At 39.8% G+C, this 72,089-nt stretch overlaps 2 protein-coding genes across 4 annotated transcripts in view; both read left to right on the top strand.

The window, feature by feature from the left end:
- The first annotated feature begins 3,038 nt into the window (after window positions 1-3,038).
- NUP58 (nucleoporin 58) lies at window positions 3,039-52,400 on the top strand. Of its 3 annotated transcripts, none has more exons than XM_025364200.1 (16): window positions 3,039-3,793; window positions 9,994-10,136; window positions 11,424-11,459; window positions 15,002-15,151; window positions 15,769-15,906; window positions 17,499-17,609; window positions 21,441-21,465; window positions 22,618-22,683; window positions 22,997-23,171; window positions 27,328-27,407; window positions 29,248-29,366; window positions 29,790-29,872; window positions 33,560-33,761; window positions 39,163-39,261; window positions 40,855-40,950; window positions 52,008-52,400. In XM_025364200.1, exons 1-16 carry the CDS (start codon window positions 3,687-3,689, stop codon window positions 52,088-52,090), a joined length of 1,713 nt encoding a protein of 570 aa, XP_025219985.1. In that variant the 5' UTR covers window positions 3,039-3,686; the 3' UTR covers window positions 52,091-52,400. The 3 variants fall into 3 exon arrangements, with proteins under 3 accessions (XP_025219985.1, XP_025219983.1, XP_025219984.1); XM_025364198.1 differs by lacking the exon at window positions 52,008-52,400 and adding an exon at window positions 42,190-44,638; XM_025364199.1 differs by lacking the exons at window positions 11,424-11,459; window positions 52,008-52,400 and adding an exon at window positions 42,190-44,638.
- Window positions 52,401-56,392: 3,992 nt separating this feature from the next.
- ATP8A2 (ATPase phospholipid transporting 8A2) overlaps window positions 56,393-72,089 on the top strand; it is a 649,217-nt gene continuing 633,520 nt past the window's right edge. Inside the window, exon 1 of the mRNA XM_025364761.1 lies at window positions 56,393-56,610. Coding sequence (XP_025220546.1) covers window positions 56,535-56,610 — 76 coding nt within the window. The 5' untranslated portion in view covers window positions 56,393-56,534. The remainder of the gene's footprint in view (window positions 56,611-72,089) is intronic.

Consider the following 72,089-nt stretch of genomic DNA (forward strand, 5'->3'; position numbering starts at 1 on the left):
TCTGCTCGGTTGCAGATAGGATTCAGGCTTATGTATGCATAATGCTCAGTTACTGCTATTTTACTGTTTTCAATTCACTAACCAAACCATTGAGCTTATTGAAAACCGCTTTCTTTGGAGTTTCATTTCGGTAGAATGTAAGGATGTAATTTCTTTCTTCACTAATAGGACAAGCAGTACAAGGTATATGAGATGAGAAGGGATCTCTGGCCGAGCACGGTGGCTCAAGCCTGTAATCCCAGCACTTTGGGAGGCCGAGACGGGCGGACCACGAGGTCAGGAGATCGAGACCATCCTGGCTAACACGGTGAAACCCCGTCTCTACTAAAAAAATACAAAAAACTAGCCGGGTGTGGTGGCGGGCGCCTGTAGTCCCAGCTACTCGGGAGGCTGAGGCAGGAGAACGGCGGGAACCCGGGAGGCGGAGCTTGCAGTGAGCCGAGATCTCGCCACTGCACTCCAGCCTGGGAGACAGAGCAAGACTCCCGTCTCAACAAAAAAAAAAAAAAAAAAAAAAAAGAGAAGGGATCTCTGAGATCTAGTCTTACACTTGGTGCATCTAGTGGTAGATTGCAATACCGCTCATCAGATATTCCAGATTTTGTCTCTGCAGTGCTCCTCCTTGAGTGATTTGGGGATTTATTACTGTAGCATAACTTAAAACTATTCTGTCAGATACAAGGCAAGAAATGCTACACTAAAATTTTGATAAAACAAAGTTGAAAGGATAGTTTGCTTGTTAATTGGAATGGCTTCCCCCAAAACCCAAACTTTAAGTCAGATTTCCTTTATTTCTTTTATAAACGTTTAGCTTTAAAACAGTTATAGATGTGGCTGGGCCTGGTGGCTCACGCCTGTAATCCCCGTACTTTGGGAGGCCAAGGCAGGCAGATCATGAGGTCAGGAGATTGAGACCATCCTGGCCAATGTGGTGAAACCCCATCTACTAAAAATACCAAAATTAGCTGGGCATGGTGGCATGTGCCTGTAATTTCAGCTACTTAGGAGGCTGAGGCAGGAGACTTGCTTGAACCAGGAAGTTGGAGGTTGCAGGGAGCCAGGATCTAGCCACTGCACTCCAGCCTGGTGACAGAGACTCTGTCCAAAAAAAAAAGTTATAGATTTACAGAATTATTAATTACATAGAGAGAATGTTCATATTCCTCACACCCAGTTTCCCCTATTATGAACATATTAGTTCCTATATTTTTACATGCTCTTTCCTTCCTGCGAATATTACAAGTCTTGTTCATTAATATATATTTCTTAAGTGCCAGCCATTTTGCTATTACTAATTGTAGGATGGTATTCTTCAAAAGTTTTGGAAAGAATACACGAGAAAATCAAAAGACATAGGGAGTGCCTTTCTATCTTCCCATAAAAATCATGTGGATCTTTTTTTTTTCAGTCAAAAGGAAGACTTTATGTGAACAATCCTCTTACTGACCACCCTATAGCCATTACTGAAAATAGCCTTCTCTATATCACTGAAGCTTTTAAAACTCACAACAATCTTTTATTTTTGCCTCCTGTTGGATAACTATGAAGTTTTTATTTATATCTTAATCCAAATATATCCCTTTTTTTCTTTTTTATCATTCCCATTATGACCTCCATGATGTTTAAAATGTTATGGCCATGAGCGGTGGCTCACGCCTGTAATTCCAGCACTTTGGGAGGCCGAGGTGGGCAGATCCCTCGAGACCAGGAGTTCGAGACCAGCCTGGCCAACATGGTGAAACCCCATCTCTACTAAAAAATACAGAAATTAACCGGGCGTGGTGGTGTGTGCCTGTGATCCCAGTTACTCGGGAGGCTGAGGCAGGAGAATCGCTTGAACTCAGGAGGCAGAGGTTGCGGTGATAGGCCATTGTATTCCAGCCCAGGCAACAAAGCGAGACTCCATCTCAAAATATAGTATAAATTAAAAAAATAATAAATTAAATTAAAAAATAGATAAAATAAAATGTACATGTTTCTTTTTAATTACACAAACACAGAGGTGGTGTATTAGTCTGCTTGGCTGATGTAACAAAATACCATAGACTGAGGTGGCTGTAACACCATTTACTTCTCTCAATTCCGGAGACTAAGTCCCAGATAAAGATGGGGCAGTCTGGGTTCCACGTGAGCCCCTTCTTGCTCTGTCCTCACATGGCACACAAAGGAGAACAAGCTCTTTGTTGTTTTTTCTCTTAAAGGCACTAATCCCGCCATGGGGGACCCACCCGGGTGAACTCATATAAATTGAATTACCTCCCAAAGGCTCCATCTCCAAATACCAACATATCGGGGTGGGGCAGGGCTTTAACATATGGATTGGGGGAGGAGGGAAATAGTTCAGTCCACAGCTGATGGCAATGCCCAAGCTCAACGCAAGATTAAAGTACTGAATTACAGAGAGCTGTGAGATGAGGTTAGAAAGACTCCTCATACGGAGGTCATCAAGTGCCAGACTAAAGAGCCACTGGGCTTTTTAGATCATAAATCCGGGGGTTGCTTATGGGATGGATTTTGTTAGAGATCACGAGTGGGAACACCATTTGGGGGGGTAATATAACAATTCCTGAGGGAAAAATAAAAACGAACACTATGACAACCACCCTCGAATGCACCACCACCAGGAAGCCTTTCCTGACGCTTCGCCAGAGAGGTTCTCTTTAAACGCGAATTTTTCTTGAGTTACCCTAGAAATGTGAGTTCCCCTCCACATCTCGCCTCCTCTCGTACACGTTCCTGTGCGTTTCCTAACCCTTCCACTTCACGGTGCCTGCAGCACGCGGTGTGTCCGCGCGCCCTACAGCCCTGCACCGCGCTTCCGGCGCAGCCGCCCGCGCTCGGCCCAAGGTCCCGCCCTCCCGCATCAGGATGCGCGGACGGCGTTTGTGGACTTGACCGCATGCCAGGAAATCCCGCGGGCCTGGCCACTTCTGGGCGTCGGGACCGCAGCCGGCCACCCCACGGACGCCGGGGACGCTCTCCTGGGCCCACTTCAGGGCCGCGCGTCGGGCTCGCAACAACGGCGTCCAGCTGGCCTGAGGCGCAGGGGTGGGGCTCACGTCGTCGGACGGTTGCATGGATTATTTTCGATTGATTTCCGAACCTTCAGGAGGCAGACACGCTCCCCTTCCTTCTTAGAGATGATGGGGCGGCAGCCAACGAAGGCCCGAAGCCGCCTCCTTTTCTGTGTGGGGAGCTAGGAGATGCTCAGGAGGGACCTCCCCGATTCTGAGCATCATTTTTGGCAGGAGGCTACATATGAGCAGTAATTGACATTCATCATTCTAATGTGCAGATTATGTCAGTACGGATGCTACGATAGAAGAACTAAAAAATGACAGAAATGGTTTCGCTGTTTTTAAACTCTGGGAGCCTACACCTTTAAGAGATTGGGCCGTGCGCCAATCCCCCCCGGTCCCGGGGGGCCTTGCGCGGCCCCCCCCCCCCCCCCCCCCCCCCACCAACTCGCGTCCCAGGGCTCCCTGCGCGGCGGTTTCACTTCCGGCGGGCGTACTTTTGCGTGGTTGCTCCAGCCCCTCAGCCTTACCTTCGGCGCCGTTGGGGCTGGAAGTTCCCGCCAGGTGGGTGCCGGGCGAGAGATGTTCCCCGGCCCGCCTCGGCTTTGAGGCGAGAGCAGTGTCCCAGAGCCCTTTCATCTTGCTGACGGCGTCGAGCCCCGGGCAGACATGTCCACAGGGTTCTCCTTCGGGTCCGGGACTCTGGGTTCCACCACCGTGGCCGCAGGCGGGACCGGCACGGGCGGCGGTTTCTCCTTCGGAACGGGAGCGTCTAGGTAACTGCACTTTCTCGCCTTCCTGGGCCGGATTCCCCCCGAGCCCCACCCCCGCAAAGCTCCCCTCGTGTCCCCGTCCCCTCTCTTCCCGCTGGCTTCCTTCCCGGTGAAGCTGGAGAGAAGCACTTAATCTAGCCGCCCGGCGTCGTAGGCCTCTCGCTCGCCGCCGTACCCGGGCCCAGCGCGGCCTGGTGAAGTGGAGGGCGGGATGGGTTTTGTGCCGTGAGGTTTCCAGAATCCACGTATAGCTCAGGCATTGTTTGGACCTAGTGGGGTCTTGACTGCGTGGAGGGGCCTGGGGGTCTTCCCCGGAGCTTTAGCGATGCGTCAGTCTTAGGCGTAGAATGAACGTTGAATGAATGAATGAAATTATAGCATGTTGTGGAGTTTTATGGTAGATAATTCCAATTTCATTGCAGCATTTGCGGTTTTGGATATTACGGTGTTTTAATAACTTTGTGGTTGTTTTTAACGAGCTTTTCAAGCTTCTGTGCCACATGGGACCTCATCTGCTTTTGTTAAAACAACAACAACAACAAAAAACACTTCTTTGCAGTGTTTTTTAGTGGTAATTTTGTGCAGTATGTGCAGATTAGTATATCTGACGCAAGAATGTTGTGTTGTAATCACTCAACATTGTCTTTTACTTAAATTACAAAACGTAGGTAGCATGTTCCTCGTTTTTGTGCAACCCATTAGTCCAGGTGGCGACAAAAACATAACTGTCCAGAAAGAGACAAAGTGGTGAGACATTTATTTTAATGAGAGATTTAAGCTTTAGAACTCAATTTTTTAAAAGATAAAGGTGGAGGGGTTCATAAAGTTAAGGAGTGTGCACACTGTCAACAAGATACTTCCTGAAGCTTAAAAGATGCGGCTGTAGATTTAAAAGGCAAAAACTTAAGCATGACCTGCAGTTTAAAAAGGGAGGGAGGAGGAATCACAGGCTATACAGCCAATTCAGAAATTTGAATTTTCATCCGTACCTCCGTTATTCTTACTCTACTCGCTCAACAACAGGTCCTAATAATTTTACTTCTGCCATTTCCGTTTGTCTTTATTTCCAGTTCCACCACCCTGCTCAGGCTATTATCATTCATGGAACAAATATTTATTGGACAGATTCCCATGTGCAGGGCTCTGTTTTAGGTATTAAGAGTCTTGCTCTCTTGATCCTTAACATTCTTACGAAAATACTTCTGATTCTTGTCAGATTTTTAACCAGCTGTCTTTCTTATTTTAGATGAAAACTACTGCAATCAACTTCTTCAATCTGTTCTGCCACATTGTAGCCAGAGTAATTTTTTTAAAAAATTGTCATTGCTCCCTCTTTAATCATTTCCCGCTGTCTTTAGAGTGAAGTTAAAAAAAACAGACAAACAAAAAAAACTTACCATAGTCTGCAAGGTCCACTTCTGCTGGAACCTCTGGGTACTCATCTTGAGCCCGTCTTTTTATTTTAGTTATCCAGACCCACTGTTAAAAACAAACACGCAACTACCACCCGGTACACCACTACCTGCACACAAATAAATAAATGAAATAAAGTTTCAGAGAAAGATACTAACCCCTACTTCATGGGATGCACTTTGATATTTTCTATTCTATTTCTTTTTTTTTAATGTTGTTTATGACTTGAATTAATTTTTATATTTCTCTCATGGTCCTGATCTTAGTGTGAAAAAGCCTGTCCTAGCAACATGACCTTTTCTCTTTTCAAGTGGGCTTTGCCAGCCCCTTCCTTGCCAGTATCAAATGGTCTCCTCCCCAGAGAGGCCTTTTCTGACCTGTCAGTCTAGGGGAGATTTCTGTTCTCCTAGTACTCTTGGAGTGCTGATCACAATTGTAATCAGTTTGTTATATTTATTGTTAACTTGTTTGTTGTCAGATCTCAGCTCTAGAATAATTAATATTTGTGTCTCTCACTGACTAGAAACTGCCTGAGGGCAGGGTCTGAGTCTTACCACCTCTTCCTCAGTCCCAAGGACAGTGCCTGGCATAGAAAAAGGGCTTTAATAACAATTTGAATGACTGAGCAAATGAGTTATTAGTAATAAGTTATAAAAAATACCCAAGTTTTAGAGAGGCTTGGATAAATTAGTGAAAGAGGAGACAGTCTGACATAAATTTGTTAGAGTGCTGGTTGGGAGGCCTGACAGCCCCTAGTGCCACCTGGTGATTTGATGTCTTGAGGTCGGTCATTTTAGGGGAGTTCTCACATCTGGAAAGGAGATGATTACCTGAGTTGATGAGTGAGATGAAGCATTTGAATATTTAGCATCAAGTCTGGCACTTGCTAAGTGCTCAGTAAATGTTAGCTATTATGTTAGCTGCCAAGTCTGCATTAGGGCAAGCTGGGCAAGTTAAAATAACATTCCTGATGTGATTGAGTCAAGTTGGTTTTTATACAGCACATCCTATCAAGTGCTTGGCACATAACATTGGTTTGAGGCAATAATTGGTCAAGTCTAGGGTAGCTTTTGTTTTTCTTGAGTTTAGTAAATTTCACTGACACCAAAATTTCTCTTTTGCTTCTGTGATAGGGTAAAATTTCATTTTGATGTGTTTCTTTGGCAGCATTTTCAACTTTCATTATGTTTCATAATATCTTCAGTTACGTTGTCAAGACATTTAAAAAATGTCAAGATATTAAAATATATATATAATATATATATATTTTTTTGAGACGGAGTCTTGCTCTGTCATCCAGGCTGGAGTGCAGTGGCGCGATCTCGGCTCACTGCAAGCTCCGCGTCCTGGGTTCACGCAATTCTGCCTCATCCTCCTGAGTAGCTGGGACTACAGGCGCCACCACCACGCCCGGCTAATTTTTTTTGTATTTTGAGTAGAGACGGGGTTTCACCATGTTAGCCAGGATGGTCTCGATCTCTTGACCTCGTGATCTACCTGCATCGGCCTCCCAAAGTACTGGGATTACAGGTGTGAGCCACTGTGCCTGGCCTTTTTTTTGAGACAGAGTCTTGCTCTTGCTCTTGTTACCCAGCCTGAAGTGCAATGGCGCAATCTCGGCTCACTGCAACCTCTGCCTCCTGGATTCAATTGATTCTCCTGCCTCAGCCTCCCGAATAGCTGGGATTACAGGCACACCACCACACCAGGCTAATTTTTTTTTTTTTTTTTTTTATGTTTTTAGTAGAGACGAGGTTTCACCATGTTGGCCAGGCTGGTCTCAAACTCTCCTGGTTCAGGTGATCCGTCCTCCTCAGCATTCCAAGGTGCTGGAATTACAGGCGTGAGCCACTGCGCCCAGCCACCAATAATGTTTTAGTATCCCCCAGATACTCATTTATTCTACTCCACATTATACACACAACAGTTTCAAAATAACAATACAATCAGACTACCCACAGCTAAGCTAAATGTTTTAGCATATATACCCCTTTTATGGTTGTACCTATGTTGTCTGGATATAGCCATTACATCCTATATTCTTTTGCTTGTCGCGCTCACTTAGGTTTCTGTGTGTGTGATATCTCACTTAGTTTTGGTTGTAGCAATGTGTTTTTAATAATACCTTTTAAATTCAGACTAAATGTTTAAAGATCTGTGGGCCTTTTTTTTTTTTTTTTTTTGGTGAGACGGCCTTGTTCTGTCTCCCAGGCTGGAATGCAGTGGTGCAGTCTCAGCTCACTACAACCTTCACCTCCTGGGCTAAAGTGATCCTTCCACCTTAGCTTTCTGAGTAGCTGGGATTACAGGCATGCCTCAGCACGCCTGGCTAATTTTTTTTTTTTTTGGAAGTTTTTTGTTGTTTTTTTGGTAGAGACACTTCTACCATGTTGCCCAGGCTGGTCTCAAGCTTCTGGGCTCAAGCAGTCTGCCTACCTCAACCTCCCAAAGTGCTGGGGTTACAGGCATGAGCCACCCGGTCTGGTCAAGATCTGTGTTTTAATTGTTAGTGAGAGCTCACAGCCCTACTTTGTCTCCCATCTCGCCTTTATCCACCCAAGGTGCACACAAACACATTAAAGATCAGTGGTGAACTAAGTACTTCCTCTTCTTTTACCTACTCAGTATGGATGGCACACCTCAAGTTCTGCCCCTTAATAAGCTCCTCCGTCTCTGTTCCCCTCACAGTGGTTAGCTCTTTGCCTCAAACTTCTGCGGTATCTGTTTGCCATCATTTGGTACTTGATTATAATCTGCCTTATAGTAATTGTAAACTTACTGAAGGTGTGTACATTTCTGCTGCTTGAATGATCTACTGCTTGAGTATTTCCTTTCTTCCTTGTCCCCCAATGATTGCAAAAATCTGAGTGGCTTCTTAAGCTGGTTATGCAATTGAAGACACGCACACCCAAGTCACTTGGAGAACTCTTCTGGCTTGGAGTACAGTTATTTGTGTTGTTTTCCCCCTGGTAAACGGCATGTTCCTTGATCATCTTTCTGCTTCCTTGCTATTCCTGGCATAACGCCTTGTACATAATATATTTAGTTGAATTTATAAGTATCCGTAATGATAACAGTCATAACAACCTTTATTGAAGTTAATTCATCCTGTGCAATTTCTGAAGTCTTATATTTAAAGAAAAAAAATCTGCTGGCTGGGCGCGGTGGCTCACGCCTGTAATCCCAGCACTTTGGGAGGCCGAGGCGGGCGGATCATGAGGTCAGAAGATCGAGACCATCCTGGCTAACACGGTGGAACCCTGTCTGTACTAAAAATACAAAAAATTAGCTGGGCGTGGTGGCGGGCGCCTGTAGTCCCAGCTACTTGGGAGGCTGAGGCAGAAGAATGGCATGAACCCGGGAGGCGGAGCTTGCAGTGAGCTGAGACCGCGCCACTGCACTCCAGCTTGGACAACAGAGCAAGACTCCGTCTCAAAAAAAAAAAAAAAATTATGCTAAGTGGGTACTGTTAATTCCTATTTTGCAGATGAGGAAATAGAGGCTCAGAAAGGTTAAGTAATGGCACACAAGTACCAGAACTTGGGTGAATTCGTACTGGAACCCAGCCACACTACTGCTGCCAGAGATTTTGAGACTTTAAAAATGATATTGGGTTCTCCCATGGTGATTACTCTTTATGGAAGAGCAGCAAAGGAAGCAATAAATATGTAGGATAAAGAGGATTCCCCATTATGCTATATAATCTCCCTTAACTCTCCTACATAATTTTTGAAGTGCCAACTTGTCAAACTTTGCTTGCTTTCACAATTTGTCTTCCCACCTTTTCCTAGCAAATCTGAACCTCTGAGTCTTGATAAGAGTAGTTGAAAAGTTGTGAACTTTGTTCACATTCATTTGCTTTTATCAGCTGTTCTTTTTTTAAACTTTCCAACGCTCTATGAAGAGTTTCTGTTAATGCACACATGATCCTGAGACACGGTGATTTTGCTTTGCGTTTAACTTTTGCCAGGAAATGTGCCCACTAGTTTTTCTATTTTGCTTTTTTTGGTGGTAAAATCCCTAACTATAAGCTCTCCCCAACCCCACATTGCCCTATGAATGTGGTAATGTAGCAACCTTGAAGATAACTTAAAATCACTTTTCTATGGCCATTTTAAAATATGCTAGGTTTCAAAGATTGGTGAAAGCAGAATAATTGTGATCCATACTTATGATTACCTTGAGATCTGAAATCCTTATTACTATAGACTGCTTTTCTTGAAATCTGGTATTGTTTTTTTTTTTTGAGAGGGAGTCTCGCTCTGTCACTCAGACTGGAGTGCAGTGACACTATCTCGGCTCACTGCAACTTCTGCCTCCGGGGTTCAAGCAATTCTCCTGCCTTAGCCTCCTGAGTAGCTGGGATTACAGGCACATGTCACCACCATGCCCGGCTAAGTTTTGTATTTTTAGTAGAGACAAGGTTTCACCCTGTTGGTGAGGCTGGTCTGGAACTCCTGACTTCGTGATCCACTCGCCTCGGCTTCCCAAAGTGCTGGGATTACAGGCGTGAGCCACCACGCCCAGCCTGAAATCTGGTAGTATTGTATTTTTTAAGACTACGTTTACATGTGGATTTATTTTTAAGGAAGAACAGAAACGTGTTTGAACTTGGTGGGTTAAAGATAAATTTATTTTTCTTTTTGGGTCCTATGACAATGTATTTGATATGTTACGTGAATGAAACTATCTTGAAGAGTTAATTTTTATTTCTCTTAAGTAAATATTGGCTCTAGTAGACTTCCTTTTGTGCATGTAGTTTTTGTTTTGTTTTTGTTTTTTTAAATAAGCAACCCTTCTGTGGGGCTCAATTTTGGAAATCTTGGAAGTACTGCAACTCCAGCAACTACATCTGCTCCTTCAAGTGGTTTTGGAACCGGGCTCTTTGGATCTAAACCTGCCACTGGGTTCACTCTAGGAGGAACAAATACAGGTGAGGAGGATCTGACCACATTGTCAGGGAGTAGGCTTGGGATATTCTTTCCTAAATTCTGTCCTGTATCTCCGTTTACAAGGATCATCACTGGTAGTAGACCTTAAAAAATGGTAAATACTAAGATGAAAAGAAATACAAGGAATTGGAATTAAGGGCTAGTGATATAGGCCCGATCATTGACTGTCATCTACTCTGAAGTAAGGAAGGAAAACATACAAACATTAAATTTTTAGACTGTATAATAATAGAGTTTTTCCTTAGTGAAGATTGTTGTTTAAGCCAGCTTTATCAATTTGGAACGTTAACATACATGAGATAATCAGCACCCTTACTGTAACATAATTCACTTTTTTTTTTTTTTTTTTTTTTGATACACAGTCTTGCTCTGTTGTCTAGGCTGGAGTTCAGTGGCATGATCATGGCCCACTGTAGCCTTGCAACCTCTTGGGTCCAAATGATCCTCCCACCTCAGCCTCCTGAGTAGATGGAACCACAGGTGTGCACCACCACGCCTGGCTTTTTTTTTTTTTTCACTTTTTGTAGAGAAGGGGTCTCCTCCTGGTCTTAAATTCCTGAGGTCAGGTGATCCTCCTGCCTTGGCCTCTCAGAGTGCTGGGATTGTAGGCCTGAGTTACCATGCCTGGTCTATAATTTACATTCCTAAGAGATGTTTTACATTTTCGCATTATTAAAACAATAAGTGGGAAAAGGGCAATAGATAAAGGACTTGAAGGTTTCGAAAACAATGGAAAATTTTTGTTTTTAATACAGCTGGAAAAATAGTGTTTCACTGGAGCTGACCATTTAAAAAGTTTGCTTCTTTATTTACCCTTTATTTTCTAATACTTTGTTTTCTTACTACTTTTTGCATTGATCTTCCAGCTTTGAGTGCAGCACATTTCACAGCCACATCTAGAAAATGGAAGAACGACAGGAATAGATATGAGCAGATTAGTCAGTGAGCTGCTTGAGACAGCTCAGTGTAGCATTTTGTTTGGAATTGCTTTTTTAGATCTTGCTTAATTTTGTTATAAGCAATAGTTATTTGCATTTTATAAATTTTATTCCTTAATCAAATTATGCACAGCTTGTAATATGAAAACCAGTGCTGTGGGAAAAATGCGTGATTAGTGGTTATGGTGGCAGATACTATGATATGTATTGCTCTAATTAGAAGAGTTATCACTCCCTGAGGGTGATTTTAAGTCTTTGCCTTATGACGGGTAAACCAAAAGAATGTCATCTTCATTGATGATTAAATTTTATTTCTCTTTTTGTCCCCAGGAATAGCAACAACTATAACTACAGGATTAACTCTGGGTAAGAATTTTTGAGGAAAGATCCCAGCTCTGTGGGCTTCTAATAATTTTGATAAATTGAGTGATCTTTCTACTCTTCTCTCTTCTAATATCTCACAGAGCTGGGGTATAGAAAAAAGTGTGTGTATCACAGATGGTGACTTATCAGAGAACCTTTCAGTATTTGAGTGGTGAAAAAAAGGAATGACTTTGTAGAGTACTTTTATAATTCAGAAAAGTATTTTAAATGCAGAAATTGTTTTTAATGTGGAAGTTTATTTCATATTACTTTTTTTAGTCATTTGACTCCATTTAGTGGAAAAAACACCAAACTTTAAGCCAGAAATTTTGGAATTAAGCCTCTAAAATAGTTGTGAGGCCTTAGGTAATATTTGGGGGCTCTTAGTTATCTAAAAAATTGAGGGTATTGAACTAATATCCAAATACATAATACCTTCTATAGTGTTACGCTAAAGGGAATGTGATAACTAGGGTTTCAGCCAGCTTTCAATCTGGATGGCAGTAAACAATGTGAACGGAAAGGAAAAGGAAATGAAGGAACATTTAGAAGCCCTTAAATTGAGTTTTAAAATAAGGATTGGCAGACTTCATTTGGATGCTACACCTGTTATTAACAGAAAACACAGCACATCTGTTTATCACCAAAGTTTTGGACTGGGTTGGCTACAAAGACAAGCAAGTGAATCTTCTTGTTTTCTTTTTTGCTTTTTTTTCCCCCCATCAGACAGGTTCTTCCTCTGTTGCCCAGGCTGGAGTGCAGTGGCACCATCAGAACTCACTGCAACCTCAAACTCTTGGGCTCAAGCGATCTTCCCTGAGGTTCCCAAGTAGCTAGGACTATAGGTACATACCACAATGCTCGACTAATTTTTTTTTTTTTTTTTTTTTTTAAAGAGTTGGAGTTTTGCTCTTACTGCCCAGGCTGGAGTGCAATGGCGCAATCTCGGCTCACCGCAACCTCCGCCTCCTAGGTTCAAGCGATTCTCCTGCCTCAGCCTCCCAAGTAGCTGGGATTACAGACATGTGCCACCACGCCCGACAAATTTTGTATTTTTAGTAGAGGCAAGATTTCTCCATGTTCGTCGGTCAGGCTGGTCTCGAACTCCCAACCTCAGATGATCCACCCACCTTGGCCTCCCAAAGTGCTGGGATTATAGGTGTAAGCCACTGCGCCTGGCTTTTTTTTTTTTTTTTTTTTTTTTTGGCGAGACAAGGTCTCACTGTGTTGCCTAGGCTGGTCATGGACTCCTAGCCTGAAGCCACGTGCCCTCTTTGTCCTCCCAAAGTGCTGGGATTATAGACTTGAGCCACACTACGCCTGAGTCTTGTTTTCTGAGGTTGTGACCCCATACATGATTTCAAAGTACTGTACTCTGGCAGGAACTTCTAGTTGTGATCAAGGCAATCCAGAAGCATAGTTTCTGGCTTCTTTTCTCTCTGTGATTTCAGGTTAAGTCAATGCAGGTCATTCATACATTTCTTCACTTAGTATTGTTTGAGCAGTTATTCCTTCCTAACCATGCGGCCTTGTGTATACATGATGCCTTGAACATTGAATATTATCTTGTGGCACTGGTAGTGAGGATGGTCCTTGATGATGACATTGGGAACTGCTAAGGGTTGGAGCAAGACAGTCTGTTGTGAGGTGGAAGGGTTAGGCAGGTATATTAACATGTTCTTGTATTATCTGATAAATTTCCTAAAAGATGTAGGAGAGGCACCATGGAAGGCAGAGGAAGAAAACAGTATGGTTTACTTTACGGGCAAGAAGCATTTCAGACAGAGGATTGGCAAATGCAAAGGCCCAGTCATAAAAGCATTCAGGGAAATACAAAACATTTTGTTCTTGGAGCTTAGAAATCAGAGGTGGAAATGGTGGGCAGAGTTGAGATTTGAGGAGCAGGTTGGGACCAGATAGGAAAGGGAGGTATATGTCATGTCTTTAGACTATTTTAAAGACAATCTAGAGTTAATAGGAACCTTAAGTTGGGCAGAATCACCAGGATATTTGTGGGGGGTTTTTGTTTGTTTTTGGTGGTGGTGTTTTGTTTTTTTTTGTTTTTTGAGACGGAATTTCGCTCTTGTTGCCCAGACTGGAGTGCAATGGCATGATCTCGGCTCACTGCAACCTCTGCCTCCCAGGTTCAAAAAATTGTCCTGTCTCAGCCTCCCGAGTAGCTGGGATTACAGACATGTGCCACCACGCCCAGTTAATTTTGTATTTTTAGTAGAGATGGGGTTTCACCATGTTGGCCAGGCTGGTCTCGAACTCCTGACCTCAGGTGATCTGCCCGCCCCAGCCTCCCAAAGTGCTGGGATTACAGATGTGAGCCACCGCACCCAGCCTTTTTTTTTTTTTTAAGGTAACCAAGATAATTTTAAGAATAGATTAGAGGTTAGAGGAGACTGATACCAGAGAAATAAATACTGTTGTAGTAGTTCTTAAGAGAGAGATGGCCTAAGCTAAGGTTTTTAAGGATGCTTGTAGTACAGGATATTTCTGAAGTGCAGTCGACAGGATTTGTGACTAATGGAGTACGGGAGAAAGAAGAGATGTCAAGAACGACTGGTTTCTGGCTTGAGGAATTGAACTGAGCAACGTTGGAGATTTAGCAAAAAGTTTTTGTGGTGAGATATGTAGGAGGCCAAAGGGGCATCAAGATAGAACTAGACAATGAGGACTTAGGTGAATATCAGTTTAGACTTAATCACCTGTAGTTGAAATGATGAAAGTGGGTGAGTCATTGGGGAAGTAAGGAAGTAGGAATAGAACCCTAGGAAGTGTCATTTAAGACATGAACAGAGGAAAGACAGCTACAGAAAAAAAGGGCTGAAAAGGAATAGGGAGACAGCTGGGGGCAGACAGAGACACAGGGGCCAGAAGAAAGGAATGGAGAATGGGTATTAGAGAGGAGGGACCATTTTTCTGCTGAAAGGGAAAGGAGGAGGATAAATGCTGCATTAGAGGTAAATCTAGGAGTAGAATTAAAAATCGATGTATTACATTGATTAGATTTTTTTTGTTTTGTTTTTCTTTTTTTTTTTTTTTGAGACAGAGTCTCTTGTCTCCCAGGCTGGAGTGCAGTGGTGCGATTTCAGCTTACTGCAGCTTCCCCCTCCCAGATTCAAGTGACTATCATGCCTCAGCATCCCGAGTAGCTGGGGTTACAGGTGTGCACTGCCATACTCGACTAATTTTTGTATTTTTAGTAGAGGAGGCGTTTCACCATGTTGGCCAGGCTGGTCTCGAACTCCTGACCTCAAGCAATCTGCCCATTTTGGCCTCCCAAAGTGTTGGGATTACAGGCGTGAGCCACTGTACCAGGCCATTCTTTTGTTTTTCTTAACTCAAAGAGCCATTTTTTTTGTGTTCACCATGGTTTAGTCTCAACTTCTACATATTTTCTCTCACAGACACATCCTCCTTCTGTTGGCAAAAGGTAGTGTCACAAACTTTTAGGGATCCATATTGAAACCAGTGTAATAGAACACTTACAGGTAAAGTAGAATTTTGTTTGTTTACTTATTTATTTATTTAAATAGGAACGCCAGCCACTACATCTGCAGCTACAACAGGCTTCAGTTTAGGATTCAACAAACCTGCAGCATCTGCCACACCATTTGCTCTACCTATTGCTTCTACCTCAGCTAGCGGTCTGACTCTTTCGTCTGCTCTGACATCAACTCCAGCAGGTGAGGTAGAATGAAAAATCGTTGCATTCAATGGTTAAATTTCAATTTTATCTGGTTAGAGAACATAGATAGTCACCTTTACTAAACATAACTTAGGATTTTGACTACAGAAATTATTGATTTATAAAGAAGAAAATTCAGCTTTGAGCATTGAAGCAGGAGAGGCTGTCTTGGGAGATAGTCCCTATTTAAAGAGCAAAGCAGGGAAGAGGGCTAGAGAGGTAAAATGTAAACTTGTTAATATTGACTTTGTTTTCATGGAGCCATTTAGTGACAGGGAAAGACAAAGACTTGGCATAAACCTCGCCTATCTTTTGATTCATTTAATATGAAGGTGAAGTTGATGGCCTGGGGTGAAGACAATATTGCTGTCTAGAATCAGTTACCTGGTACCATTGTAATATTCCTCAAAGCCCTTATTTCTGTCCCAGATTTTTGCTTTAAAGCTGCTGTTTCTCTTTCTTCTTAAGTATGTAATTTTATCTTTAGCAAGTAGTTCTTCCAAAGAGCCAATTTTATCATGGATGTCAGTTTTTAAAAACATCGTATTTGTATTTTTCTATGATGCTGTTATAAATAAGTTGCCTTTTGAAAGCTTACTATCTCTTTTTTTATAGCATCCACAGGATTTACTCTAAATAATTTGGGTGGGACAACAGCCACCACTACAACTGCATCAACAGGCCTCTCTTTAGGGGGAGCCTTAGCTGGTTTGGGAGGTTCACTTTTCCAGAGTACAAACACAGGAACATCAGGTAATTGATGGTATTTATTCTCCAGAATAGTAAATATTTATATTTAAATGTACTTATTTTTATTTTAGCCCTTTGAGCACATCACTTTTTAATCTGCATGTTTTCCTTTAAATATGAAAACTAAATTATAAAATGATGGTTTTCATACATAATTGGATGTATTCGCCATATTTTATTTATTGTTTATTTGGGATGGAGTCGTGCTCTGTCGCCCAGGCTGGAGTGCGGGGGCGCGATCTTCTTTCACTGTAACCTCCACCTCCCGGGTTCCAGAGAGATCCTCCTGCCCAGCCTCCTGAGTAGCTGGGGTTACGGGTGTGTGCCAGCACGCCTGGCTAATTTCTGTGTTTTTAGTAGAGATGGGGGTTTCACCATGTTGGCCAAGCTGGTCTCAAACTCCTGACCTCAAGTGATCCGGCTGCCTCGGCCTCCCAAGTGCTGAGATTACAGGCATAAGCCACCGCACCCGACCTATTCGCCGTATTTTAGAAATCCATTTTCCTCTTTCTCAATATTGACTAACTAGATAAGAAAACAAAGAAGAGCCTGTTTAAGGAGTCAGTAAATTGATCTAAAGATAACATTTTTTCTAAAAAGAACAAAAGTTATATCAGCTCGGGAATGCATGGTCTTATAGAAGTATAGATTTATTAGGCTGGGCGCGGGGGCTCACACCTGTAATCCCAGCACTTTGGGAGGCCAAAGCAGGTGGATCACCTGGTCAGAAGTTTGAGACCGGCCTGGCCAACATGGTGAAACACCCCGTTTCTAGTAAAAAGACAAAATTAGCCAGGTATGGTGCTGCATGCCTGTAATCCAAGCTGTTTGGGAGGCTGAGGCAGGAGAATCACTTGAACTGGGGAGGCGATGGTCGCAGTGAGCCGAGATCATGCCGTTGCACTCCAGCCTGGACAACAAGAGTGAAACTCCATCTCAAAAACAAGAATAATAATAATAAATACAGATTTATCAACGCAAGATTCTTGAAATTTTGCTACTTGACTCACAAGTATACATTAATGACTTATGATTAACCATAGTCTGGTCCTTTTTATTCCTTTTGTCAGGGAGGGAAGATTTAAATAAACAAATGAATTCTAATACTTTTTTTTTAAGTTTGTGAAAAGAATTTGGGAGTATGAAATTATATTCAATACATGTCATATTCAAATCTTACAAATTCACACTAGGCTCTCTTAAAAGTATGCAGTTACAAAGTGTGTTCGGAAGGCAAGATGTATTCACCTGAAAATACACCAACTGAAACTGCTTTTATAGAGAGGGTTTAAAAGCCCTCTAACAAAACCCCTTTATAACAAATAAAGATTGAATGTCTCCATATTAAATTGATACACATTCTGGCCCTTCTAATAATGACAAATCGCATCATCCAACCTACATATGCCATTGCATTCAAGAAAGGGTATCAGTCTTTGACCAAAACATGCTCCAGACTTGTTTCTTGTTATTTGCCTAAATCAAATATCAAGAAAATCTAGGATCCAACTTTAAAAGCATTGGAGTCCTTTGAACAGTAAGGGGAAATTGTTGTTGTCTTTCAGTGGAATTTATAAGTGATGTTTTATTTATAGGACTTGGACAGAATGCTTTAGGGTTGACTTTGGGAACTACAGCAGCTACTTCAACTGCGGGCAATGAAGGCCTTGGTGGTATAGATTTCAGTAGCTCCTCAGATAAAAAGAGTAAGTAATGCTGTTGTAACTTTTATGTTCTAACAGTACTGTTGAGGGAATGTCTAGGTTGCTGTAAATTCTTTTGTGTGAAAGATTAGTAGTTTATATTTAGTAGTAACAGTTTTTACTTTTAAATTTGTTTGTATTAATATTTCACAAATTTTATGTGTGTTCATTTAAGGTTTTATTTTTGTAGATAACAGATTTGTATGTGCATGTCTTATGTAGCTATCTTAATGTGTATACGAATATGTATTTTTTAATAGGGATCATAATACATATGCAGTATTGTTTTGTAGTCTGTTCTTATGTAACATCAGAAGCATTTGTCTGTTGGTAATTCTTTTTAAATATTTTAATGCTGCTTAATATCAGTTTTATGGATGGATAATTTAGTCAACCATTGTTCTCTTGTTAGATGTTTATTTCCAGATGTTTTACTCTGGGAAGTAAAACATTGGGCATCTTTATCTAAAAAGGCAACATAATATAGTAGTTTAAGAGTCTACTATGGAGTGGAATTGCCTGGGTTCAGATCCTGGCCCAACTGCTTATAAGCTCTGTGACCTTATTGAAGTTACTTATATTGTGTGCTTTAGTTTTCCTTATCTGTTAAATGGTTTGAGGGTTGCTATTTGTAAAACCTTAGCAGAGCCAGACGCATAAGTGTCTCCTTTTATTATCAATGTTTGTTTATACTTTGGGTTATTTCTTAGGGAAAATACCCAGAAATAGGATCACTGGCTTAAAGAGAGGGATATTTTGGAGACTGTTAGTATATAGATTGTGAAATCGCTTTCCCAGAAAGATGTTACCAGTTTACCCTCTAACCAGTATGAAAATACCTTTCTTGCTGTGCCCTTGCCACATTGAATATTGGTTTTAAAAATTTGCTAATCCAAAATCACTGTGAAAATGTTTTTATTGTTCTGTGTGTTACTTTGTTTTGCACCATCTCTTCTGCTTCTGATGAAAGCATGTTCCACTAGAATATATACCATATATACTAGGGTGTATACATACATATTGACCTTCTCTGAAGAATGCCATAAATGGATGAAGATGTGAAATAGTATCTGTGTATCTATATGACTTTTTAAAAAAAAACAGACACAGGTTTTATTATAAGGAGATACTATTCTAGGTTGAATTACTATTTTAAAAGTTGGTAAAACCTTTTTAAACTTTTACAAAGTTTAGGTTTCTCTTTCAATGAAAATTGACTAATTTCTAAACAAAGTTCGTTTTTACTTAGTTTTCTTTGTAGCAGCTCCATAATTAGCAGCCTTAGCAGCTTATTTGTTCAAAATGGAATAGCCTGGTACCACTTTTATTACTTTTATTTTAAGCATGAGAGTACTTCTCTATTATAATTGTTTTTAGGCTGAAAGAGCAGGCTAAGGCAGAAGAGTAAGATAAATAAATGTGAGAAATTAATCTCCCCTTCTCTGCCCTTCCCCACATCTTCCTGCTTTCATAGTGTACCTAAGATAGAATTGAGCAAGGAGAATATACAGAACAAATGCAATAAATGTCTTAGATATGACATTAAATTTTATAAATATGTATACACAAACATGTATATAAAAAATTTGGATGTGTTTCTACTATGGATCTCTGATTACTACATCCCCGTTTTCTTTTACCTAATGCTCATATCAAGGGATTTTTTTTTAATCCAAATGATTTCTTTTTTTCTAGTAGTTGTATCAGTTAGCTTGGGCCCTGCAGTACCAGTGTGGGGTTTAACCAGATGGAGAGTAGCAATAAACAGCATTCAGTGAAGAGGGTAAAGCATCGCGTGAGACTAGAGATGAGAAGAACCTTGACCCTTTTGAAGAAATGACTGAAGGCCAGATTAGCCATAGAGGAGAAAGACGAGGTTCCAGAAGTCATGGAGGCCTTATTTGCCACGTTGAGTTTTGTCATTATATTAATACCTCAGGCAATTTGGGTCTGTTAAAGGGATGTGATGAGATTTGTATTTTAAGATTAAGAGCTTTCTGACAGCCATATGGAAAATAGCATCCGAGAAGAATAGACATGGAGAACTGTTAGGAAGCTTTTGTAGTGGTCCACGTGTGTTATTGAGGCAAAGCTAGGTAGATTAATTGGGGGTCCATGGTAATCAGGGATCCATGGTAAAAACAGGCTCAAGTTTTTTATATACATGTTTGTGTGTACATAAGTATTTATAAAATATAATAAAATATATCAAAGAAATAATATGCTAGTCAGTTTAAAAGTTGGTGAATTATTTGGAAAAACATAAAATTAAATCCCTAATTTTATTTCCATATCTCATAAAATCTAGGACATCTATAGAAGATAGGTGGCAATTTTAGAGATACTAAATATGAAATTAAAAAATCTTAAACTCGGTAAAATACAAAACACGGAAACATAAATTACAGTTGGATAAAAGAGGTAGAAAAGTAAAACCCCATGTGCAGAGGTAAAATGTAAATGAGGAAAGTAAAATGCTTGATTTTTTTTTTTTTTTTTTTTGATACAGAGTCTTGCTCTGTCACCCAGGCTGGAATGCAGTGGATGTGATCTCACCTCACTGAAACCTCCACTCCCTGGCTCAAGTGATTCTCCTACCTTAGCCTCCTGAGTAGCTGGGACCACAAGTACACAGCACCACACCTAGCTAATTTAAAAAATTTTTTTTGGCCAGGCGCAGTGGCTCACGCCTGTAATCCCAGCACTTTGGGAGGCCAGAGCAGGTGGATCACGAGGTCAGGAGATCAAGACCAGCCTGGCCAAGATGGTGAAACTCTGTCTCTACCAAAAATACAAAAACCAGCCGGGCATGGTGGCAGGAGCCTGTAATCCCAGCTACTCAAGAAGCTGAGGCAGGAGAACCGGTTGAACCCGGGTGGCAGAGTTTGCAGTGAGCTGAGATCACACCACTGCACTCCAGCCTGGGCAATAGAGTGAGACACTGTCTCAAAAGTGAAAAAAAAATTTGAAGGGACAGGGTTTTGCCCTGTTGCACAGGCTGGTCTCCAATTCCTGGGTTCATGCAGTCTGCCCAAAATGCTTGATTTTTAGGTGCTTTTTTTTTCACATTTTAACATCTCTGAAATTTAGATATATCTTAACAAGGGTCTAATATTAGAAATACTTATGAAATTATGTAAAGGAGACAAATAATATACTTAATGCTGAAATAGCTCTTATAAATAAGAAAAATACCTCAAGAAAAGTGTGCAAATCACAAGCAGTTCACAAAAGGAGAAATATACTTGTCTCATGAGCATTTGAAGAAAATGGTTTTCTTCACCAAATATAAACTAAGAATTATTATGAAGTGGCATTTTTCACCTACATAACTGGCAAAGGATTTTTAAAAAATATGTCTGTTGTTGTGAGGGTGTGATAAGGTATTCATGGCAGATGGGAAGATAAATTGTGATATTTGTTTTAAGGGATTGTCAGATTGGAGAAGTTCAGGTAATCTGACATAGTATTCTGTACTGATAGGACCTTAAAAAGTGTAAGGTAAAGTTTTCAGGAGTTAAACTGGTAGGCAACAACGTACATTTTCCATACAGGATATTTTTCATGGAAGATGGTTGAGAAAGGAAGATTCTTGCCCTTGAAAGTAGATGTACATCTGCTATATATATCTGCTTATGTGTACTGATGTCTTCATAAAATGCTATGCTTCTGAGTTCATGACGAGTCATGACATCACATGATGTTTAAGAGGCAAGCAAAAAAATGCTTAACAGTTTATATTTATACTTTAATTTGTGTTAATTTAAAACTTGTATTTGGAGTCTGTTGTTCAATTACCTACTTTTTTTACATGAAGCTTCTTGAATTTTCTAGGTGATAAAACGGGAACAAGACCAGAGTAAGTTTACAAATTTACCCTTAAGACATTTTAATTGAAGAGTTTAACTTATTAAATTGTAGACAGATGGTATAATTGGAAGTAAATAGAATCATATACATTTAGGAGAAAAAACTTTTTTTAACGGTATTTGTTAAAAGTAAAATAATAGACATATGTTCTGGAAAGATAATGAAAGGTCAAATCTTTAGTTTTCAGTCATTAAAAAAATTTAAAACTATTTCTTTCTAGAAAGGTGTTTGGTATTTCCCTAAATAATATAAATAAATACAAATATGTGTGTTTATTTCTTTAGTCTATTAAATATTGAACAACTCATGGAACTTTACCTTTGGAGCATTTAAAAAAGATATGAATTATTGTGCCAGTCCCATTTTATGTCCTGGTGTTTTCAGTGAGGAGAGTAGCCTCCATATACATCATATATATGTTTGAAATTGGTCATTCTTCTTATTACCAATTTTATTTTCTTACATGATTTGTACTGTATTAAATAAAGCATTCATAAATGCATGACAAATTCACTCCTTACAAATATCCTATGTGTGTTTTAGCTTACTTTTTAAATGAAGAAGACTAGAGAAACTAAGATCTGCCTAAGGGTTATGAAATCTAACTCATGGTTCCATTGCAGCATGCCAAATTTCACTTGTTCTTGTTCTCATTAAATATTTTTTATTCCTGTAAGCTCTGCCTAGGTCTTACTTTTTCATTCTAATGCATGTTGAAGAACTAATTGAAATGAGAAGTTTTGTAGCTTTCTTTAATGAATACATTAATATTTTGGAACTGAACAAATTGTCAGAATCTTTAAGCCAGAGGGAACTTAGTTTAACATCTCACCCAATTTGCAGTATTTTCTGATTTTTTTGTTAGACATTTAGTCAAATGCTTTTAAGTATGTTTTTAATAGATGCCAGTCTTCTTAGATAAGAAATCTTCATGTCGGACGAATTGTTAAAATTATTTTATAGATTCTATTTACAAGAAATTTATTGTTTTTTATAAAGAACTTTGAAATCATCCAAAGAAGCTATACGTGCTTTTTTGTTATATTTTCTTGTGTCTTAATACTCTAATACTCTATTAAAACTCAGCTGTCAACTTTTTAAAATCTCAGTGATCTTTATACATGTTTTGCATTTTTCTTAGGGATAGTAAAGCTCTGAAGGATGAAAATCTACCTCCTGTCATCTGCCAGGATGTTGAAAATCTCCAGTAAGTGAAGATAAATAAAACTTGAAGAATTCTAGAATATTTCTTAAGGCGAGCATCTCTTCCTCCTCAAATCGCATCCTAGAAGAGCATCTCTTAATTAGGGTTAACATGTTAATGCTTTTAGAAATCAGAAAGAAAGCAGAACAACGGGAATTAAAATTCTATAACTACCCTTCTGTAAAAAAGTGTGAACTGTAGATGAATTTTTAGTTTTGTTTTTTAAAACACTTGGACTGTTTTAAGTATATATATATTTTTGTAAGAAACCAAAGATATACTTTTAAAAACTCGGTTTTAAATATATACTTTTTAGGAAATTTGTGAAGGAGCAGAAACAAGTTCAAGAAGAAATTAGTAGAATGTCTTCAAAAGCAATGCTTAAGGTACAAGAAGATATTAAAGCTCTGAAGCAGCTCCTGTCATTGGCTGCCAGTGGAATACAGAGAAACACTCTCAACATTGACAAATTGAAAATAGAAACTGCTCAGGTATACCATCTTATGGCCATTTTACCTTACGATTTTTTTGTTTTGTTTTTTCCCAAAATTGAAATAAGGTGTTTTGTTTTTTTGTTTTGTTTGTTTTTAATTATAAAGTTTGATACAGACATACTGGTAGGAAACCAGATAGCTCATACACTCTAATAATGAGTTTTTATTAAGCATTTTCTGTATACAAGACAGTATCCTAAGCAATTTATATCTGTTTAAACTGTTAAGTTTTCTGAAAAGGCCCAACAAGGTAGGTATTATTATCCCCATTATATAAATAAGGAAAAAAGCACAGAGCTTTGTTAGTAAATGGAAGTGCCTGGATTCAGACCCTGGCAATCCAACTCCAGAGCTTATGCTGTTAACTAACTAGGTTTCATAAGCGTAGTTGCTGGCTAAATTGGTCTATTATGTAAGAGGAAACATAGCTAGTCAGAAAATAATGTTTTTTAACTCTGTAAATTTGAGTGATGACTTGCAAGTCGTGGTTAAATCTTAGTTAATAAAAATAGTAGGCCGGGTCTGGTGGCTCACACTTTATAATCCCTGCACTTTGGGAAGCTGGGGCAGGTGAATCACCTGATGTCAGGAGTTCGAGACCAGCGTGACCAACATGGTGAAATCCCATCTCTACTAAAAATACAGTAATTAGCTAGGCGTGGTGGCGCATGCGTCTAATCCCAGTTATTCCGGAGGCTGAGGCAGGAGAATCGGTTGAACCCGGAAGGCGGAGGTTGCAGTGAGCTGAGTTTGCACCATTGCACTCCAGCCTGGGCAACAAGAGCAAAACTCCATCTCAGAAAAATAAAAATCAATGGTAATGTGGCTAATATTGTCTGTCACTAATGTCTACTTGTTTTTCCTCCCTATGGTGTAATATACAATACATATTTAATATGTAGTTCGTTTCTACCTCAGTGGGAAAGGATGATGATAGGTGATTTATTTTTGTTGTATTTATCATAATTACGGAACGTACTTGATCTCATCATAGCAGTCTAGAAATCTTTCCGTTAAGTTGTCACTGATCTGTTAATGAACTTCATGTGAGACACACCTTTTTGCTGTGGATTTATCAGAGGGCTATGAACTTCACAAATGAAATGGTAGTATTTTAAGTAAAATTTTTAAAGGTGCTTTTGGGTCTTTAAGTCCACCATTGGAGAATATCTTGTAATCTTTTTAATAATGATGTGTTACTAAAAGAGCTACTCGAAACTGTAATGGCTAAAGGGATTTCAAAGATGTTAGTGTCTGTTCTCAGATTTCCTGGTCTCTTAACACATTTTCTTGGTTAAATATGAATGTAATAGAGGTTGAGCGTCCCTAATCCAAAATCTGAAATGTTGCAAAATCCAAAACTTTTTGAGTGCTAACATGATGCTACAGGTGGAAAATTCCACACCTGAACTCGTGGGATAGGTTACAGTTAAAACTTCGTTTCATGTACAAAATTATTAAAATTGTATACAGTTACTTTCCGGCTATATGTATAAGAAACACAAATGAATTTTGCGTTTAAATTTGCGTTCTATCCCCAAGGTGCTGTGTGCAGATATTCCAGAATCAGAAAAATTCTGAAATCCAAAACACTTCCGGTCCCAAGCTTTTTGAATATGGGATACTCCACCTGTATTGCCCCATGTTTCCCTTCCACTTACTCTTCCTAATCATCACGTATATCCTTTCTAGGGAATAGAAAGAGTTAATTATATTTTTATACTAGAGAATGTTTAGACTGTGATTAAATATCACATGAAATTATGTGAAATATTTGAAATTATATATAAGTTATATGGGAAACATCATTAGAGCAAAATAATGAAGGAGGCAAACTTGAAAGAAAGAAGTGAATGCTATATGGGACCCATTTTAACTCTAAAACTGAATGATTCCATTCACTGCTGTTTGTGGAGTAGCTGTCATATAGTGGGCATGTTAATAGTCTTTTAGAGATAAAAAGACAACTCCAAAGGTACTAAAAGTCTAGGAGGATGAATGAAATAATAAAAGATTGAGAAGAACTTAAAGGTGGCAAAGGAATAAGAGGTTGGGATTCAAAGTTTCCTTAAGGAAGAATCATCTGAGCTGAATTTCAGGAATTTTATAGTTAGTGCATATTGGGCTTAATACCTAGGTGATGAGCTGATAGGTGCAGCAAACCACGTGGCACATGTTTACCTATGTAACAAACCTGCACATCCTGCACATCTACCCTGGAACTTAATAAATTTAAAAAAACAGATTTTTAGGCCGGGCGCGGTGGCTCAAGCCTGTAATCCCAGTACTTTGGGAGGCCGAGACGGGCGGATCACGAGGTCAGGAGATCGAGACCATCCTGGCTAACATGGTGAAACCCCGTCTCTACTAAAAAAATACAAAAAAATAGCCGGGCGCGGTGGCGGGCGCCTGTAGTCCCAACTACTCGGGAGGCTGAGGCAGGAGAATGGCGTGAACCCCGGAGGCGGAGCTTGCAGTGAGCTGAGATCCGGCCATTGCACTCCAGCCTGGGCGACAGAGCGAGACTCCGTCTCAAAAAAACAAAAAAAAAAAACAGATTTTTATTTCCTGCTCACCAGGTCAAAGGGGAAGAAGAAAAAGAGAAAAAAAAATTTTTAAAGAAATTTGATCTAAGATTATTCCAATTTCTAGTAGACAGGAACTAATAATCTACTAAGAGTCTAATGAATTACCAATTGAAAAAAATGTTCTGAATCCTCTATAAAGTATCAATCTTATTTAACCCTAAAATGTTTTCTTCTAAGAAAGCCTTTCTGGGAAATATAAGTTCTGCAGTTAGAAGTGATGTAGACCAGATTCTTATGGAAGACAAAGTCTTTTATATACATCATTTTTAGTAAGTAACTTGAGTTTAAATTAAAATAGGATAGTTAGTTCTTCTTTAGGGGTGAGTCGGGGCTACATGGTTTATTGAAGTTAAATTGCTGAGTTCAGCTCTCCAGTCATTCAACTAACATTTTTAAAAGATCTGTTGTGTGCCAGGCGCTTCAGCAGGCATTAGGGATCAAGACTTAGATTAGGGAGGGAGTTAAATCCATCAAGTGATATGATCCAGGTACAAGGGTTTTGTAGGGGCACAGAGGCCTCAAGTGGGCACTTTTTATCATCTGTCCAGTGTAGAATACCTTTACATTGAGTCTTGAAAAAGAGGCAAGTATCATGAATGAGGGTATGGGCATGTCTGATTATCTGCAAGCAGTTTAGTGTTATAAGAGTCCGGGCCTGGCTAGAGTCAGTGCTTAGAGTGGTAGCAAGGGTCGGTCTTGAATCATCTACACATGTATTTGTATTGGAGTGGGGTGGGATGGAAGCCTGAGTTGAGTGAAAAGGATGTAAAAAAAACAGTCATCAACTTAGCAGGTTGGCAGTTTAGTGAGGGAGAGATGTTGCTACAGGGAATATAAAGTTAAAGTAACTCTTTGTGAAATAAAGAATACTTAAATAGAGTTCGAAAATACAGTGAAATTGATAGGAATTTGGAATGTAAGGGGGTAAACAGAATACTAATCTTGAAAAAACATTGGCTGGAATGGTAGAATACAATATAAGAATGGTTGAGTGTGTAAGCTTTAAAAGATCCCGTTCTCCGGTCTTCTAGCAACGTGGTATTGGGCGAGTTACTTAATGGCTTTGTAAATCCATTTCTTCATCTGTAAAAAGAGAAACATTGCCTGCATTGTAGTGTTGTCCTTGAGAAGTAACCTTTAGCATAGTGTTTGGTACATAGCAAGCACCCAAATGTTAATTGTGCCTGACTCAGCCTCAACATTATTATTGCCACCTGCCTTTAAAAAAAGCATTTTCTGCATTTATAGTAAAGATTTTAAGTGGTAATATAATCTTTACACTGTGAATTCACTTCATGAATCCTACAGAAATCATAGTTTTAAAAATAGATCTACAGCTCTTTATAATTTTATCAAAGTTTGTTAAACAAACAGAAATTTATCTGCTCTTGAAAGGTTTTAGCAACTTGTGTAGCAGCTTCATCCATAATATGTTCTTATAGCGTGAACCTCCGAGGTATCGTTTGAAGTTTCAGTCCAGAGACTGAATATTTTTTTTAGTATGGTATTTTTAACCTAACTCTTAACTGGCTTTTTTTTTTTTTTGGAACCCTCTGGTATATTAGGAGTTAAAGAACGCTGAAATCGCTTTAAGAACCCAGAAGACGCCGCCTGGACTTCAACATGAATATGCGGCTCCTGCTGAGTAAGTGGCTGGATTTTTAAAACAAATGTTTCTCACTTTCAGAAAGCAGAACAGTAATAATAGTATACAAACTAAATATTTTTAGTATGCTATGTGGAAAGGCTGAGCTAATAAGCACTTTACATGGATTTTAAATTTCATAATAACCCAAAAAGGTTTATCTCCATTAACACCATTTTACTGCAGGGTAAGTGAAGGCTAAGATCTGAGCTTTTCACCACTATTATGCATTTATACTTCATGTACATACTACTTACAGAGTCTACTCCATTTTATTAAATTTTGCTGGTAATGGAAAATTACGATTATTCATTTACATAGGTAATACATGTTCTGGAAGAAAAAGTAGAAAATATAGATAAGTAGAAGAAAAAAACCAACCTGCAATCACATCACTCAGCTTGTATATACGTTTGGTTTCCATACATGTAAAATACATCTTGTCTCTCTCTTTATGTCCTTCCATGTTGATGAAGATAATGATAACTAATGTTTACCAAATGCTTACTATTTGCCATGCAGTGTGCTTAGGACTCTACATGCTTTACCTTCATATTTCATAAGACCTCTGTAGCTGTTGTTATTCCAGTTTTAGCGATAGAGACTGAGGTATGCAAAAGTGAGTTGAGTGGTGGAGATCTGTTTGATTCCTGATCCCTCACCATTAATTAATTAATTAACTTGTAGAGATGCCATTTCACAGTGTTGCCTAGGCTGGTCCTAGGCTAAAGTGATTCTCCTGCCTCAGACTCCTAAAGTGCTGGGATTACAGATGTGAGCCACCACGCCTGGCCCCTTACTTATTTTATTCTTTTAGTTTTTTATTAGAATTCTGGTCTTACAGATAAGTTTCAAGATGAGAACTAAAAATTCCTGTATGTCTTTCATTCCAATTTCCTACGTATTAACATTCTTACCATATTTTTGTTCCTCACACTCTAAATGTATATATACATTTCTCCCCCAGTTTGGGTGATTTGCAGAAATAATGTTCACTATACTAAAGTACTTCAGTGGATATTTCTTAAAAATAAGGATATTCTCATACTTAACAATTCTCAAAATCAGGAAATTCATAATGACCATGATATTCCTCTTACTCAGATTGGCATGGGATGTGCTTCCTCACTGGACTTCCTCTACTGTTTTATCCCTCTGTCTTGTTCTTAATACTGCCATCAGAGCTAATTTTGCAAAGTGCTTTCATGGTTGCCCATTTTTTACTGAAAAACATTCAGATTCCTTTGTATACTACTCAAGATACTTTTTTTTTTAATCTACCTAGCACTCTCTGTGAGTAAATTTATTAGAAAAGTAGCAATAATTACATGTGCTTCCTGTAGTATACTACAGTGTTCTCAGATTATAAATTTCATTGATAAAATAACTATAAATTCTTAATTCTGCAATCTGGTTGGTAGACGTTTCTACTTTATTGTAAATTTATTTTAACCTTACAGAAAACTTCCAAAATAGTAGTACAGAGAATTTATTTGTATCACTTCCCCTGCTTCTCCTAATGTTAACATATAACTATAGTATAATTACCAAGAACAGGAAACTAAAATTGTACAATATTATTAACTAAACTACTAAACTTACTTAAATTCAGCCAGTTTTTCCACTAATGTACTTCTGTTTCAGCATCCTATTTGGGATTCACAGTGCATTTGTAATTTCTCCATAATCTCTTCCAATCACAGTTATTCAGTCCTTCCTTTCCTTGGATAACCTTGATACTTTTGAAGACTGTTACATTATTGCAGAATATTCCTTAATTTGGATTTGTCACTCCGAATTAAGAAAACATTTCATCTGACTTTTTAAATGTTTTTTAAAGCTACTTCAGAATCTTGGTTCAGCAATTTGAGGTACAACTTCAGCAGTACAGGCAGCAGATTGAAGAACTAGAAAACCATCTTGCCACTCAAGCAAATAATTCACATATAACCCCTCAAGGTAACATGCTTACTGTGGTCATTTTTTTTGAACTTTTGTTTATAGGAGATAGATGTGGTTATATAATAGGTATTCTGGATAACTACTGGTAGCCCCTTTAAGAAAATTCCCTTAGAAGTCATTTACTACTCCTTTATTCCCTATAAATGTAATATGCTTTATTATATGAATTGCTACTGTGGTAACAAGGGCAGAAATCTTAGGGCATTCCCCCCAGATTACTGTTGTAGACATTCTTCTCCCAGTCTACTACTTTGTATGTTCTCTAGACATGAGAACATTGATAGAGTTTTTTTCTCCTCATGTTAACTATGCCAAAAATTGGACTCAAATAGAAAAGTAAAATGGATTGTACGCTCTCTCTCTCTCTCTCTCTATATATATATATATATATTTGGGTGATAATGTAATTTTCTTTTGTAGATTTGTCAATGGCTATGCAGAAAATTTATCAAACATTTGTAGCTTTAGCGGCACAACTTCAGTCTATTCATGAAAACGTAAAGGTAAGTTTTCATTGCCCATTTATCTACCTGGATATCTAGACCCAAGTGTTTGTTCATCTGGGGACAAATGTATCCATTCTTAGTACAGAAATAGCTAAAATTACATATAAGTGAAAAGATGAAAACTACTCTAATCCATAACATACCTAGACATAATGATTGATAGTATATGTTCTTTTAAAAAAGATCCAAGCACCCTGTACAGTCTGTTATTACAGCTTTTTTTTAAGCAGTGTATTGTGAATAACTTTCTAGGTTAATACACATATTTCCTGAATATCATTTTTAATAGTTAATGTAGGAGTTTGTTGTGTGTTTGTACATACATTGTTTAACCCGTTTTCTATTGGATATTTAGGTGGTTTCTATTTCTTTACCACTATAAATAGCACTATAGAAAATAAACATTCTTAGCCACGCGTGGTGGCTCACACCTGTAATGCCAGCACTTTGGGAGGTCGAGGCGGGCAAATCACAAGGTTAGGAGTTCGAGACCAGCCTGGCCAATATGGTAAAACCCTGTCTCTACTAAAAATACAAGAATTAGCCAGGCGTGGTGGTAGGCACCTGTAGTCCCAGCTACCTGGGAGACTGAGGCAGGAGAATTGCTTGAACCCAGGAGGTGGAGGTTGCAGTGAGCTGAGATCACACCACTGTACTCCAGCCTGGGCAACAGAGCGAGACTCCGTCTCAAAAAAAAAAAAAAAAAAAGAATATTCTTAGTAGCAAAATGATTTTATACTACCTTAATTTTATGTGTGTTTTAAGTGTTTATTGGCCACTGCATTAAAACCCTGCTTACAACATTTCTCCCTTCTAAATGCAGGGAACTGTTTGTGTTTATTAAATAATGTAAATAAAATGATTTATCACTGAATATTTAGACTGACTCTTGCTGTCTTTTTTTTTGTGTGTGTGTGTGTGTGTGTTTTTAGTAGAGACAGGGTTTTGCCATGTTGCAAAGGCTGGTCTCGAACTACTAAGTTCAGGCAGTCCTCCTTCGGCCTCCCAAAGAGCTAGGATTACAGGCATGAGCCACTGCACCCAGCCTGAATATTTTGACTCTCATATAATAACGTTAGTTTTGAAAATGTATTTAAGTGAAATATTAAATGTAAGTACATCTTTTCTAACTAACTGAGCAAATGTAATTAAACTCTTTAATCTTAGAGTATATGTGGTCCAAAAAAACCTTTAAAATTCAGGCAGCCAAACCTGAGTCTAGATAAATTATCAACTTTGTAGAATAGAGTTTAATTGGAATTATCAACATTTTCATTTTTATTTTGATCTCATGCATAGTAACAGAATTTTTTTTAAGTTAACCATTTAAATTACACTGTTTTTGAAATGGTAGTGCACTTTAGACCTTTTGCGTTAGTAGATTTAAAACTGTAACCCAAATCTTTAAATTTTGTTCTAAAGGAGGAATTTTACCAGATTTTTAAAAAATTTTATTAGTCTATAATAAATGTTACTTTAATTTTTTAGTAAAATTAATGTATGGCACTTAGAAGTCCATTGTGCAGAATTTTTTTCCTTAATTTTTATTACGAAATCTTTCAAATGTACACAAAAGGAGGCTATCGTGATAATGAACGCCCAGGTATGACTACGTAACTGCAGCCATTATCAGAACCTTGCCGAACTTGCTCCACAGGAAATGCTTTTTTACCCCTCGAAGTATTTTAGAGCAAATGCCAGGTGTAAATATACTTTATTTATTTATTTTTTTTAACAGCACTTTCTCCTCTCTGGTTTGGAAAATATATCATTTTTGGTAATATGACCATAAAACAGTGAGACAAAGACCACATAAAACTGCCCTAGATCATGTTAAATAAATGTTGTAGACGTGAAATTTTGACCTACTCTTTAAGCAACCCAAGAACAAAAGGATATTCCCAAGAACCAAACAATATTTTATGATCAGATTTGGTATGTTGCCATTATTTTTAGCTTAGTTTAGTGAGCAAACTAAGCTCTAGGCTTCTTTATTTCTTATAGAAATCTCACAAGACATTTTTTTGTTCATTTTGTTTTTCATTAGGAAATCTGTTGAAACAGGCATTAACTATCTTATCCAGCCAGGCGTTAGGAACATTAACACATTTGGACGTTTTAGCAATTTGTTTTATAAATCATGGCTGCTGTCAAGGTTTTTGTTTGTTTGTTTTATTATTTTCTTTTGTTTTGTTGAGACAGGGGCTTGCTTTGTTGTCCATACTAGAGAGCAGTGGCATAATCATGACTCGCTGCAGTCTCAATCTCCTGGGCCCAAGCGATCCTCCGGCCTCAGCTTCAGCCTCTTGAGTAGCTAGGACTATAGGCACGCACCACCACACCTAGCTAATTTGTTAACTTTTTGTAGAGAGGGGGACTTTTGGTGTTGCCCAGGCTGATCTTAACTCCTGGCCTCAAGGAGTCCTCCTGCCTAGACCTCCCAAAGGGCTGGGATTATAGGTGGGAGCCACCGCGGCCAGCCTGTTTCTTTCAACTAATGGTCTTAAGTATCTAAGGTGGATCATTATTTTCCATTATCTGAAGTAGAACTAAAATTTATGGGATACTGATGCTTGCTCAGGAAAAGGAAGGGTAGATTTGCAAGAGATCGGTAAGGCTTGTTTTTCTTACATCATATGTCTTGATTCTGGCTTTATATCTTCTCCAATATCCAGTTCTTGGCAGGCCCCCTTTTTTAATACATCATAAATGTAGCAAAGTTTGGAACATCAAACACTGACAGCCACACAAAAAGGGCGATGATAGCTTTTAAATACTGTAAACAACAGTAAGATTTTTAAGTGCTGTACTGGTTATAATCAGAACCTAATGTTTATTAATTTCTGCTAAGAAATGTAAGAAATATGAAAAATCTGTGTCTCTTCAAAAAGTGTTAAAAACCTATCTAAATTAGGCTAAATCTTCAATGAAAGCATAAAATAATTCTAAAGTGAAACAGAATTGTTGCTTGTTAATGGCTTTAATCAAGGCAGATGCTGCATTGGGTAAAAGCAGCTCACTTTATGAACTTGGAAATTTTTCTTTCTTTGGAGTTATAAACTCATTTTTTTTTCTTTGAGGTGGGTGGTTGGGTTCATAACTTTAACATGGATCAAGTCTCATTGTTCATTGGTCAAATAATAGCAATAAAGTAGAAGCCCTCATGATACCCTCCAAGCATTCTGCTGAGGTGCAACATCTTGTTTTAGCATGTGTTACCCAGGCCTTCTAAAAAATGTATTTAAAAATATATATATTTAGTGCTGACTTTTTTTTCTTTTTTTAACTGTTTTAATCAAAAGGCTATGAAAAGGTTGGACATTTGAGGGGAAAGTTTCTTGAGAAACTGGAATATTTATTTTTAAAGTCTTTTCATCCATCTTCACATTGATGGAGTGTTTAGATACTACTCTGTCTAAAAGCATAGCTGATTTGTTTCAAACAAGGCCTCACAAAGACAGTATTTTAGGAAGCATATTGTAAAGATAGGGAGTAAACTATTCAAGGGAGCAGTAGAACTCTTGAACTCATCACTTCCTACACGAAAGTGTACTCTATTTGCAGTTCAGATTGAATGTATAATATTGGCAGTGTCTTTGGTAACTTATGGTTATATTCATCCACGTATTACCATAGTCAATGTGGAACTTCATTTAGCCTTTTTGTTTATTTTTTATTCTTTAGGTTCTGAAAGAACAGTACCTTGGCTACAGGAAAATGTTCTTGGGAGATGCTGTTGATGTGTTTGAAACAAGGCGAGCAGAAGCCAAGAAGTGGCAGAACACACCCAGAGTTACTACTGGACCCACCCCTTTCAGCACCATGCCAAACGCAGCAGCCGTTGCCATGGCTGCAACACTTACACAGCAGCAACAGCCTGCTACAGGTCTGAACGCATTCAAGTTATAGCTTCTTACTGTTCCAATGCAGAACATTTATGTGCGTTTTTATAAGTCTTCCATTTGTGTGAGCACTGAAGAAATTTATATGAGTAGCTGTTCCAATACAATCTAAAATTGTGATGGACACAATTATAAACATACCTGATAAAAAAGGCAGGGTAGTCTTAGCAATAATTATACATCAATTAGATACTGAATATTGTGAATTTACTTAATGTTATTTGCTGTATTGCTATAAATGCCCTTTAGAATATGGTGTTTCACTAGTGAATTACATTTAAGAATAACATTAGATTCTGAAATCATGACTGTACCATTTATTGTTTTAAAGTCAGAAATCATCCATCCTTACATTGAATTTTTCATATATGATACTGATAGATGGTGCATTCTCATTTTCCTCATACATAGCGATTACCCACATTCAGGATGAAGTATGCTTTTATTGACTGAAGTTATGTTGAAGATCAGTAGGCTTGTTTGTATGTATGTTGACTGTAAACAGAATACAGGCCCTCTAAACCAACTTTTGAAGAAGATACATGCTAGAATTGTACCTTTTCAAGGTGAACAGAACAGCAAGAGCCGGAAAAAGATGTTTTGAGATGTGGATTGCACATTAAGCATAGGAGAAAGATGTTTTGAGATGTAGATTATACATTAAGGAGCAACTGAGAAGTTGAACAGATGAAAATAATCGGTGACATGGAAAGCAGATTGTTTTATTCCTTGGTTTAGTTACACTTCTAATTAGAGAAACATTTTTGTGGTCATTGTACAGTGCTTTATTTGGTCCTGTGTCTATCGGAGGTTAATAATTATCTTAATCCTGCCATCCCTTTTGTCAAGTTTGAAGCTTGAGATGGAAAAATAGTCTTAATTGATACAGATTTTTTTGCTTTAATCATCATAAACTTCTTAGTAATGCTTATTACTCAATAGCATGTGTCTTTCTGAGAGTTCCATATAGTCCAGTAGTACATTATAATACAAAAAAAATTAATACATATTTAGATTGCATTCAGGCTACCTATACTAGGGAAGCATTCTCTGGTTTTCACTATTGGCAGTTTAAAACATTGTTCTTCACATTTGGAGGTGACAGAATTGACTTGCCATAAGTAAAGGGTTGATGATAGATTTATGTCAAATCCTCCATATTCCATGGCTGGACCCGTGTGAGTAGTGGCTCGCATGAGCACTGTCTGGTAGCTCTCTAACTGAGTGGAGTGTAGGATTGCATTCTCAAGTTACGGAGGGAAAAAGTCATTATGGGATTGATTCCTTTGAGGATTGATACTTCTTAAAAGGAATCAATCCCATAATTATGACCATCAGCTCTCATTATTACTTAACCAGTTAATCAAACCAACCATAGTACTAGTTTACTTTTTAGAGCCAGTATTAATCCTAAAGTAGATAAGTGTAGGTTTGGTTAAGTGCTCTTTAAACATAGTGAATTTCCATTCTATTAAATAAAACTTGAGAAATGTCAGTTATATAAAAAGTTATGTTGTAAGTGAATATATTCTATGATAAATACCTAAACTTGAAGCAAGACCTCCTGTCAAGGGTTTGTGTGTGTGTGTGTGTGTGTGTGTGTGTGTGTTTAACTTTCTTATCTAGACAGTATTATTTTGAGAAATTCATAGGTTTTCACTCATACATTTTGAGCTCGTGGACATATGGAGATGTGTGTTCATTCTCTAAATGAGTGCCTACTATGTGCTGGGCTCGGGAAATGCAAAGGTAGACAATATAGATTTGGTCTTTGTCCTCTGTGGTGGTTGAGAATATCAGCCTAATTTGGTGTATTCTTGAGCCTTTTGCTCATAGGCTTTAATTTTGCCTGTGACATTTGCCAGGCTTTGGGGAAATTGACTGCCTTCACTCTTCCCTGAAATTTTGAAGTCCACGTAAGGGCTTTCTAATCAGATAGCAGAAATTATAATTTATTAACCTAAACAACCTTACAGTGTTTTCGCTTTGAATTGTATGAATTCTTAGAACTGAGAAGCTAAACAATAGTGATAACAATTTTACATTATCTTTTCTTTCTCCTTTTGTTTCTCTAAAGGTCTCCCAGGCCTTCCCAGTCAAAATTTTAGTTATTTTAGTCATGTCACCATGATGTGAGATTTATGAGCTCTGTTAGATACATTTAGAAACGTCCCTATTTATTGAATGGTGTTTTGTACCCCGTAAGTTATCCCTTATGCTCTGTGACTTCTGTGAAATCTTTTAAGTGCCAGTAACAAATTTTAGACCATCTAGATGAAGGTAGAGAGAGCTTACACATTGTTTTTATACGTCACTGTTTATCTATACAAGATTTGAGTTATCAGAGGGATTTTGCTTTTATTTGCATATGAAATTTTTATTAACATGAATATAGGCACAGAGCAAATAGCTTCTTAGACTGCTGCCTTCTGAAGGTGGCTTCTGTATCTTTCTCAGAGGAGGAGTAATACACTTAAATGACTTCTTTGTCTTTCTTCAGTTTTTTTTAAATGAAAAAATCTATATACTAGGGCTTAGGCACGTGTGATTTACAGTTATTTGTTCTGAAGGCTGCAGAGAATTAAAAATCCAGCAGGCTATTTGTGTACGAAATCATGAGCATCATTACGTGGATAACGTAGTTTCATGTTGGCAGAACTTGACACTTGTAGTGCTTCCCAAGCCTCCTGAAAAACTGAAGACATTTACATTAGGCTTTTCAGTATAATTTTAATTTAGGATAGGTTTTTTAGCAATGTACTGGGATTGAGTTTTGCTGTTGTGTTTTGACACTTTTAAGAGTTCTTGATGTTTACATAATAAGACTTTTCTTATGTGACTTAGCTGCTGTTTTAAGGAGAGCCAAGACGTTTTGTTAGGAATTCCTACTTTTTAGCTTAGTGTAGGTTTGGACATTTAAGGTGTAGTGTTAAATAGGAAACGTTAAGTATTTCATCTTAGTTTCTTGTGGTTTTGTGATTTTGTTGTATTTAATGACCAAAGGAACATTCCCCATTGAATCAGTAAGAGTAAAACTTTTCAAACTGGGGAAAAGGCATTTTAGGTTTTTTAAAGAAAAATTATTTTAAAATGTGACTTAGAAATAACCATACTAATTACATTAGGCATTTTGGGTGATCATGGAAAATTATAAAATATTTTTAGCACTTTAGTCCTTTTTCTGTTAATGCAGTTTTACTTTTAAGAAAGTAGAATTTACTCTGGAAAATATGAATTACAGTGCTAAACCTGGCTTTGTTGTGTGTGAATATATTATATGGTAACTTTTGTAAAATGTTACTCTACACGAAGATTTCACTTTGGCCAGTCATTGATATACATCACTACTCACTTAATTTTATTTGTGGAAATAAGAACCTCTCATTGAATGACAGTTCAGATTTCAAAGCAGACTTCTTGAATTGTTTACGTAACTTTTGCCTGAAGGATTTAGACTCTGCTTTCTAATAGTGAAACTAATACATATGGTGGCCAGAGTGTAATATATGCTAGTACTTTGGCATGGGAGATATTTATCATGAGTTTTTACTATTAAAAAATGTTATACATTTGCCTACGAGTTTTTTAAATGATGTTGCCTTCAGAATTTGTGTGAAGGTACAAAACTAAAAATGTCATGTATCTGATGTGCAATGAAAAGTCTTGTCATCATTAGATAGTTCTTGATTATCTATATTATGAATATTGATGATTAGAAAAATCTTATGTTCTGTTGCTCTTAACAATAGACCCACACACAACAAAAAGCATGCTATTTGAGTAACTCTTATGACTTACAAGGCTGAGGGCTGTGGTGTGCATTATTCTTTAGGGTCTTCCACCAGCAGTGCCTCCTCTTAACCTGTGACACACAAGTCTCAATGTTAAACTGGACATGTGTTTTTTTATGTTTTTTGTTAGGAATCAGAAAGTATAATAATATGCTTGGTTTCTTTTTCCTATAGTAACATTTTACAAAAGAGCTGCTAGGCAGGTATTTTATTCTCAAATTGATCTCAAACTGGATGTAAAATGTTAAATTATTTTTTTAATAGTAGTGTAAGAATTCTGGCTGCTATTAGTTATTGTTTATTTTCTGGGTAGAAGCTATTTGAAAAGTCCAGTTTCTGTCCCAGTGTAGCAAAATGTAGTTCCTCGGTTGTTTTTCTTTAAATGCTTTATAATTTTACACTACCTTTTTAATATACAAACCTCATTCTTCATTGGACAACTTGAAGGCTTTGATTTCTTTAAAAATTTAAATTTTAATGTGTGTATTACTTTGACAGTTCCCTCAACTTTGAGATGCACTGATCACTGTGCTTGAAAAAGACAAAACTGAAGATTGTACTATGAAGTTTATTGAATAATTTTCATAAATTATTTATCCAAATGAGAGATTTTTAGATTTTTGTATTCTGCTTAGTTAAAAAAAAAATAGTAGTTTAAAAGAGAGGCTAGTAAGTTTGATGCTATTCTTGCCAAACAAACTCAGCCCAAATCTTTAAAGTAACAAGTGGGAAAAGGATGACTAATCGTTCTGCTTCTGAGTACATTTTCCAAAACGTTGGAAAGAAACTTCTGAATTGAAATCTTGAATGTATTGAATCTGTCAAGGTACACAGCGGTGCCTTTGTAAATGTTCATTACCTTATTTAATCAGGTGATAAGTGGTGTAATGTAGCAGAGCTTAAGAATAGAACTCAATTATCACTTTTTGTGAACAAGTTGGAATTGTCATGTTACTGTGTAATTGATTTGCTTTACAATGAACAATAAATTTAATAAAATAAAACATTGTCTTGTTTTTTATCTACTTACTGTATATATCATTTATATTTCATATGAGAAATCATGCCTAGTTTTTTGGGTACTTACTCTTATGAAATAACATGATAGTTTTGCCATGTTAGTGTCAGTCTCTCTTCATCAGTTGAGACTTGACTCTAACACTAAGGAACTTGATTAAAAAAAATTAAAAACCGGTTACTGATTATACCAACTAGTTTTATCAGAAACAAGTGAGGAGATCTAAAATAATTCTAGAAGTAAATCTAAAGGAACTATAATTTATGATACATTAAAGATTTCAAATTATTTAGTAGGTTAAACTAACATTCATCTTTCATTGCGGTAAGCCTCTTTTAATTGTCTAGTTCTGAACAGGTTAATTTTTTTAAAATCTTTTTTTTAATTTTTAGATATATCAATTTGGATAGTTAAGTTAGACTGGAGAGACATCCTGAAAACTAAGTTTTAACAAATGGAATCAGTTAAAAGTAATCACTGTTCATTTTAAAAATAATTTCATAAAGAATCTTTAATCTTGAAAGAGTAAGGCAAATTTGTTTTTTTTTCCCCCCCATTTTTTTTTTTTTATACCAGGGCCACAGCCATCTCTGGGAGTTAGTTTTGGAACGCCATTCGGCTCAGGCATTGGCACTGGCTTGCAATCAAGTGGCTTAGGTTCTTCAAACCTTGGAGGTACACTTTAACTTTTCTAATATTTCATTGAACTATTATATATTTGAATTGATACTAGCCTGTAAAAAAAAAAATTTCTAAGAGGATCTGCTGCTGTTTTGGAAGTTAAGGTTCCATCTGGCAAAAACGATTCTCAAACATAATTATTGCTTTCTAATATTAGATTTAGTATCATTCCATCTTCTGTGAATAGTAAATATAAAGTATTAAAATTAAGAGGTAGGCATGTTCATGTTTTCAGAGCAATATGCTGACACATGAACTTGAGAATTCTTTAGTTTTAATCATCTTAATTAAAAATCTTAAAATTAATAGTCTTAATGTTAGTTTGGAGTCTGAACTACTTCTGGATGATATACATTCTCCTAATCAGTATCTTCTTTTTTCTGAAAATGAGTACTTAGGGAAATTATTATGAATTGAACAGCTAAACTCATGTCCATTTCTGAGCACATTTGGCAAATTTGCCTATATACATACTTGTTTACATAAGCAATTAAGCTTATTTTAATAATACTTTCATAAGTTTAGTAAGGTAAGTCCTCTGCAAAAACATCATGCTAAATACAAATACATTCACAGTTCTTTGATATGGATAACTGAAAGTTGGTTGTATTTTCACGGGTACATTATAATGTAATGAGTAAGTTGCCCTTATTTCCACTAAAATATAAGACAGGAGACCTATAAGCTAGTATGGTTGTTTAATATAGACTGTTCTAAATTAGGAATTATTAGAATCATGGCAGATAGCATAATTCCTATAATCTAGAATTAATTTGCCATCACATTTCTTATTGTTAGAGGCAGTGATGCTGTCACACTCAGTATTTTAGCTAAGCTATTGCAAAGTAACCGAAAAAGCATTTGAACTTTATTTGTAGAGCACCTGGCTCTTAGGAGAGTGGAAACTAGTCTTCACGTACTGAGAATGTCGTGACCTTTGTGTGATGAAAAATCCTTCCTTTTTTAAATGATTAAGATAGTATTGTTAAGAGAAAAACCATGATCTTCTCACCACCAATTTTTCACTGTTACACTGGCTGGTAGTATGGCAGGAATCTGCCGTTAAACTGAGTAGATTTAAAGTGTTTGACTATAGTTATGCAGTTTTTCAGTGGTACAGATTCTTAATTAACTAAAATTGGGAAAGAGCAGAGTAAAATAACCTTGTAGTATTTAGTGTGTACATTGTTGTGCATGTCATGCTTATTAATGTATTTAGTCCTTTATTTGTGAAATGAAATACCCCTAAAGTGGAAATGTTTATAACTGACTAAAATCATACTTGAATGGTGGGTAAAATTTTCTAGCACATTTAAAAGAGAAAATACTAATACTTTCTTTTTTATGGCCTTGTTCTTTAAAAATTGGGTCACAAACATAGTCTAAATAGATGTAAACGTTTTATTTCAGAATTAGTCTGGTTCTTCTGAAAGTCTCATGCAAAGGAGTAAGCAGATTTCCTTAATAAGGCCATGTTTTTCAACACTGTGTCTATTAGACCTCTGATGATTTTCGGTTGTACTTGTCCGTATCCTTTAACCTGTGTTTTATGTGCCATTGTATATTTTTCTATTACCCTTCCACTAGGATTTGGAACTAGCTCTGGTTTTGGATGCAGCACCACAGGGGCCTCCACATTTGGATTTGGAACAACAAATAAACCCTCAGGAAGTCTTAGTGCAGGTTTGTGTGTTTCTGCCTGGATTTCAGGCAAATTTAAAGGTGTAAATTATTTAATTTAAAAGTATGTGTTGTTATTTCCAGTAACCCAAAAAGTTCCCTCCCTGATTCAGTTTTTACCCCCTGGATGAAGTATGCAAGCCTAACTAATCATTTTACTTTATCTCTCTCATAAACTAAAGGGCAGGTTTGTAAAATATTTCTAACAAGACTTCTTAGTTTGATTTAATAATTAATTATATCTTCTAGTTAAGTAGAGATTCATTTGAACCCTAGTGACTAACTTCGTGGTTAAGTCATTTTCTTCATTATTGCAAAAAGGAACCCATCATTGTGAAAGTTTAACCAAGTTTCTTGTCATAATTCATCCTGGAGAATGATTTCTATTCCAGAGTCCCTCTGGTTTTGAGAATACCAAATCTTTATTATTAATTTAGTTCCTTGTTCATTTTTGAAATAGGTATAATTTTTTTGACTCTTCTTATGAGAAATTCCAAATTTCATCTACTTTTGCATTTATATTGGTAAATATGGCTTGTTTTAATGTGCAGTGCTTAGGGACAAATACCATATCTAATATAATGACATAATACTGTGAAAGATGTGTTTAAATTTAGAGAATTTAAAGGAAGTTCCACTTAATATAAGTAGTGTTTAAAATCAGCAGTTCCAGTGGAGGAAGATAATAATAGGATTCCATGTTATCAGGATTATAATCAAAATATTGTATTAGTTAACTAGGCAGTAGTACTACTAGATCTTAATTTTGCAAAAGCTCTTATAAAATCAAAACAGTGAGTACTGCTTTTTTGTTGTTCATTGTCTTGAATATTGTGGGTTGACGCTTTCCTGGAGTGCATGGGATAGCAAGGGTAGGTCCAGATATGTGAATGTCCCTCTTCTACATGTGGATAAGATGTTGTTGGGGCTAAGGAGGAAGGCACCTTGACATATTTAATTAACAGGAAAGTTTCTGGCGATTTGAAGTTTGTATAGATTTTAGTTATTTGTGCTAAGGTTTCTCTTTTGGCCTGCATCACTAAACTCTCTTTCAAGGTGCCACTTAGTTGTTAGCTAAATTTTCCTGTTAAAATTTCATGTGAGAAATTTAGGGCTTTAAGATACTTGCATTTCTTACAGATTATGTATTCTTTTAGATAGAAATTTACTGCTCCTCCCTGTTTTTATATTTGATTTTGGAATTCAACTTCTGATATGAATATTTTTTTCCCTAAACATAAGGCTTTGGCAGCTCAAGTACATCTGGGTTTAACTTCAGCAATCCTGGCATCACGGCATCAGCTGGTTTGACTTTTGGGGTGTCCAATCCTGCCTCTGCAGGTTTTGGAACAGGAGGACAACTCCTTCAGTTGAAGAAACCTCCAGCTGGAAACAAAAGAGGAAAAAGATAAACATGGGTTGATGTGTTGAGAGAATCCATAACAGCACCGTTCATTCTATGAGTCTATTTTTCTAATGATGCAGTAATTAAATTGCATCCCAGGAGATTTATAAAATTTTGATATTTTTCCCTACTCTGGAATTTGAACTTTCTTCATGTTTGCCATACTGAACATCTTTTTTCTTGTGAATTTAAAGTCCAGTTGTGTTTCCTTTTTAGTTTGATTCTCAGTGTAAGAAATGTTCTCATTACATCAGTGATTGATAATGGTTAGAAACCATTAACCTAACACTATTTAACCTAGTGTTTTTGTTGATGAGGTTTACATTATGTGAATACATGCACATTTGTTTCTTATACAGATGGTGTGAACTCTAGGGCCTATACTAGAATCAATTTGTTCCTTGATAAAGGCCTTTTGAATTACACTGCAGGGCATCTTGTGAATATGTATGTAAATATATACAGAATAATACACACAGTTGTGTGTGCATATAGAATATATATTTACGCCAGGTATGGTGGCTCACGCCTGTAATCCCAGCACTTTGGGAGGCCGAGGCAGGTGGATCACCTGAGGTCAGGAGTTCGAGACCAGCCTGACTAACATGGTGAAACCCCATGTCTACTAAAAATACAAAAATTAGCCAGGCATAGTGGCAGGCGCCTATAATCCCAGCTACTCAGGAGGCTGAGGCACGAGAATCGCTTGAACCCGGGAGGTGGAGGTTGCAGTGAGCTGAGATCGCACCACTGCACTCCAGCCTGGACAATAAGAGCAGAACTCTGTCTTCAAAAAAATGAAAATAAAATATATATTTACAGGCCTACAACTTTTGCCTCAGACTGTTCCCCTTTTCTAAGGGTATTCAAGTTTTCACCTTTAAAGCTTCATATCCTCAGTGCTTGTAGAATGATGAGCTAGAGGTACCAGGTCATTGCAGTTGTTTGCTTAAAGACTTATTGAAATGGTTACTGGCGTAAATACTTGGCCAACTCAACTTTATTGCCCCGGCCTTTTCCATTTTTGTTTCCACCTTAACCTGTAGCAGCCCCTCCAAATGAGGAATGCTGTAAGACTCATCAAACAGACTTTAACAATTTTATTATCCTGTGTGTCCTTATTTGCTTCTGTGAGATGTTTTTTTCTTACCTGAGATGAACTTTCAGGAGCATATTTGAACTCCAGACTGGTGTTCTGGGGCAAAGAGCTATTAGCCAAACTGATTCTATGCAGGTGAAGGATGCACTAAAGTTCTCACTTTAGTGAGACCTTTTCTAGCTATTCCAATACAGAGTTCTTTCTTATAGGGCTATTGATATTGACACCAAATGGAGTGGCTTCTCAGCCTCTTAATGTCTTAAGTAAGTGCTTAATTTGGAATAGAGAAACCAGTATATTTTAAACAAGAAAATTATTCTTTGTAGCAACTGTAAATTCTCCCATTATAACAGTGAACAGAGCTCCAGGTAATAATGCATAGGCATGTCAGGTTGCATCTGTGTATTTGACTACGTTAGTATTAGTATTAGTGACGTCAGGTGGATATAAAAGAAAACCCTTGGAAAGAGAACTGCCTTAGCCATGATTTCAGAGAGAAACCATTAGTAGACCTATTTATGATTCAATTACAGTTTTCAGATAGGATGTGAACATGGAATTTCATTGAAAATAGTTTAATTTTTTATATAAAAGGTTTTGTATATAATGTGTGTCAGTGACTATTTTCAAAATCATTTTCATCAAGACACCTTTTTTCTAAAATAGGCATTGCATACACGCACATGTACGTGCTCACGCACACACATTTTTTGTATAATGTTGGGTTTGATTGTAAAAGTGTTGTCAAATCTGTTTTATTTATCTGCATATAGCAGTGATTGGCTTTTTTGAATTGAAATTTTTGTGCATTGATGCATTGAAATAAGGAAAATTATTTATCTCTGAGCAGTAAGCTTATTTTTGCATATTTCTGTAATATTGCAATTCCCAGATCCAGATCGTGGGAAGTTAGGGAAAAGGTGTGATTTTTGTGTTTTGAATTACTGTCAGAATTACATACACAATTACAATAAACTTTTTTTAAAAGACATTTCATTGTACTGCAAAAATCTGAATATTTATATTTCTTGTTTTTTTCTTTATATATTTTGCATTTTAATATGTTGAGCCACTGGAAATTTGTAAGATTAATTTGTTATAGGAGTTTAAATGTGTTGTCATTGTCTCCATTGTCTTTGTCCAGAGCCTATTATTATGGAAACAATAAAATTTATTGTGTCAGTTGCTTTGATTCTTTATAGGTGTCAGTAGCTGTTCTTAATATGTAATTTTCTTATTATTGCTCTTTTCTTCTCCGGTTGGGTTTTAGTGTATTCCCTTCATTGGTTTATACATCTTGCTCTTTTTTAAACAGAAGAGTGAACATAAAATGGTAAATTATTTCTCACTTGCTTTTGTCTTCTCAAAATGACAAAAACCGTGAACATTTTTAGTTACAAAGAAGAATGTTGAGTAAAGGAAAAATCCCCTTGAACTTTGAGGCCCTAATTCCCCTCCATTTCCTAGTGTGCACTCTAATGGTTTGATACGTATCCTTGTAGACCCTTTTAAATGTGTCTTAAAGAGTATATAAATGTTACTTCTCTTTTCTTTTTCTTTTATATTCTCTCTGATTTTTTTTTTTTTAATCACGTTTTATTCTCTTAGATCCCTCTTTTTACTTTTTTAACAAATGGGTTAAAAAGTCTGTGTTCTGGACTTGTTCTTCTTCCCTTCTATTGGTACATCATCAGCATTTTTCTGTGTCCATATAGATTTACTTTTTACATACTGTCCCATAGAATGGGTGTACAATGATCTGTTCCAACTATTCTGTTTTGTGTTTTTTTAGGAAATGTAATTCTTACTTTAAATTTTTTTATTTCCATAGGTTTTTGGGGAACAGGTGGTATTTGGTTACATGAGTAAGTTCTTTAGTGGTGATTTGTGAGATTTTGGTGCACCCATCACCTGAGCAGTATACACTGAACCCAATTTGTAGCCTTTTACCCTTCACCCTCTTCCCACCTCTTCCCCTCTAAGTTCCCATAGTCCATTGTATCATTCTTAATGCCTTTGTATCCTCATGGCTTAGCTCCCACTTAAGAGATTGGTTTTCCATTCCTGAGTTTCTTCTCTTAGAATAATAGTCTCCAATCCCATCCAGGCTGCGAATGCCATTAATCCTTTTTTTTTTTGAGATGGAGTTTCACTTTTGTCGCCCAGGCTGATGCCATCTCGGCTTACTGCGACCTCTGCCTCCTGGGTTTGAGCAGTTCTCCCTGAGCCTCCTGAGTAGCTGGGATTACAGGCATGATTACGCCTGGCTAAGTTTTGTATTTTTAGTAGAGATGGGGTTTTACCATGTTGGCCAGCCTGGTCTGGAACTCCTGACCTCAGGTGATCTGCCTGCCTCAGCCTCCCAAAGTGCTGAGGTTACAGGTGTGAGCCACCATGCCCAGTCAATTCATTCCGTTTAGTGGCTGTGTGGTGTTCCATCGTGTACACACACACACACACACACACACAAACACCACACCAACTATTCTCTGTTGATGGATGGTTAGGTTCATTTGACTATTTCAGTTTCTTTAGGGTTGATCCTGGAAAGAAATTGCTGAAAAGTCATAAATTGTGTTTTTTAATGTCACATTGCCTTCCCAAAATGCTATACAAATATGTACTCCTACCAGCATGTATATCCATTTCCTAGTATTCTTTGTGATCCTAGTTAATTGTAATCCTAAGTCTGTGAGGTCAAACTTTTTAATGTGTACCAGCTATTTGTATGTGAGTGTAATTGCTTATTATGTCCTTTGACAATTTTTATACGAAATTAGGGTTTTTTCTTAATGATTTGGAGGACCTCTAGATAATAGGTATTAATATTTTTCCTGAGAGGTATGTCTAGTCAGCTGTGTTCAGAATCCTGCCTTGACCATGTGTGATCTTAAGCAAGTTACATAACCTTTCTAGAGTTCAGCTTTATCGTCTGGAAAATGAGAATAATATACATGGGTGGTTTGTATTAATAATCTAAAGCATTTGGGTAGTGTAAGCCCTGACACTTGAGAAGCATTAGCTGTTCCTGCACCAATACCCCACTGCATTAATCATTGTAGCCAGATGCTTTATTTGTATACCTGATAGGAAGCTGCTCTGTCTTACCCTTTTTGTTTGTTTTTGTGTGGGGAGGCTAATCTAGGACACTTAGTCTTTAAGATGAACTGTAGTCTGTACTTTATCGAGTTTGATTTTTCTTCAAAAAATTCTACTGAGATTTTTATTGGATTTACACAAAATAATATGTCCTGGGGGAAATTGACAACAATAAGCACAGCATGATATATGCATTTCTTGGGTCTTTTATTCTTTTAGCAAACTTTTTATTAGATTCTTGTTTATTTTTACTAACCATCTTGATTTTATTTGAGCGCAAATTGTTATCCCGTAGTAGGTATGAGGTCATTTACATTATTACAACCAGTTAATTTACCTGTCCTTTCTGATGATCATATAGTAAATCCGAATTAGTGTCCTACCTTTTCTGTGAATAAAGCTGACTTTGCCACACTTTTTAAAGCACACACCAAGACAGGCTTGTTCAGTCACAGGATTCTGGGCCTTGCTAACATGAGCCAGTGTCCTGGGGAGTCTGAGCTGGCATACCTAACTTAAATCTCCTGCACAAAGTCCTCTTTGCCTCTTACATCACATTCCCATTTATTGGGTGCTTAGTCTGTCCTGGGTACCACTCTCGGCACTTTATATACTTGACCTTGTTTAGTCTGAATATTACCGTATAAAGCAGAAATACCCAATTTATAGATGAAGGAACTGAGGCTAACGTTAAGGAACTTATTTGAGGTCGCATAGCTAAGTCAGGTCTGGGTTTTAAACCCAGATCTGTTTAATTCCAAAGCACAGTATTTTACTGCCTGTCTCTGATACAGGAATAGCATGCTGATTTTCATGACTAACAAAGGCACTGAAGGTAATGTGATTACACAGTTCATATGGGGGAAACTACAAGTATGTAATAGACCAGATAGGGCAAAGTAAGGTAAGTACCTAGGTCTATGTGATTTAAAAAGAGAGGGAATAATATCTGTGGTGTAAAGAGTGTTATAAAGAAGCAAGAGCTGGACTTGTGCAGTCCATGTTTGACCTTTTCCTGCTGGTTCCCTATGAAGAGGTTATGGTCCAGCAGCTGGACCATGGGGGCGGTGGGGGGTTATGTCCACCTTGGAAAAGGTAAGCAGAGCAATGTTGACTATTTGAATTTTATCAACTGTCAGAAGTTTAACAGGAAAACCTTTCCTGGAAGGCTTGTATGACTCCCCCTCACATTCCCAGACCAAGTGAGACTTGCTGGTGCGGATAAACTTCAACAGGCCCTTTAGAAAAAGCTCAAGAGAACCTGGCCGGGCACGGGGGCTCACGCCTGGAATCCCAGCACTCTGGGAGGCCGAGGCGGGCGGATCACGAGGTCAGGAGATCGAGACCATCCTGGCTAACACGGTGAAACCCCGTCTCTACTAAAAATACAAAAAAATTTAGCCCAGCGTGGTGGCGGTGCCTGTGGTCCCAGCTACTCGGGAGGCTGAGGCAGGAGAATGGCGTGAACCCGGGAGGCGGAGCTTGCAGTGAGCCGAGATCCGGCCACTGCACTCCAGCCTGGGCGACAGAGCGAGACTCCATCTCAAAAAAAAAAAAAAAAAACTCAAGAGAACCATGGAAACAGGCAAGAATGAGAGACAGCAACATACATAGGAGAGAGTAGGGATTAATGGAAAAATTGATTGTGGCCCAGAATGGTTTTTGCCTTTTTCACATTCATTCAATAGAATGCATTTGTTTTTTCTACCTAGTCTGTCAGCTAATAGAAACAAAAAACCTGCCAGGCTAAACCTAAAGGTTTCATTGCTGACAAGTGTGCTGCAGAATTAACTTGGAGAGAACTTTCTTGTCATCACCACCCCTCTTTTAATCCCCCTGGTAGCAAGTCAGTTTAATTCAGTAAACATTACTTAATAATTTGTGTGCTCCACTGCTGGGAATTTAGGAATACAAATATGGGTAGGATATTGTCTATACTCAATAGTAGCTAACAGTGCTAAGTAGGGGCCAGGATCTACTCTTATGAGTTGCCATACATTAACTCATTTAGTCCTCAGTCCTGTGAGCTGGGTACTGTTGTTCCTTTTTTTTTTTTTTTTTACAGGTGAGAAAACAGGCACAGTTGTTAAATAATAGTCACCACTCAACTAGCAAGCGAATGGGCCAGAATTCAAACCCAGGCAGTCTATGTACAGTCTATGCAGGCTTTTAACTTTACATAAATTGATATAAAGTGGGCTTTCTTAAGTTATAAGGATACAAGAAAAATTCTCGAGTGTATGAGGAGATTAATTTGGCCCGAGGGAATCAAGAAAATACGTGGCTTTCAGGAATAAGTATGAATATGGTTTATATTTTGTGAAGTATTTACAAGTTTAAAGAACCATGTATTTAATTTAAAATGTTAAATTTGAACAACATAAAGGGGTTCAAAATAAAAAGCAACTAATACTTCACCCTCCAGAGGAAGTTTGTATCCCTTATCTCAAATGCTTGGGACAAGAAGTGTGTTTCAGATTTTAGAATATATATATATATATATATATTTTTCTTGTTGTTGTTGTTTGTTTGTTTTTTTTTTTGGTGACAGAGTCTCACTCTGTTACCCAGGCTGCAGTGCAGTGGCGCAGTCTTGCTCACTGCAACCTCTGCCTCCCGGGTTCAAGTGATTCTCCTACCTCAGCCTCCTGAGTAGCTGGGATTACAGGCATCTGCCACCACACCCAGCTAATTTTTGTATTTTTAGTAGAGACAGGGTTTCACCATGTTGGCCAGGCTGGTCTCGAACTCCTGACCTCAAGTGATCCACCCGCCTCGGCCTCCCAAAATGCTGGGATTACAGACATGAACTACCACTCCCGACCTGAAATATTTTCATATATGTAATGACATCTTGGGGATGGGACCCAAGTTTAAACATGAAATTCATTTATGTTTTTTATACACATAGCCTGGGGGTAATGTTATACACTATTTTAAATCATGTCGTGTGTCAAATGAAGTATTGACTGACCCTTCACATGAGGTCAGATGTGGAATCTTCCATTTGTGGCTTCATGTTGGCACTCAAGTTTCAGATTTTGGAACATTTCAAGTTAGGGATTCTCAACCTGTATTTGCATTCCAGCTCAGGGGAAGAAGGAATGAGTGAAGAGAATACCTTTCCTTTCAGGAGTATGAGCCAGCAGTTGCATACTTCTACTCATACCACATTGGCCAGCACCTAGTCACATAGCTGCAAGTAGGTCTGGGGAATGTCTTTTGCTAGATATCCTGCACTCAGCTAAAACCCATACTGCTAAGGAAGAAGGGGAGAATTTACCTAGGGTAAAGTAAGCAAATCTCCACAGGCTGCTGGGCCTCGGCTTGCCTCCTGAGCAGGGTTATAACCTCAATGTCTTTGTTAGCAGCCACAAGTCTCAGTGCTCCATCGTTCTCACACTTTCACTTCATTTTTGGCTTCCAAGAATTTACTTTATTGCTAATTCAGCTATGCATTTAAAAGATGTTTTTTAAAAATTGCCCTCATTATTTTCAGGTGTTTTGTAGTGGGGCTGTGTTTTAGGAGTCTACTCCATATACAGCTTTAAACAGAAGGCCTTATGAGTTAAAGTTCCACAATAGAGCTTGTTTTTGTAGATGTTTCTATAGGTGCATTAATAACAATTCTTTCAAATCATTGTTTACATCTTCTCTATTAGCCAAACAAGGATTGATCTAAAGAACAATACTTTTTTTTTTAGTAACTTAACCAAAAACAATAATGTGCTGTGCATTTGCTTCTTCAGGTGTCAAGAATTTCTACTCCTCTATACTGTGTTTTACTTGCAGTTGGTTTAGAACGAGAGATTCTTCCTTTTTAGATCCTGATAATAAACATTTTGTGGACATCTATTATAATCCAACAAGGGAGTGGCTGGCAAGTCATTCTCCCTTGGCTGAGAAGCAGTGCAGTCTGCACTGTCCACAGTGGCAATCACTGGCCATGTGGGGCTCCTGAGCACTGAAATGTGGCAGGCGTGATTGAGGAACTGAACTTTTAACTTTAATTTTTATCAATTAAAATTTAAAAACTGACACACCATTCAGATATCAGGCAACATTTAAGTGTGTTTGGAAAAACTTGAGTACATGAGTCTACATTTTCAATAGTAAAATTTATAAAATCTAAATGCAAATTAAGTTTCAAAGGAAATTTAGCATTCAAATTGAAAATCTTTAGGTATAAAATTCACACTGGATTTTGAAGACAGTATGAAAGATGCAAAATACTTTGTTAAGGATTTGTATTGACATGTTGAAATATATTGAGTTAAATATATTTCAAAATATTTGTTTACTTGTTTTAATGTGTTTAGTATAAAATGTATTATTATTATTATTATTTTTGAGATGGAGGGTCTTGTTACGTTGCCCAGGCTGGTCTTGAACTCCTGGGATTAAGTAATCTTTCCATCTTAACCTCCCAAGTAGCTAGGATTACAGGCACACACCATCACACCTGGCTAGTATAAAATTTAAAGTTATATATGTGACTCGCATTAAATTTCTGTTACACCATGCTGCTTTAGATGGTGCAGACCATGGTTCTGGGACCAAATATGGCTTATATGTCTAAAAGAGAAATAAATTACAGATAATTTAATTTGCTTCTTTTTGCCTCTTACGTCGATTGTTAAAGCAGTTTGCTACTTGGTGTCCCTGCTTTCTTTTGTCTACCATTGTTCATCATCAGAGTTCCTACAGTTATCTTCACGAACAGGATCCTGTCAAGCCCATACTCACTGGTACTCTTTATTTCAAACTCTTTCATAACATAAAAAGCCCCTCAGAGTCCGGCCTCTACTTTTACCAGTCCCTTCTGACACTGTCCCACACCAAGGCCATTCCCAAACACTATGCTCTTTCACACCAGGGGCTGTGTCCTTTGTATGGAGTCAATGTTAGCCCTTCAGCATCATCTTTCCTCATCCTTCTCTAACTCCCCTGGACAAAGTTAGTTTGTACCTCTTCACTCTGGTTGGACTTTGGACCTTCTAATACAGGCTTACCTAGTTATATTTGTATTATTTGGTGGTATCTTTGTCTCCCATATTAGGCTGTGTAATCCCAGGACAGGAGCCCTGTCTTGTTTTAGTTTGGGTTTGTTTTTGCTTACCGTTTAACTGGATTCTATTAATGTTTATTAATTAAATAATGCAGTGGGAAAAGGGTTGCTTCAGTGGCCCTCCCTGCTGATCGTTCTTCACATAGGCCTTGCAACCATGCTACTAGGGTTAGAATCTCAGCTTTATCACTTGGTGGCTCTAGTTAGGCAAGTTATTTAATATCTTTGTGCCTCATTAGTAAAATGAAGATAAGAATCCATCTTATAGGTTGACTGTGAAGATTAAAATTGGTTAGCATATGTAAGGTGCTTAAATATGTTCCTGTAAGATGCAATAAGTATTAACTATTGTCATAATACAGTCTAAACGATTTTTCTCTTTCTCTCAGGCAACAAATCACAGGTTTTAACTGAATTTCGAAAACCCAGTGTTACAGAAACCAATGAAGTAGGAAGAAAAATCCAGTTCTGAGCAGTCCTTGAATCAACAAATATCTACCTTTAAGGAACTTCTAATTCTCATTTTGTAAATCCCATTATTTAAGAAAAGCGCGTTAAATTTAGAGTAGATTTTGGTCAAGATGTTTAGAATTAAGGAAATAAAACTTGCCCTTGGTGTTAAAGGACAATCTAATGGCTCGTATACCAGATCCTAGGAGTATTTAGAGGAACTGGGAAGCAGACCACTAATTCAATGTATAGAAGACATTGGTGGAAAACTCAGAGTAGGAAGAGTTGGTGCAAAATAAAATTGACCAAGTATAGTGAATTAAATACTTTTAAATTCCAATTATGCAACTCACTCTTTTGTTAAAAAAATAACATTTTATTGAGATATAATTCACATACCATTACAGTTCATCCATTTGAAGTAAAATTCAGTAGTTTTTAGTGTATTCACAAAGTTGTACAATATTATCACAGTCTAGTTTTAATTTAAAAAAATTTTTTTCGACTTGCCTGAGCTCAGGAGTTCAAAACCAGCCTGGGCAACATGGCAAAACCCCGTCTCTACTAAAAATACAAAAATTAGGCGGGTTTGATGGCAGGTGCCTGTAATCCCCGTTACTTGGGAGGCTGAAGCACGAGAATCGCTTGAACCCAGAGACAGAGGTTGCAGTGAGTTGAGATTGCACCATTGCACTCAAGTTTGGGTGACAGAGCGAGACTCTGTCAAAAAAAAAAAAAAATTTTTTTTTTAGAGATAGTCTCTTCACCCAGACTGGAGTGCAGTGGGGTGATCATAGCTCACTGCAACCTCCAACTCCCGGGCTCAAAAAGTCCTCCAGCATCTGCCTCCCAAGTAGCTGGAACTACAGGCATGTGCCACTATACCTGGTTAATTTTTTTTTTTTTTTTAAGATAAGGTCTCTCTGTGTTGCCCAGGCTGGTCTTGAACTCCTGGCCTCTAATGATCCTCCCACTTTGACCTCCCAAGGGGCTGGCATTACAGGCACAAGCCACCATGCCTGGCCACAGTCTAGTTTTAGAACATTTTTTGTCACCTCCCCCTCCTCCAAAAAACAAACCCCGTAAGAACATTTTGTTACTCCTTATTCCACCCTAAGCCCTAGGTAATCATTACTCTCTGCCTCTCTAGCATGTTCTGGATTAGTTTATATAAATGTGACCATCTTCTTTCACTTCACATAAGGTTTTCAAGGTCTATCCATGTTGTAGCATGTACGAGTAGTACTTCATTCCTTTCTATTGTCAAATAACTTTTTTTATTTTTTATTTTTTTGGAGATGGAGTCTCTGTCACCCAGGTTGGAGTGCAGTGGCGCGATCTCGGCTCACTGCAATCTCTGCCTCCTGGTTCAAGTAATTCTCCTGCCGCAGACTCCTGAGTAGCTTGGATTACAGGCACACGCTGCCACACTTGGCTGGCTTTTTGTATTTTAGTAGAGACAGGTTTCATTGTGTTGCCCAGGCTGGTCTCAAACTCCTGAGCTCAGGCAATCCGCCCGCCTCAGCCTCCCAAAGTGCTAGGATTACAGGCACGAGCCACTGTGCCTGGCCTATTGTCAAATATTTGATTGTGTGGGTATAACACATTTTATTCATCCAAGCATCAGCTGATGAACATCTGTTTCCGTTTTTTGGCTATTGAGTATTACTACTACGAATACGCATGGAAAGATTTTTGTGTCAATGCATGATTCCAATTATCTTGGGGTATATACCTAGAAGCAGAGGTGCTGGGTCATATGGTAACTCTACATTTAATATTTTGAGGAACTGCCAAAGTTTTCCAAAGTTGCTGCACCATTTTACATTCTTACTGGCAATGTATGAAGGTTTCATATCCTTTATTGTCTGTCTTTTTTATTAATAGCCATCCCAGTGAGCATGAAGTAATATCTCATTGTGCTTTTGATTTGCATTTCCCTAATGACTAATGTTGAACATCTTCATTCACATGCTTATTGTCCATTTGCATATTATGCAACTCATTCTTATGTATACACCATTTCTAGATTCATCTAATTAGCTAACAAATATTTGTGAGCAACTATTATGTGTCAGACATGTTTTTAAGTGTTGGAATAGGTAAGTGAACACATCAAACAAAAATTCCAGGCCAGGTGCAGTGGCTCACACCTGTAATCCCTGCACTTTGGGATGCCCAGGCTGGTGGATCACTTGAACTCAGGAGTTCAAGACCAGCCTGGGCAATGTGGTGAAAGCCTGCACAAAATACAAAAATAAGCCGGAAGTGTTGGTGCTCACCTGTAGTCCCAGCTACCCGAGAGGGTGAGGTGGGAAGATCGCTTGAGTCTAGGAATTCGAGTCTGCGGTGAGCCAAGATCATACCCGTACACTTCAGCCTAGGTGACAAAGTGAGACCTTGTCTAAAAAACAAACAAACAAACAAACAAACAAAAAAGACTTGCGCGGTGGCTCATGCCTGTAATCCCAGTACTTTGGGATGCAAGGCAGGTGGATCACAAGGTCAGGAGATCGAGACCATCTTGGCTAACATGGTGAAACCCCGTCTCTACTAAAAAATACAAGTGTTTATGTAGACAGATGCAGTAGCTCATGTCTGTAAGAACAACATTAAAGGACTTAATGTTACTTAATACTTAATACTGTTTGATTGGTAATGGTATCATTAATTTTGTTAATGTTCAGTGATCTATTTGTCTATTCATATGCCACGTACATGGGGGTCTAATACCATAGATGGTCTCGATCTCCTGACCTCGTGATCCACCCACCTCGGCCTCCCAAAGTGCTGGGATTCTAGGCGTGAGCCACCGCGCCCGGCCAAAGATGCATTTTTTTATCAGAAAATGTTTTGAGGGCCCAGAAGAGACAGGTAAAGAACCCTAACTGAAGCTACATTTAGTGTAGATTCTTACCAGCCTGCAGTTTTCAATGTAACTTGCCTGGCCTGGATGTTCTTAAGAAAATTAGAAGCAAAGGCTGGGTGTGGTGGCTCACGCCTGTAATTACAGCAGTTTGTGAGGCTGAGGCAGGTGGATCGCCTGAGGTCAGGAGTTCGAGACCAGCCTGGCCAACATAGTGAAACCCCTGTCTCTACTAAAAATACAAAAATTAACCGGGCGTGGTGGCAGGCGCCTATAATCCCAGCTACTCGGGAGGCTGAGGCACGAGAATCGCTTGAAGCCGGGCAGCAGAAGTTGCAGTGAGCCGAGATCGCGCCATTGCACTCCAGCCTGGACAACAAAAGCAAAACTCCGACTAAAAAAAAAAAAAAAAAAAAGTAAAAGAAAATAAAATCAGAAGCAGAGGCCAGGCAGGAAGGGCTCAGGCCGCACTGCTGTCTTTGCTAGCACAGATTCTTCCTGCTGAACTCTGTACTCCTCCTTGTCAGTCCCTAATGTTAATTTAGGTTAAAAGATATGTAATGATCGCATCAGTAAATGCAAGGTCAGACTTTCACCTGAACGGTTTTATTTTTGTTTTGTTCCGTTTTTGCTCCGAGGTCAGAATGTCACAGGCACGATAAAGATTTAGCTTTTTATCTTCATGGGATTGTGCCCAAAAAGATCAAGCACAGTCTAAACATTATGCGATAAGTAAAAACAAAAAATAGATCAAGTGACCTTGGACAAGTCACCTTACCTCTCGATGGTTTTGTTTTATGAAAGAAAGTGTGAGTGTGTGTCGATGGGTCTGTGCGTGTGCGTGTGCGTGTGCTCGCGGGAGAGTGCTGCTAAGGTTCCTTAGGGCTACCTGCAGCTTTAATATGCTGGTTAGAATGCCGGGCAGGCTGTGTAGAGTGGGGGGCTGGAGACCCCCGACCTTCTCTAGTGCCAAGCCACACATCAGACACTTTGGAAATAACCCTTCCACGAAGACCCTGAACAGAGACCACCAGGCTGGGCACGGAAGAACAGAAATTGCGAAAAGAAAGGGGCAGGATGCGTCCTGGGGGATCACAGCGCCTCCACTTCCACATGACAAGTGACAGGCAGGTAAATAGGCAGCAGACAGGCAGAGACTCCAAGTCCCCCAGGGGCACCCCTCTCCTGGAAGAGCCCACGAAAGCACAGGCCCAATCCCCCACCCCACCAAGCCCTCCCCATCGCCTTCCCCGACACCTAAAAGCCCCCCGTCCTGCGTAACATTGCGGATCCCTCCCAGCCTCCCGTCCGCTCCTCCTCCCGCGGGGCTCCGCTCAGGGCCGGTCCCCCGCCCCCACGCCGCAGCCCGGGCCAGCGGGGCCCGCCGCGGTGCCGTTCGCGGGCGCTGCCGCATTGGCCGCTGCGGCACGGACGGCGCAGCCTCGGGCGCTGCCCGGCACAGGCGCGGGCGGTCCCGGCCAGCTAGCAGCCCGGCGAGGTGCTGGCCCACCCATGGCCCTCGGGCCGCGGACCCTGCGCCCAGCCCTGCGCGTAGCCTCCGTCGCTCGCCCGGGGCCTCCGAGCCCCCCACACGGGCGAGATGCTGAACGGCGCAGGCCTGGACAAGGCTCTTAAGATGTCCCTGCCGCGGAGGTCGAGGATCCGCTCGTCCGTGGGTGAGCTGGGAGGGGCGCGGCGGGGTGGGGGGTGGGCCCGGGGCGGGGGCGGCGCGGGGCGCGTCTGCGGTTCTGCGACACTGCCCCGCCCGCGCGCTGCTCCCCTCCCTGGGCTCCCCGGGCTCCCCGGGCTGCAGGATCCGCGGACGCCGCGCGCTGGCCGCACGGGGACTGGGCGTCGCTGCACCTGCGGGGCCAAAAGGCCCCAGGCCCGGGCGACGGGAGCGGCGGGCGTCAGAGACCCCCCGGCTCGTCCCTCTACAGATGTGTGTGCGCGCGTGCGCGTGCGTGTGTGTGTGTGCGCGCGCCCTGCGCGCGTGCCCGTGCGCCCCTACGCGCGGATGCGGCTCAGGGAGGTGACCTAGGCGGCAGTCCCCGCGGTGGTGGGCACTGTTGGGTGGCGCGGGAAGATGCAGCGTTCCCCGCCGGCGGCCGGCCCGCGGTGCTGCAGAGCTCAAAGGCAGAGGGGGGAAAAGGCATCCGAAAGGTTCCTCCAGTGATTCTCACCACTTGGAGCCCCGGGTCCTCGCGCGCACAGCGGCGACGTACTGGCTCATAACCGTCCGTGCATACAACCACCTGGAGACGAACACACACATGCACACGCGCGCGCACACACACAGGTGCACACACACCCTGCCTGCAGGCGCCTGGGTGTTGGAACTGGAAACCTAAACCCAAAAACGCATATAACGTCCCCGACCCCTCGCACTGTTAGAGGCCTGCGTTCTATGATTGTAGAGCACATTTAGAAACCATGATGTCGTGCAGCTGGATGTTATGTGGCTATGACACTTGATAAGGGTACCTAGACCATTAGTTAATGCAGACGTAGAGAGGAGCCCCCAAAATGATTTCTTACCGTTTCAGGACTGCGGCAAATTTGCAGGCAGATCTTTGACATGAGGAAGGTAGAGGGTGTACAGTTTGGAGCTGGGGTCACTTGTCTTCGTGCTTTTTTATTTGTTTTGAGAAAATAGGCGCATGAAAATAAGCGACTTTCGTATTTCTGTAGTTGAGTAACGTGAGAGGGAAGCAAGCTTACCAGGTAATTTAAGCCAATGTTTGTTAAACTTGGGTAAAGTCAGGACACTTTCATATTCATTTTAAGGAGAATCCCAGCCTGAAGGGGTCACTGGGCGCAGGGTCAAGACTAAATAGCGGGGAAGAGCTGCGGCCAAGAGACAGTGGGAGGGCGCAGGGATACAGGCGTGAGGTGGCGGCAGCCTGGGGAGACCTGGGGACACCCTCTGTACCTTCGCAGGTGGAGCCAAAGGCATTTGCTTGTGATTTGGATGTGGGGCTTCAGTACAATAAAAGAATTAAAGATGGCCCCAAGGGTGTTGGTCTGAGACACCGGAGGAATGCACCCCTTGCTGAGATGGGGAAGCTGCGGAGGACCAGGGTTCTCTTTTGCGGAGAGGGCAGGTGTGAAGAATTTGGTCTGAAATGCCTACCGCAGAGCCAAGTGGAGATGATTAGTAGAGAGCTGGGTTTATGAGTCTGGGCTCCGGGGAGTGTGCAAGGTATCTGCATTCAAGAGTCGTCGGCAGGACCGGCTCCAAGAGTGTATACCCTGCAGCTGCTCAGAGTCTGCCTCTTACAAGAGTAGGCACTTGCTTGGATGTTCTGCCCAATGTTGCTGTCTTGAAAGTCTTAATTTTTGAACAAGGGGCCCACATTTTCATTTCACACCGGCCCCTAAGAATTATGTGATCAGCTGTCAATATGTATAGATGTGACCTAGAAAAGAGGGGTCCTTGGATACAGTGCTGGGCACTCTAACATTTTGAGGTCAGGGAGATGAGGGACAACAGAAAGGGCCTGAGAGGATGGCCAGGGAGGTCCCTGGAAACCCAGAGGGGGTGCTCTGAAACTCAGTGAGGAGATGTTCAGGGAGGGGTGGGGTGCACCTGTGTCCAGTGCTGCTGAGCTCAGTGAAGATGAGACTGGAGAACTGTCGTGTCAGTGGAGGTCACTGGTGATCTTGAAGAGAGCTGTTAACCTATCATTGTGAGGAACAGTGCCTGATAGAGCAGGTGTAAGAGAGTAACAGGACAGGAACTGGAAACAGCAAGTCCAGAAAACTCTTTTGGGTGAATATTGCAGGAAAGCGGGGGAGAAGCAGATTGACAGGTAGCTGGGGGAAGATGTGAGTTCAAGAGAGGTCACTTTGTTCTGAGACTGTCCTGTAGTCTGACGGCATGAACATCAACGCAGGAAGCTTTTAGGGAGCAAGGGGGAAGGCAGTGATCTGAGAGTAACCGTGGGGAGCAGGGTCCTCCTGGCACAGCAGTTAAGGCAAGAAGTTTCAGGAATAGTCAGAGGGGTCGGGTTGTGGGGGATCTTGCTGATGACAGGCTGAAAGTTCCAGGAGACAGAGTGGAGGCTCTGAGGTTGGGTCTGTTTAGGGTATTTGCATAATGTATGGGGAAGAAAGAGGATCTGCATAGTGTGGGCTTCTGGGGACACTGATGGAAACAGGGGCAAAGGGCCTGACAGTCGTGTACTCCCATAAAAATACTAAACAAAGATGTGTGATTTTTAATGAAGTCTGCTACTTTTCATTTTTAAAAAATAAACTAATGATGAAAGGATTGCAGGTCATAGTCAGCCTCAAGATTATATGCTGAGCTGTATATTCTTTTTAAAAATAATTCTGGAATATTTTCTTGTCTGAACCATCTTTGATTCTGCACATTCAATTGCACTTTGATCAGTTTTACCTTTCCCCAAATATCTGCTTGGTGCCAGTGTGTCTCATTTTGCCAAATGATGAAAATCCAAAGATTTGTGACCATGGGGATCCTCCTGCCCTTATAGTGCTTACAGTCTGCTCAGGGTGGAGCCCCTTGGAATGGAAACAAAGTCAGTGACAAATATGTATCAGTGCCTTCTATGTGCCAGGCATGGTTCTAGGTGCTAGAGACAGAGCAGTGAATACAGCAGTGTGTCTCATGGAGCTTATGGTCTAGGCAGTGATTATAATGTACTTGGGAAGAGCTCTCAACTCTCTGCTCTCACCTTGACCTAGATGAGTAAGGAAATTAACTGTGTGCATGTGAATATGGGTGTCGGGGTTGTGGGAGGGGAGCAGTGGGGACAGAAAGGAAGGACGTTGCTCTCTATGGACGACAGCATCAGTGCTGTCTAGGGCAGAAGCTCTTCCCTATCTTACTGAATTTCTGGACTTCGTGAAAGAACAGGCAGGCAGGAAGTGCACAGACCAAATGCAGAACCCAGAGAACTACAAATATTCCTTTTTTTTTTTTTTTTTTTTGAGTCTGTCGCCAGGCTGGAGTGCAGTGGTGTGATCTTAGCTCACTGCAACCTCCGCCTCCCGGGTTCAAGCAATCCTGCTGCCTCAGCCCTCAGAGTAGCTGGGACTACAGGCGCGCGCCACCTTACCCAGCTAAGTTTTGTATTTTTAGTACAGACGGGGTTTCACCATGTTGGCTAGGATGATCTCGATCTCTTAACCTCGTTATTCACCCACCTCGGCCTCCCAAAGTGCTGGGATTATAGGCATGAGCCACCGCCCCCAATCAGGGTTACAAATCTTCTAGAAACTGCCCCTGGAGCCCTCCTCTAAATTCCATGCCCAATTCACCCTGCCCTCTGCTGGTCATCAAAGATGTTTTTTAATGTATGTTTGCTGTTTTTGCCAGAACAACTTGCCTTAAGTTTCAAGGAGGAGAATCAGGGCAGCTGAAAATACAAGCAGAGCTAATGTGAGAATGTAATAGCTGGAGGATGTCTCAGAGGTGGTCTGATCCCTTCACTTCACAAATGGAAAAAACAATTCAGAGAAATTCCTTACTTGCTGCGTAATTTCTGTCAGGACCAGCTAATTAGCAAGTCCAATGTGGTTCTTATTGTCCACCTGCCTAGTTCAATATCAGATCTAAATGGAACAGAATACTCTCATTGATTCTATATTGTTTTCTCTTCCTTGACAGGAAATAAAGATAATAATTAATTTCTCCTGCTTCCATTCCCTGTACTACCCTGTGTGTGCTCAGTAATTACAGATTTTACTCATCTCTGTCATGGGCAGCTTTTGAACTTGGTCTAATGGTCTAGATTCTGTTTGGAAGTTTCTCAAGGGCAGTATATCTAGGGGTTAAAACCCCAGACTTTAGGGTTAAAGAGAATTCAGTTTTTTTTTGAAACGGAGTCTCGCTCTGTCACCCAGGCTGGAGTGCAGTGGTGCGATCTCGGTTCACTGCAAGCTCCGCCTCCCGGGTTCACGCCATTCTCCTGCCTCAGTCTCCCGAGTAGCTGGGACTACAGGTGCCTGCCATCACGCCAGGCTAATTTTTTTTTTTTTTTGTATTTTTAATAGAGATGGGGTTTCACCATGTTAGCCAGGATGGTCTCGATCTCCTGACCTCATGATCCGCCCGCATCAGCCTCCCAAAGTGCTGTGATTACAGGCATGAGCCACCGTACCCTGCCTGAATTCAGGTTTTAACACTGTCATTTCTACCTATATGACATTCAAAAGGTTCCTTTACTTCTGTTACAGATAAAAATAAGAGTTTGCACTTCATGGGTGGTTGGTAGTGGTCTGTGGGTATGTGCATGTAAGTGCATGCATTAATTGACACATAATCAAGATGATATAGACAGCATGTCAGATTTCTCCCATGCTGCCCATCGTCATCTGAGGCAAAGTCCTCCATCTAGGCATTTATCCTATGTAATAGAAGAATTGGCAAAAACTTCCTTTATTATTTTCCCCTCTAAATCTAATGATGGAGGCCTAACTAGGAGAGGACTGCATAGTCATCACAGGAGAACTGAAATGTTCTGGTTACTGTGATTATCCAGGTGTAAATGGTTACAGAAATAAGCGCTTACTCACCAGGAGCTCTGAATCTGGATAGAGTGTTGTTCATCGTCTAGGGGCTCTGAAGGTCATCACCTTCTGTTGAAAGGAGTCCTGCCTACAAGGCTGTCTTCTACCCCACACGTGGCCAGTAAGCACCTCTGTGGATGCCTTCTGTTGTCCAATAATTGGTTTTACATTTACAACGAATACGTTATCTTAAAACCCCCTCAGACAGAGGTGCCAGCTAGGCAATGGAATATTTTATAGTTGTTTTCAAAAATGTTTTTAAGCATTTATGAGAGGAAGTGTATACAGTGCCTCTAAAGAAGGGTCTCTATTCTTCCTCCTTGGATCTTTACATTTACTAAATATAACTTCTGGTCAATACCACACTGGATACAAGATATTATTTACATCCACTTAGGCTGGGAAAAGTGCTCAGCACGAATGTTAACAACCATTAAGAAGGGCTAAAAATAAAAAAGTGATCTCACCCATGCCCTGGGAGTCTCTCCCCATCATCATCAAGGGCAAACACAGAAACAGGACCTACTCTAGGAAAGGAGAGAGCCCTTCCAGGAATAGAGTAAGGCGTGGGGACCTGTCACACCCCAGTGGCTTCCTGGGTCTGCCTGCACAGATGTGTCGTAAAAGTACCTGGATGGGCTGGGCACAGTGTCTCATGTCTGCGCTCCCAGCACTTTGGGAGGCCGAGACAGGTGGATCATTTGAAGTCAGGAGTTCAAGACCAGCCTGGCCGACATGGTGAAACCCTAAAAGTATAAAAATTAGCCAGGTGGTTGTGGTGTGCGCCTGTAATCCCTGTAACTCAGCAGGCTGAGGCAGGAGAATCACTTGAGTCTGTGAGGGGGAGGTTGTGGTGAGCCAAGATTGCACCACTGCACTCCAGTGTGGGCGACAGAGTAAGACCCTGTCTCTAACAAAACAAAACAAAACAAAACAGTACTTGAATGACCAAGCCTGGTGGCTCACGTGTGTAATGTCAGCACTTTGGGAGGTCATTTGAGGCCAGGAGTTCGAGACCAGCCTGTACAACATAGTGAGACCCCATCTCTACAAAAAATTTATAAATAGCCAGGCATCGTGGCACATGCCTGTAGTCCCAGCTGCTTGAGAGACTGAGGTGGAAGGATCACTTGAGCCCAGGAATTCGAGGCTGCAATGAGCTACTGCACCACCTTATTCCAGCCTGGACAACAGAGCAAGACCCTTTCTCTAAAGAAAAACAAAGAGCACATGAATGATGCTGGTCGCTCCCCAGCTGTGATGGAGGAGGGCTACTGGGCCCAATATTACCACTGATACGTGTGCGCGCGTTTGTGTGAACAGGTCTCTTGCTCTGATGCTTCATTTCTTCCCCCTGCCCTGCCCCTGTTAAGCTTGTCATATATATTTCATGCTAAAAAGTGATCTAATCCTCATTCTGTTTTTTCCCCAGAGTTTTGCATGGTTTTTTTTTTTTTTTTTTGGTAATCATTAGTTTATAAATACTGCCCATTTTGCTTTCCATCACGATCATTCCCAGGTGAGTGTAGAAAAAGCTGCATTCAGGAATATGGTAAAATGTTACAGGAAGATTTATGCCATTTTGATTGGTTTGCTTCAGGTTGCCTGAATTTTTAACACCCTCTTCTTGTCACAGAGAAGAGAACTTTGTTATTTTTGGCTTTCACTGGAGATCTCACTTCAGAGTTGGTTAGTATGGGTTTCTGCTTTCCAAGCTGACATGTTTTTTTTCTTTTTAGCATCTGTTCCATATACAGGGTGAATAGCTACAGGGTTCCAAAATTGCGCGTGAAGCAGCTCCTCCACATATTCCTCACTAGCCCGCATAACTGACAGCACTTGGCTATCTCCGTCCCTGCTGTCCTAGCTCCGTCCCTGCTGTCCTAGCTACTCTGTAGCTCTGCCCACCTGATACTGCGCCACTGAGGGCAGGCAGTGCTGTTGGGAAGAGAGCAAAGGAAGTGAGTCTGGTGGTGTGAGAATAAAGATAATAAAGGTAATTACGAATACGTCTTTAGTGTTTTTCGCATATTTTTCTTACTGGTCTTCACACCATCCCTCTGAGAAATATATTGTTATTGCTTCCCATTTAAAAATTCTATATACCCATTTGTATACTTTTCTTTTTAAGTAAAGGCAGGAGAGAAGAAATACTCCAGATAGGAGAAATGTGTTTTTCCTTTTCCCCTCTTTTGCAGAGAATGTTAAGGCAGGCTCGTTACTTTTGATTCAGAGGTTTTGCATTCAGAAGTAAGTGTTCCTGTCTTGTGTAATCTTTTGCCAAATCATCAGCAATGTACATTTCACACATTGCAGGGAAGCATTCGGGTGCTCCTTCTCCCTTTTCTGTCTCTAGAGATACTGTGTAAGCCAGACACGGCACCGAGGATCCCAGGATTACTGTAAATATTTTAAGCACATTACAGAGACTGATTATGTAGGAAACTAGGGTAAGTGAACTACTCCACGGAATGAGTGAGTACTTCTCTGTGCTGACATTTGCAATCTCATTCCAGATGTTTAGTTCAAAGACAGTTGCTTTTTTCAAGGTCATGATATGTGAGTATTGGGGAGCAGTTCATTCATATTCAAAGGAGAGAACAGTGTCCTGGCTGATTATATATTCAGTCACTGCACCATGGGATCAGGCCTCTTATCAGCTATTTTTAGCCACATAATGATTATCCTTATTTAAGTCTCTTCCATTTTCTTTTTATTGTCTTTATTCTAATGCATCGAGGAAACATAACATTGGTTTTAAAACTGCGGAATTTCTGTGTTTAACCCTCAAAGCAGTGGTTACTGTATATGTAGCAAACAAACTAAGGGGTCTTCTGGGACTCGGCGGAGCGGGCCCTGCTAAACGTGTAAGATAGTGTGCCGTTTCTGCGGCGTGCTCCGCCCCAGCCTGCCATGTCCCCAAGTTAGTCTGCTGTCCATTTGTGCTGGAGAGAATAACAGAAACACACAGTCTTTCTGGATCCACTCTAAGTTCATTTTCCTGTTGCCCCTTCCTGAAGCTTGGAAATACATTCGTTCAACTCGATTGAACTCTTCTAGTGTCTGATTTTCTGGTGTTAAGAGTTTGGGCAGATTTTCCGGAAGGGAAGACACCAGTGTGGGCAGGCAACTGAATAGGTTTCTCGGCTGGATGCAAACACAGGGATGAGTGAAGATTGTAAATGAAATGCACAGTTAGGGCCTGTTATAAGACTCCAGGTGCAAAATAATGAGACCTGAACCTGGGCGGCATCAGAGAGAAGTGCAAGTGATAATGGAAAACAGCTGGGTTGCAATCAAGCCGTACAAATGGAAGCGAGGGAGATGAGAGATGAGGGAGGAGCTCTCCCTGGTCTTGGGCAAGTAGAATTGTTGAGCTTGTACCTTGCTTGTCTAATATCTGTCCTTTAGAGAGCCCCGAGAGACTTCGTACAGAGCAGGCAATACTCTGTAGAGTCAGATTATTCAAGTTGAAGGTGACTTTGCAGATCTTTGCTGTGCAGTAGAGTGGCCACTAGCTGGGTGTGGCTGAAGAAATGGTGAGTCACGACTGAGCTGGGCTGTAACGGTAAAATATGCACTGGATTTCTGAGACTTAGTACGAAAAAGGAAAATGAAACAGTTCATTCACCATGTTTTCTGTTTATTATATATCGAAATAATATTTTGGATATGTGAGGTTAAATAAAATATATTATTAAAATTATTTTATGTATTTCCTTTTACTTTTTTAGTGCAGCTGCTAGAAAGTTTAAAATTGTATATGTGGTCTGCATTATATTTCTATTGGTGAACAAATTATAGATCATCTAGTCCAAATACTTTAATTGATTATTTATGGAATTGCAGACTTTCAGAAATAAAATTATCTGACAGTCAACACCCCCGTTGCTTCACAGGGAAACCAAGGTCATGAAAGGTGAAGATCCAGGGACTTGTCTGATCTTCCAACGATAGTACCAGTGTGAAAGAACTAAAGCCATGTCTTTGGATTCTCCAAGTATTAAAAAAAAATTGTTTTTCTTCCCTGCCCCCTCCCTCCAGCATTTTTTTTTTCAGGGTTATTTATCTTCCTCTTGAGTGAATGTCTCCCTCAGGCACACTCTGAGATATCCACCTTAAGTTAATTTTGAAAATGAACTGGGTTATGGCACTAGGAAATAATATTATATTTCTTTGAACCTAATCTCTAATAGAATCTGTTTGCCTGAGTCTTTTAGTATTGTCTGATATTATCAGTCAGTATTTATGGAGAGGATCTTCAACACGCTCCTCACTCCAAAAGTCAGATTTATGGTTAATCTCACTTTTGACTGCATGACAAATCTTAATACCCTACACAACAACCTTCTTTAAGACCAGTGGGCATCTCAGCAGCACTTTTTTCTTCTCAGAGACCAGTCATTGATTGGAGTAGAGCACCTTTTAAAGCAACACATTTAAAAATGTGTTCCCGTTAGTGCACATTTTCTTCATAACACATTACTTTCTCCAATGTCGGAAAAATGGAGAAAGTAAATACAACAGAGAAAAAGTCTGAATAGATAATGTTCAAATACCATTAGGTTGTGAGTGGCTCTGAGTCCTGCTAGGAAGACAAAGGTAGGTTTTATTACCAGGGGCTGCTGCTGGACTTTTAAAATTGTTCAAGACGGAGTTTTTAGGCCTTTCTTTTAAACTACATTGATGAAATTATGGGCTGTGATAATAAACACAGTGCTGGCAACCAAGATAATACTGGGTGATGATTAGTAGTCCGATAACTTGTATCAGTGTGTGGTTACTTTGATTTCACTCATAATTTGTGAGTCCACATGGTGAGAGCTGTGTTGTCTGCAGTCTGTGATATTTTTCAGTGGAGATCTTGGCCTTCTGAGTGTGGGTACAGAGTGTGGCTGAAGAGCCCCAGGGTAGGAGAGCTAGTCCGGAGTTCTGAGACTACCCGCCAGGCTCTTCTATGCAGGATGGTATGTTGAGAAGATATTACAGGGCAATGTTGGCAGTGTTGTGCAGAGGAAGTGGGATGGCATCTGTGTGAACACTGTGATGTTGTCCGTGTTAACACTATGAATTCAGCACCAGAAGTCACACCATGATGTCACACTGTGTCACACCGTGACAATGTATAATGACAGGTATCCCCCATTATAGTATCATACAGAAGAGTTTCATTGCCCTAAAAATCCCCTGTGCTCCAGCTGTTCATCCCATCCTTCCTCTGTAACCTTCTGCAACCACTGATCTTTTTACTGTCTCCATAGTTACAGCTTTGCTCTTTACACAGTGTCATGTAGTTAGCATCATATAGTATGAAGCCTGTTCAGATTGGCTTCCTTTACTTAGCAAGATGCATTTAATGTTCCCCCATGTCATTTCATGGCTTGACAGCTCATTTCTTTTTATCCTTGAATCATACTCCGTTGCCTAGATGTACCACAATTTATCAATTCACCTCCTGAAGAAGATCTTGGGTGCTTTTACTTTTTGAAATTATAAATAAAGCTGCTATAAATACTCCTGTGCAGGTTTTTGTGTGGACATAAGTTTTCATGTCTTTTGGGAAAATTCCAAGGAGTGTGATTGCTGGTTCATATGCTAAGAGTATTTTGGAAGAAACTGCCAGATTGTCATCCAAAGTGGCTGTACCATTTTGCATCCCCACCAGCAGTGAATGAGAGTTCCTATTGCTCCACATCCTCATCAGCATTTGGTGCTTTCAGTGTTTTGAATTTTAGCCATTTGATAGATGTGTAGTGGTGTCTCGTTATTTAAATTTGTAGTTTTCTCATGACATATGACGTTCAGCGTTTTTCCATATTTAATTGCCATCTGTGTATCTTCTTTGGTGAAACATCTGTTCAGATCTTTTGTCATTTTTCTTTTTGAGACAGAGTCTCACTCTGTTGCCAGGCTGGAGCACAGTGGCACGATCTCAACTCGCTACAATCTCCTCCTGGGTTCAAGAGATTCTCCTGCCTCACTGGGACTACCGGCATGTACCACTGTGCCCAGCTAATATTTGTATTTTTAGTAGAGATGGGGTTTGGACATACTGGCCAGGATGGTCTCAATCTCCTGACCTTGTGATCCACCCGCCTCGGCCTCCCAAAGCGCTGGGATTACAGACATGCGTCTTTGGTCCATTTTTTAACTGCGTTGTTTGTTTTCCTAGTTTTGAGTTTGAAGAGTTCTTTGTATATTTTGGATACCAGTCCTTTATAAAAAAATCAGAGGTACGTTTTCCAAATATCCTTTTCCAGTCCATGGCTTGTCTTTCGTTCTCTTAACAGTGTCTTTTGCAAGGGTGAAATTTTAATTTTAGCGAAATCCAACTTATCAGTATGTTCTTTCATGAATTATACTTCCGGCGTTTCAAGGTTTTTTGATAATATTTTTGCTTAGCTTTTTGAAATTATATATTTAAATTTATTCTTTGAGAGGGTATGCTTAAATTATGCATATAGTGTTTACTTACTCTGTCCCTAGCAATGGCTAGAGTTAATTAGTATATATATATCTTTTTCCTCTCCACAGAGACCCTCTCCAAACAAAAAGAAGGCAAAAACCTTGGCACGGTTTTACTCCCTACCCCTGACTCTCCCCTACTTTCTTCCTTGTCATAGTCACCTGAGTTGGTTCCAGAGAGTAATTAGTTTTCTCTGGGTAACAGGTGTGTGTGACTTTCTTTCCTCAGCTGTGCTTCCTTGGGTTTCATTCTCATTGCTGGAGTAGATCCCTGAGGATCTTTTAGGGAGCATCTGTGAGTGGCCATCTGTCTGATTTTTTTCATGTCCCTAAAAATGCTTTCATGTCATCTTCACAAGTAAGTGACAGTTTTGCTGTCTAAGGAATTCTAGATTCAAAATTCTTTTTCTCTGGTACACTGCTTTATTATCTTACTCGTACCCAGGTTTGCTGATGAGCATAGATATCAATCTGGTTCTTGTTCCTTTGTAGCTTAGCTATTTTTTTTTTGTTTTCATTAGTTTTTAATGATATATCTATCTTTGATGTTCTGAAATTTCAATACGATGGTTTAAGTATTTCTTTTATTCCATTTGTTGTCTGGTCAACACTGGAAAGATCTTGCAATCTGACGCCGGGTCTTTGTTTTTGGTGGAGAAGTCCTTATGTCTCACATCTTCGAGAGTGGCCTCCTGTGCATTCTCCCTGTTCTGGTGGCAACTCTGGAATTAGACTGCTCTTGCCACTTCTGTCTTTGCTTCCAGCTTTCTTAATTTTCCTTAAATCTCTTTGGGCCCCATTTTTGAAGAACTCTTGGCTTTGTCTTCTTGTTCGGTGATTCGCCCTTCAGCTTTGGTTTGCGTTGTTTTGTTTTTTCCTCTCCAGTTTGTAGTATCTATTAAGTTCTTATTTCAACAATTACATTTTTTCTTGGAAAGATTTCTAACTGACTCTTTTTTCATAACAGCCTAGTATTGCTTCATGTATTGAATATGCACCCATTTCCTGGAGGTTATGAATTACACTTATTTTAAAATCTTTTTCTGATTGTTTTATTATTTAAGTTCTGTTTGCCTCTTCTGTCTCTTGGTGTTCATGAATCTTAAATCCCTTATGATTCTAGAACCCCCACCCTCGTTTCCTGGCAGTCAGGAGTCCCAGGAGGGGCAGTGAAAAGCTGCAGGGCCGTGTGACACTGCCTTGAGCAAGTGCAGGGATGGGTGGGACATGCCACGGGTTGGGCCGCACCAGTGGCTGCTTTGCTGAGCTGTATTGCTCAGTGTTTCTTCCACATAAGCAGCTCCATGTTCCATAAACCGCGGGGAAGCCCTTTCCAAAGGGCTTTAGTTAGTCTTTTGATGTCCAGAGCGCCAGTGTTTTAGTGGTTTAACCCTGAACCCAGTGTCGTTAGGGACCACATTAGCCATGCAAGAAGTTTATATTGCTCTTTCCTTTCTTTATTTTATTTTATTTTATTATACTTTAAGTTCTAGGGTACATGTGCACAACGTGCAGGTTTGTTACATATGTATACTTGTGCCATGGTGGTGTGCTGCACCCATTCACTCGTCAGCACCCATCAACTCGTCATTTACATCAGGTATAACTCCCAATGCCATCCCTCCCCCCTCCCCGCTCCTAGAATAAACAATGCTCTTTCCTTTCTTTTGCTGAAATGCCTGCATGCTGGTGGAGGAGGGAAGCCAACTGAACTGTGCTATTTCATGTGACTTGTGCTGCAGTGTAGGCTGAATTCAGCCCTTTCTTTAGGCAAGGGTATAGTCCGGATGACTCCAGCCAGACCTGCTTTTATGTTTTGATCCTGGCACTTGCTGGCTGGGTGTCTTTGGGGAAGTTACCTCATTCGCTCAGCCTCACTTTCCTCCTCTATAAAATGTCAGTAGTAATACCTCCTTCACTGGATTATGGAGAGACTTGAACAAGGTAACATATATAAAGCATTTCACACTACCTGAAACTTAAGAAGTGTTACCGATTCATATAAAAGAAATAATTTAAAAAGATTGTTATTATTTCCAGAATAATATACCAGGGGCATAGAGAGCTGAACCTCTTCCATTTTATTTTGTCTATAACTGGATTGGTAACTTCTCTTCATATAATTTGAATTTCATGTGGATACAATGCCTTTGGAAAGTTTAATTATCCCCCTGGTGGGCTTAAGTTTTTTTGTTTTTGTGTGAGACAAAGTCTTGCTCTGTTTCCAGGCTGGAGTGCAGTGGTGCAGTCATGGCTCACTGCAGCCTTCACGTCCCAGGCTCAAGCAATCCTCTCACCTTAGCCTCTTGAGTAGCTGGGACTACAGGTACACACCACTATGCCCAGCTAATTTTTAAAATTTTTTGTAGAGATGAGGTCTCCCTGTGTTGCCCAGGCTTAGGCTTACTTTTTTTTTTTTTTTTTTTAGACGATTTTGCTCTGTTGCCCAAGCTGGAGTGCAGTGGCTCGACCTCGGCGGTTCACTGCAACCTCTGCCTCCTGGGTTCTAGTGATTCTCCTGCCTCAGGCTCCCGAGTAGCTGGGATTACAGGCGTGAGCCACCATGCCTGGCTAATTTTTGTATTTTTAGTAGGGACGAGGTTTCACCATGTTGGCCAGACTGGTCTTGAACTCCTGGCTTCAAGTAATCTGCCCACCTCGGCCTCCCAAAGTGCTGGGATTACAGGTGTGAGCCACCACCCCTGGCTGGGTTTAATTTTCAAAGAGCATTATAAAACTCTGCTCACATCAGTGAGTGCATGGGAGAATTCAGTCGTTCCTGAGAAACAAAACCAGTTTTCTTTGTGATGATGGTGCTTCGTTAAACTTAGAGGAACTCAGTCATTATGTAGGGTCCTATTAACCACCCCCCCCCCGGGGACCCCTACCCTGGTCACTGATAGGAATATGGAGGCAGGCTGAGGTGGAACCCATTCAGACCTGCACTTCAGTGAACTATGCTAAGCTCTGTGGTAGTCTGAACTTTAATAGGGATGAATGGTTCTTCCCTTGGAATCCAAATAGCTGTTTCCTCTTCTCTCTAAGAATGAAAGCTGTGACCTCCACATTAATTCCAGATTCTGAAACAGTTTATTGGTGGCGTTTTTTCTCTGCCTTGATTTCCCCGGAGAACAACACATCTTCTGGGGACCTCTTGTCCGTGGATCCTGCCAATACAGGATTCTTCGTGTTCAACTACTTATTAAAAAACACAGGATTCGGTCACTTCTCTCTGGACTTCTCTGAAGATAATTTTCCCCCTTCTTTAGCCTTGTTAATATAGAGAACTGGCTCATTCTGTGCTTGGGACTAAGACAGTGAATAACGGGAGAAACATTGCTGAGGTGGTTCTGCCTAGAAAGCAATCAAGGATTTCCAGGGCAGCCGTGAGCAGCCACGAGCCTCAGGCTGGATGCTTTAGCCGGAGTTTAACTAGCGCAAATGGGTCTGAGCTGCAGGGTCTAAATGGACCTGTCTTTTCCACACCCGAAACGTTTCTTTCTGTTTGTGTGTTTGTACACATTCATCTCTAAGCACTTGCTTGTGCTTTTGTGGGTCACTTTGAGGTGGGCTGAGTCCTAGTCACGTCTAGATTCTTGTAGCACATTCTAACTGTTGTGGGTGTTGGGCTGAGCTCTTGGTGGGGTTCACCTGCTACAGCCCACGTTTAATGGTGGTGCACTTCAACGGTTGGGATGTGCACAGCTTCATTGCCTTAGCGACCTCACCAGTCACTAAAATGGGCATAAATGACAAACCCATTTATCAACTTACTTCAAGGCGCACCTAGAGAAAGAGGAGAACAATTGAATTGGCTGAAACATTATTTAGAGCTGTAATTTTCTAAAACCTGAAGAATTTTATAATTTTCAGAGTTTTTGATAGGTGTTTAAACTTAAAAGTTTAAAGATAGGGGTTTCGTTCTTTAATCTGTAAATGTTTCTATATATTGATTAAAATCACTTTATTAGGCCGGGCGTGGTGGCTCGTGCCTGTAATCCCAGCACTTTGGGAGGCGGGGGTGGGTGGATTACCTGAGGTCAGGAGTTTGGGACCAGCCTGGACAACTTGGTGAAACCCCGTCTCTACTAAAAATACAAGATTAGCCAGGCGTGGTGATGCATGCCTGTAATCCCAGCTACTTGGGAGGCTG

The sequence above is a fragment of the Theropithecus gelada genome, chromosome 17, assembly GCF_003255815.1.
Source record: "Theropithecus gelada isolate Dixy chromosome 17, Tgel_1.0, whole genome shotgun sequence".
NCBI lineage: Eukaryota > Metazoa > Chordata > Mammalia > Primates > Cercopithecidae > Theropithecus > Theropithecus gelada.

What these genes read in the sequence shown, in the direction of transcription:
- NUP58 (XM_025364198.1), top strand. Translation starts at nt 3,687, where the DNA reads ATGTCCACAGGGTTCTCCTTCGGGTCCGGGACTCTGGGTTCCACCACC. An exon ending in TCTAGGAGGAACAAATACAG is followed by an intron (nt 10,137 to 11,423) that starts GTGAGGAGGATC and finishes TTTTGTCCCCAG; the next exon opens with GAATAGCAACAACTATAACT. An exon ending in TCTGACATCAACTCCAGCAG is followed by an intron (nt 15,152 to 15,768) that starts GTGAGGTAGAAT and finishes CTTTTTTTATAG; the next exon opens with CATCCACAGGATTTACTCTA.